A 72,089-nucleotide genomic window follows, 5' to 3' on the forward strand; every position below is an offset into this window, starting at 1 on the left:
ACGGTTCAGTGGCCATCACATAAAAGGATATGAATATTTAAGCTCTTTCTTCATTATATCTAATTTATGAAAAATGGCTATTGAGTACCTCAAATAAGAAGGAAACTGTATTCATTCTACATACAATGCTAATAGAGAAAATTATGTTTTCTTCAGGAATCTTGCAAATTTAGACATGTATTTATTGTTTGGTTAGTTTGTTTGAGATAGTATCTCACCATGCAGATCCAGCTGGCCTGGAACTTGCTATGTAGACCAGGCTGGCCTTGAACTCAGAGATCCCCCAGCCTCTACCTATGGAGTGCTGGCACTAAATTAAATGCATTTAACACCACACTAGCTTAGTCATATGCCTTAATCACTGTTCTATTGCTGCGAAGAGACACCATGACCAAGGCAACTCTTATGAAAGAAAGCATTTACTTGGGACTTGCTTCCAATTTCAGAGTTTAGTCCATTAACATCATGGCAGAGAGTATGTCAACATGCAGGCAGAAGTGCTGCCAAAGAAGTAGCTGAGAATGTTACATCCTGGCCCATAGGCAGAAAGAAAGGTACTGAGCTTGGTGTGGGCTTTTGAAATCAAAAAGTCTACCCCTAGTCACACACTTCCTCCAACAAAGCCATGTCTTTCAAAAATATATGATCCTATGAGGGTCATTCTTATTCAAACCACATCATGCATTTAATATTCACTAATTTAATAAAATCATATTGATTGCAAGACTATGCTGAGACTGTTCTAGACATTGAATGTATACATTGGAGCTACTGTCATAAGGCACAAAAGTTTAGGCCCTAGTAGATAATGTAATTAACAGGCCTGATGAATGTCTTGGGGGCAATAGAAAAATATTTCAGACCATGTTTGTTATTACAGGGGAAGATAGACTTGGAATCACCAATGTTTGTTAATCACTCCTCCCTCTCTTTTCTCTCTCCCTCCTTCTCTCCCTTCCTCCCTCCCTCCATTCCTTCCTCCATATGTGCATGTCATAGTGCATGTGTGGTGATCAGAAGACAAATTGCAGGAATTGGTTTTCTCCTTCCATCATGTGTGTCTTGGGAATCAAACACAGATCATTAGGCTTGGCAAGCAGCAAGTGCCTTTCCCCACTGAGCCGATGTCTTACACAAGCTAGACTAGTGACTGACTGTTGAATATCCAGCTTCCTAATTTTTAATGAAATGCTTAACCAAATAAAACATAGCTGTATACCTGATTTTATTCATTCATGGTCACCTGTTTCAAGTAGAACATTATTACCAAAGCAAAGAAAATGATTTCAAGTTGAGTGGATGTCACAAAGGAGACATGCACTGAAAAGTAGATGGCAAACTGAAACAGAGATTGTAGAAGTCCTGGCTTCTGAGCACATCAGACACAATGGCCTATTTTCTTAACTGACACCACTATGAGTCAACCACAACTTACAGCCTCAATGATACTTGTGTAGAAGCACAACACAAGACCTGGTAAAATCAGTGACCTCAGCCAGGGACACAGGCCAAAACTATCGAGTCAGATTGACCAGCAAAGGCTTCCAATAAAAAGAACATTTAAAAAACAAATGACACATCCCTAGATTCAGCCCTAGAGGAACAGAATTAAAAATCATAAAGGGTAGATATATAGAGACAGAATGAGCTTTTATAATATAAACCAATTCAAGTCACTGCCCCTTGCTTAAAATTCCTTCCAAGGGGCTCCAAAGATGTAGCTCAGTGGTAGGGCATGTACAAATCCCAGCACCGAATCCCTATTTGGTGATAGGGATTTATAGGGCAGACTACAGAATATTTATAGCAAAAGTCCACTTTCTTTTCATAATCTGACTTTAAAACTCTGGTGGCTGTCCACGCTCCAGGGCCACATCCCTCATCACTCACCATACTCTCTTCATTTTTTTATACTTGCCAAACATTTGTCTAGGATGCTTTACACCATGATTTGTTTGGTTGATCAATTGGTTACTAGATTTAATAATGAGGTCACCTTTCTGAGAGCTCTTACTTATTATATCTCAGATAACTTTCTCTCTAAATTCTCCGTCACGCTTTCTTCTTAGTGCCATGGTGGTTTAAGTATTATATGTTCCTCACTCATTGTCAAATTCCAGCATATAGTCCATTGTCAGCACAAAGGATGTGCTCAATAAACAACTATTTTGATTTTGTTGTTTTTCAAGACAGGGTTACTCTGTGTAACAGCTCTGGCTGCCCCAGAACTCACTTTGTGGACCAAACTGGCCTTGAACTCACAGAGATCTTCCTCCCGAGTGCTAGGATTAAAAACATGTGCGACCATACCTGGCTAATAAACAGTTATTGAATGAAGAAAGAACTATGGAAGTAGAGAGATGGCTCAGCAGTTAAAGCACTGGATGTCCCTTCAGAGGATATAGGATCAATTCCCAGCAACCACATGACAGGTCTGTAACTCTGGCCCCAGAGGATCTGATGCCCTCTTCTGCCTTTGTGGATACGGCATACATGAAGTGCACAGACATACTCACATGCAAAACACCCATACACATAAAATAATCTTTTTAAAAATGTGACATGAGCACCTCTTCACACATTTAGAGGCACATTAGGATGAAGATGGACCAACTCATGATGTATGACTCCCTACAGAGTGAGTGGTACTGTCCTAGGAAACAGTTTATATGAAGAGCAAGGACAAGCAATTAGTTGGTGCTACCAATATTTGCCAGACTCAGAATCATCCTGTTAATCCTATACTCATACAATACATCTTACTTATAAATGAAAATAGGTGTTTTCCAAATGCAAATAAAAAGAAATCTGATTATTTCTTTCAAGCCCTGTGTGAATAATTACTAATTAAACAGGTATAGTAGGCATATTTCCTAACAGCAGCATTTTACCAGTCTTAACAAAATTAGGTTCCATTGTGTGTGGCTACTACTCTATCAGACACTGTCCACAAGGAAATGCAATAATAACCTCCCTGCCCAACACATCTTGAACTCTCCTTCATGTAGAGGCCTATGAACTAGCCAGCTATAGGACAAACACTTGATTATTCCAGAGAATAAAGATAGTAGCTCAACCATTCAGTAAAAATGGCAAATAAAGAATGAATGCTTCAGAAGCTCTTATGGCAGGTTGCTGAAGACACTGAAAAATATTGGAAGGAAATGACGAGATAATGGCAGTATCAAGTGTAAGCAGACAATAGTTCCACAATGTCCTATAAAACCAATTGTCGACACTGAAGGTAAAAAGTGAAATGAAGCAGCAAGATTTCCAGAATGACTAACAATCTACAAGTGCACAAATAGATTAACTTACAGGATCACAGCTGCACAATGGTAAAGACTAGGAAGCCATGCTATATTGAGGAGGGGTTAAATAATTTATTATACACTAATTTTGTCTTCAATGTATTCTTATTTGAGGCACTTCCAGGAGCAGACTACTAGATCAATGACAAAATATTTTCAGTGTGAATCCAAGATGTTAGACCCTTCAATAAGCTTATTGTCATTTATTCATTTTATTAGAGCCATGGGCCTAATACATACAGCAAAGTCTTAATTAGCCTAATGAGGGGGGAAAAGCATAAATTAGAAAAATTCAATAGGCTCAAAGTAGATTTGAGCTTTGACCTTCAATTTTTCAAATGCTAAGCCTTCACAGAAAAGTGCTTGCTTAATGCCATATTTTCACCCTTGACTTTGAGATGGCTCTAAGGTATATATAAGAAGAAAAATGAGCAAAAGTGAGGATAATTAAGAGTAAGAAACTAAAAGAAGAACCAAGCCCTAAATCTACAAAGTCAATCAAAAAAATAACAGATAAAAAGTCACTTTGCATATACAAGGTCCCAAAAGAAGCCCAGGAGCATGTAGTTCCCAGAGCATGTAAAGGCGATCACACTGGGTCAATAATGAAGTGAAGCTGTGCTCAGCTCCAAGTTCCTCCTTATTATGTAAAACAATAATTTCATGTGACACCTGGCCCTGGGTGGCTCCATTTTACCAGCAGCTTTTGACTCCATTTGAAGGTTGGAGCATAATGTGCACCTGAGTGAGCACATGAACAGCACTATCATTCTAGAACTACCCATGCAACACAGATTGGAAAACAAGAAGAAAATGCGCCACTGTATAAATTTTTATCATGGTGAATTGAGACCATAGGAGCATATGGGCTTATTAAAACCAAACTGGGAAGTAGATGATTAAAAAAATTCAGGAAGCTGGGATTAAAGATGGTGACACACATCCTTAATCTCAGCACTCAGGAGATGTGATTTGAGGCTAGCCTGGTCTAAATAGAGAACAGAGAATTCCCCAGCCACCAGCTATGGTGACTCAGTGAAATCCTGTCCTTAAAAAAAATACCAGAAAAACTGGGTGCAAGAACTTATTGGGCATACCAAATGAAGTAAACAGAGTAACTCCCTCAGCTGGACCTCATAAAGAGGAAATCTAGCACTATAGTGGTGTCAACCCACAGACCTGGCTGGTGTTTGTGAAGAGATTCACAGGCAGAGATCTCTCCATGGCCGCAGGGACTACATCTTGGCTTGTTTCTGCCTACAAAGTACTGTCTGCCCACATACCTGCTCACCTGTCTGGTCCTGGAGCTGCTATCCATCCATCCAGCTATTCCTTCACTGGGACTCCATCCCTTCCTTTTGGTCTCTGTATCTGGACTTAACTCTATAGCTCTGCTCTCCAATCAGTGGTTCACAATGGCCTGATTTTACAACTTCATCTTCTTAATCTCATCAATAGAGACTCTTTACTACTCCTAAAACTTCTTGAAACTACAAACCTGCATATATAGATATATATACACTGTGTGACATGTGACCTGGCATTCATATTAGTAATTAAAAATGAAAAAAAAAAAAAAGAACTTGTGCTCTGTTTGGCCAGTGTTACCATTGGCTGCCACTGAAACCACCAAGTCTTGTGAATTCATTGCTATCAATGTAGAAAGACAAAGACTTAATATGTTGTCTCATGGTAGTTTATGCTGGTTCAGTAATAACCTAGCAGAGATTCACCACAGAATTGTGCTCAAAGGGCTTAGAATGCCAATTTGGTTCATCATTCACTGATACTATCCATTCATTCACACGCAAAGCTTTGACTTGCTACCTGACTATTGCAAAATAAATAAATGGGGCCTTCAATATAATGGTAGGACTTAAATTTCAGTTGAAGCTCTGACATATTCACTTTAATGAAGTCAAAATGAATTAGTTGTTTCTGGAGTCATTATGCTCAGATCCTGAGTCTGATCTATCTTAACAAGCCAGACTCAGACACACATCCTTGATAAGCCAATTAAAAGAACAAGTAATAATGAAAAGCAGGAAAAGTCATTTATTCAATGTGGTCACAATGGGAAAAACAAAGAGGTACAGCAAACGTCCCCAACCAACAAGTCCTCTTCAGGGTTCTTCATGATTAGGGTAAGGTTTAAACAGAAGGCCAGAGGTATGCATTAACAGTCTGGCCAGTCATGGTGTGACCCCTGACTACCTCTCTTGTCTCATCTCCAGGCTATCTTGCAATGTCTCAGGGAGACAAACTCCCTTCTGGCTACAACCAGGGGTTCAAAGATTCCTTCTCCCAGCATGAGCTTTCTGGAGATATTTGGGTTTCTGGGCACCCATTGTTTTACCTGTGTAACAAACAAAGAGAAGTGCCCAAGTGTGCCCCTAGAGTATTTCCATTCTCACCCATGGGTTTTTGGTGACATCAGATTAAGTCTTTGTTCTGAAGGGGATGGAGAAGCAGTGACATGTGTGTAAGGCCAAGGAAAAGAGCCAGCTACTAAGTGACACGCTTTTGAGCCTCTTAAGAGGGTGGTGACCACAGCTCTTCTGTTTGTCTCGCCAGGCTATTGTGAGATAATGAATGGGAAAAAAAAAAAAAAAGGTTTGTAAAGTGCAAATGCCACTCAAAAGGCACCAGCATACATCAAAGACCTGTCACAGCAGACAACTTTGGTCCATTTTCACAGGCTCTATCATATCCTGTCTTAGACAGGGTACATTTTAAAAGAGTTAGGATGAAAAGGTTAAGAAAAGAGCAAGACAGGTAAAGAGATTGTCACATATCTATGAAGTACATAAAATCTTTGTTATAGATGTTGGCAGCAGTACAAAGTCCAGAAAATTCTTTCCTCCTAGAAGCACCTTTCTGTCAGTATTTTTTATTTTTGTTTTTCTTTTATGAGACTGGGTCTCTCTCTGTAGCCCTGGCTGTCCTGGAATTTGCTATATAGTCTAGGCTGGCCTCAACTCCTGAGTGCTGCGACTAAATGTGTGTGCCACCACACCTGATTGCATACACATATGATAGAATTGTATTCAACCATAAAATGAAATCTTGTCACCATGTCCAGCTCCATCAGGCCTCATTAGCACAATTTATCACATACCTCTACTTCCGTGACTCAACCTCTCTTCCTCTGCTGAGTTTTTTTCTTTTTTTTTATCTTAGCCTTAAATGTATTTTAGTAATGCTCCATTACCTTCAGAAAAAAGACTAAATTTGACAATACCAAAAGGCAGTAGTTTGGCTCTATCTTCCAAATTTGTGCTAAATTCTGTGTCACTATAACTGAACTACTTTATAGTTTTCAAACACAGTTGTCTTTCTTTTCCCTAGCTGTTTCATGCTTGATTCTGCTTTCTACGTCCTTCACCTTTTATTGTAGTAGACCATGACAATTTTGTACTAGAGATAACCTTGGCTTGGTAGCCATGGCAACTTATTGAACACAACAATTCAGAGGTCTGTGGTAATGATCCTGTAGATATATCTCCTCCTTAGTAGAAGGAATTAGTGGGGTGAGGGGGAGAAATCACAGGACCCTCACTTGGGATTTCAGCCATTGTCTATTCCTGTCCTCCCCTAGCTGTAAGCAGATTTCATGATGCAGCTTATATGAGTTCATCACCTACAATGGGGTAGGTAGGACTTTGTGATTTTGCAGATGTTTTGAGATTACTCTCCTGTAAGTAACTCATTACACATGTTCTTTAGGCAATCCCAGTAATTCACTGGTTGCCCAAAGTGATTTTGGTGCAGTCATTACTTTGGTCTGTCATTGTTGCCCTACCTCAGTTTAATAAAATGTTTGTTTATGGCTATGCAGGAAAAGTTACCCCTCAAATCCAGTTCGTGTCTCACCTTCCAAATCACCTTCTGTGACACCAGATCCTCCAGCATTTAGAAACTAGGTCATGATCCCTGGACCCCCCATGCTATTTGTTACATAGTGTATGCCAAATTAAATCATATGGTATCTTCACCACCCCTTAAAAGGATACAAAAGTCAGATATTTTGCCTTCTTTGGAAGATGTCTCTGAAGACTTTCTTCTGTGCCGTCCTATCATCATGCCCATGACAGCTATCTCTCTTCCCTTTACTTTAAGCCACCAACCCAGACCTTTTTGGAGATAGGGTCTCACTATATAGCACTGGCTAGCCTGAAACAAGTTAAGTAGACGAGGATGTCCTTGAGCACTCAGAGATCTGGCTGCCTGTTTAATCTATCCCTTTTTAATGATGTTCCTCTCCAGATTTTAAGGGAAAAGCTCTCCTTCCCATTAAGGCCTGACTCATGTTGTAACACTCTTAAAAACTGTTTTAGAATACTTATTTATTTAATTTCATGAGTGCTTTTCCTGCATTAATATGTGTACCACATGTGTGCCTGGAGCCCATGGAGTTCAGAAAAGTTTAGGATAGTTATGAGCCACTATGTGGATGCTGGGAACTGAACACAGGTCCTCTGAAAGAGCAAGCAATGTACTTAACCACTAAGCCATCTCTCACCTTTCATGGTCCACTCCAACTGATCATGGTCTTAATGTCTTTTTTCCTCATGAAATTCATTCCTAAAGGGCAACTTAGTGACATTTCCTTTTAGAAAACAACCAGCCTTGTCTTTTTTTAACACCCAAGACTAAGTAAATTGTTGTCTTCTACAACACAGTGGATCTCTACAATTTCAGATACCACAGGCTGTTATATTAATCATTCTTCCAAGTTTCTTACCTTTAAGAGTATCGATTCCATGCCTTTAATCTAACTATCCAGGAAGCAGAGGCAGGTGCATTTCTGTGAGTTTGAGGCCAGCATAGTAGTTCTGGGACAGCCAGAACTATATAGAAAGCCTGGCTCAAAAAAAAGAAAGGAAGAAAAAAGACTATGGACAAATGGTAAGGAATGTAGTAAGCACTTTTACTGGATTGATGAAGTATCTAAATCAGTGAAGATTTAAACTTGTGTAGAGAATGAGAATCAGATTGTTCACTGTTATCATTACTGTATTCCTCCTTTTGGGGATGTTCACATCAATAGTGACATTTTCAAATACCTCAAATCACTGGTATCCAAGTAAATAAGTTCTAAAGTGTATGTTTTTTTCTTCATGTCCATATGAAATAAACTCAGCCAAAGAAATGGGGATTTTTGATGGGGATGGTGACTCATAATACAAGAGACATTAAATATTAGACATGTCTGTGTAATGATCAAATCTTATTATCTCCCCTACCTTGTAAAACATTTCTGCGATGTTTGCTTAGTGTTTACTCAAAGTCTTTGCTGTATTCTCAGAACTTGTTTAAATGGCAGACTACCTATCCTCAGTAAGCCAATTAAAAGATCCAAGTTAATAATGAAAAACAGAAAAAAGACAAAGAGATCCAGTGACTGCTCCAAGTCCACCTGCAGGGTCCTGACACGTAAGATATGCATAAGGAAACAGTCTGGGAGGGGCTGTCCCCTGTCTCAGATCCAAGTCTCTCTTGCAAGATCATGAGAGTCATACATTGTTCTCCAGAACACAATTCCTCTGGAAAGCCCTGGGCCCCAGCCATCTCCTGTCCCAGAAGGAGCTTCCTGGAAAAATACTAATTTCTTACTGTCCACTCTTATGTCACAGTAGGAAAAGCTCTTGGTCATGAAAATAAAATCTCTGTCCATACCAGTTAGGCTGGATCAGTCACTGAGTCCCTCAGAAAATGTATTCATCTTAAGCCTCATAAAGAGATAAACAGAATATATATATATATTTGGTTTTGTAAGACAGGATTTCTCTGTATAGCCCTGGGTGTCCTGGAACTCACTCTGTAGACCAGGCTGGCCTTGAACTCACAGAGATCCACCTGCCTCTGCCTCCAGAGTGCTGGGATTAAGGGAATGTACTACCATGCCCCTCCGCCAGAATGATTCTTTAATGAGATATTGTACTTTATCTTTCCAGAATTGCACCCCTTAGAGCTGAAAATTAGGAGCACCACAGCCGTGGAGGGTCTTAAGTCCGCTCAATTTTGTGAATAAATATAATTTTTCTTTTCTTCTCTCTTCTAAGCAGACTTTTCTTAACAATTTGATCCCTCCTCCCAAGATTTTGTTTTTTGTTTTTGACTCTTTCTCCTTCCACCAGGTGGCTGCTTATTCACCATGTGCCTGGCTTCCATTTCAGTTTAAAACACTTACACACATTATACAAACTGAGCAAATCATGTTTATGCATTCAGGAGTCTCTCGCGCACGTGCGCGTGCTTGCACGTGCGTGTGCGTGTGTGTGCGTGTGCGTGCGTGTGTGTGTGTGTGTGTGTGTGTGTGTGTGTGTGTGTGTAACAACAATTAATGAAAGAGGCCATGAATCTGAGTAAGAGGGTTTGGAAAAAGAACAGGGAAAGAGGAAATAATGTAATTAATTATAACTCCAAAAAGTAAAAGGAAATAATAAAAACGTATTCCATGGCCTTTTTTCCTACTATCTTACACTCATTAAAGAGACTAATAACCACAAATGGAACCCCAATTTTCCCTGTATCACTTTCAACAGTTTGATAGTCAAAAGGTAGTAAGTACGTGTGTCTCTTTAGGATATATTTGTTGCTGTCATACAGGTTGGCTACATTCCCCCACTGTTTTAACATGTCAGTTTGTAGTGAAGTATGTCTGTGTTTGCAACAAGTATCATGCACAAAATTGTAGCAGGAACCTTAACAGATCTTATTAATAAGAACAAACCTGAGGCCAGTTATTAAAGTAAATGCTGGAAGGTCAGAGAAGCAGAACAAGCCACAGCTACCTCACACCTCACCAGTTCCTCAACTGGTCTTGTTTCCTCAGACTGCAAGCTTCTGAGTCCTCATCCAGAATGAATCTCAGCTGAACTGTGCTGCTACAAAGCCTAAAAGCTTAACCAGCCAAATGCTTAACTAACTCTGGTGCCTGGTTTTCATACCTTACATATCTTTCTGTTCTCAGCCATCACTCCCTGGGATTAAAGGCTGGATTCCTGGGATTAAAGGCCTGTGTCACCACGCTTGGCTGTTTCTAATGTGGCCTTGAACTCAGAGATCCAGAGGTATTTCTGTCTCTGAAATGCTAGGATTAAAGGCGTGTGCTATCACTGCCTATTCTCATGTTTAATATTGTGGCCATCCTGATCTCTGACCCCAGATAAGTTTATTTCTGGGAACACACAATATTTCGGGGAACACAATACCACCACACAGAATGTAAGTAGAAACCAAGATGAGACCTCATTCATCTTAGATTCCCATGCATAAGAACCATTCTGTATAACCTCTTGGCTTTTAGTGACTTTTGGAAGGGCTAGCACAGGCAACCCCATTTCCCAGGTTTGAGATGGAGTCTGCTGTGAAGCCTAGAATGGCTTACACTATGACTTGCTTCAGGTTCCCAAATATTGGGCTTAAAAACAAGCACTATCATGTCTAATCATATCTAACATGGCCATATTTCACATCTATATCATATTCTGACAACATCCCTCCTTTGTTTTTGAACAATATTCTATAAACATTTCACTTAGTAGCCATTTAATGGCTCATTCTCTTCTGCCCTGATCACCAGGGATCAGATTTGTCCCAGTAGGCTCCATGTTGGGTGGATAAGTAGCAGAAGTCAAAGAGTTAGTCCAATAAACCATTTAGGTCCAATTTTAAGCAACTATATAAGGTATAGAAGGAATGACTAGCTTATAGGCCAGGTGTATCTCCAGTCCATTCTGTTTGCCCTGTGGGTAATGTCTTAGCATCTCAAAAATATTGTTCAGATTCTTTTGTCAGAAGCTGCAGGTCTATAGACTGTTAACAGACAGTAACAAGTTTACAAAAGCACAAATATCAAGTAACAGCTGTGAAAGTGTGGCTGTAAAGACTGAGGAGAACTACAATGACATAAAGAAGAGCCTACCTGCCTTATCCTGGGCTAGTTTAAGCTCCCTACATAGCCATTTCCTTGGCTGCCTGGGATTAACAGATAAGAATCTTTTAGAATATTTTAATTTGGGAAACCACTAGCTCCCACCAACCCAAAGTGAAGACCTTCATCGGCTAGCATCTGAGGCCTACGGGAGAGATTCCCCATCTTTCTGTAACTGCTTCTCCAATGTACCTAACAATGTGTTTCAATATGGCCTCAATTTATGACATGAAACTGTTTCTCTGTAGAAATATGGGACCAGGCTCTCTGTTTCCCAGGCCATGGGCACTCAAATTTAACTCTAGAATAAATTATCTCTTATTCCCTTCAAGGTGAGAGCTGAGGCTTTTGTGTGTATGTTGACAAAGATAATATTTAATTATATGGCTTTTCAAAAACATAACCAGGAAGAGTAACCTAATTTGAAAATTGTGTGTGGATTTACACAAACACCAAATACTTATCAATACTTCAGAGGCTTACAAGAGACATCTATGCATAGAAAGAAGCAAGTAATATCCACCCTCATTTCACAGAAGAACTGTTCAGAAGATATATGAATTCAGCTTCTATTTATAAAGGAAAATTAGAATCTGTGCCATAATAGAATAAGTTTAGTAAGATAAGTACTGATAATCAAAATTGTAAATCTCTTAGAAATTCAGGGAAAGTATTAGTTATTACAGATTATGTACAACTCAATAATAAAATACTTACTTTCTCAAAGCATACAGATATATACCAGGGTTTCAAATAGCAAGGTGGTCCAGATGGTAGATTTTTCTCAGATGTCTCTTTATGTCTGTAAGAAACCAAGAGGAGAGCATTATGCCACACATGAAATGTACTTTTTGATAAGGATCTCTCAAGGCTCACTATTATCCATTTTAAGCAGATGCCAACCTGGTTTCTGGAATCAGTAGCCAAGCAAATTAAAAAAAGAAAAAGAAAAAAGAAAAGGTTAGGGGGTTCAATACAGCATGGAAGGACTCCACCATTTTTGTTAGTTGTTCCGTTAACATAGTGGTTCTCAACCTTTCTTATGCAAAACGGTCTTAATAGAAAACTTGGAGCCAGATATTGGGGTGAGAGCCGAAAAGACTGGAGAAACAGAACAAGCCACAGCCAACCTCATCTCACCAGCTCCTCAGCCAATCCTGTTTCCACAAATACTCAGACTGAAAGCCTCTGAGTCCTCACCCCTGAGGGTCTCAGTTGAACTACTGCTTAGTTCCTGTCTCCTCACACCTTATATACCACTCCCCACCCAGCCATCACTTCCTGGGATTAAAGGCATGTGTTCTTCCCAAGCAAAGGCATGAGCTCTCAAGTGCTGGGATTAAAGGTGTGTGCCACCACTGCCTGACACTGTTCACAGTGTAGCCTTAAACCCACAGAGATCCAGACAGATCTCTGCCTCGCCATGAGGAAGGAGAGAGACAATATTTATGGGTTCCAAATATTCTAACAAATCATCACATAAACAGGTCACTGATTGATCAATCAGGGCTGCAGAACAAGGACTCAGGAGCCATGTTTCTCCTGACAGACCTAAGCAGGGGCAGAGTGGGGTTTGTAAGCACAAAAATCACAAACATTTGTTGCTAAGTTACAGTTACAGTTTTCACCAATCAGGAATTATAGCAGGAATCTTAACAGGTCTTATTAATAAAAACAAGCCTGAAGCCAGTTATTGTGGTGAATGCTGGAAGATCAGAGACACAGAACAAGCCACAGCTTTCTCACCTCGCCAGTTCCTCAGCTGGTCTTGTTTCCTCAGACTGCAATCTTGTGAATCCTCATCCAAATGAATCTCAGCTGAACTGTGCTGCTCCAAAGCCTAAAAGCTTAACCAACCAAATGCTAAACCAGCCAAATGCTTCTAGTTTCTGATCTTCACGCCTTATATATCTTTCTACTTTCTGCCATCACACCCTGGGATTAAAGGCGTGTGTCACCATGCCTGGCTGTTTCTAATGTGAACTCAGAGATCCAGAGGTATTTCTATCTCTGGAATGCTAGGATTAAAGGCGTGTGTTACCACTGCCTATCCTCGTGTTGAATATTGTGGCTGTCCTGTTCTCTGACTCCAGATAAGTTTATTAGCCTGCATAATATTTTTGGGAACACAATACCACAAGGAATAAAGATGAGGGACTTTCCTTGAGTGTTCTGTCATTGTCAACCATCAGGCAAGCCTTTCAGTCTAACCAATCAGATTCATTTGTTCCTTCTGTAGTTAGGAACAGCCACCAAGTTTCTAGAGAACTAAAGATGCATAATGACTATTGTTATGGAGGTTGGTCAGCCATTGTTAAGTTCTCAGCTCCCCTAGGGCTTGAAAACCTTAATCTTATTTCAACCTACAGGTAAAACAGAGTCTGAAGTCAAAATGGCAGTACTTAGTGTTGGTTAAGTAGAGGCGCTGCCAACGAAAGAGAGCACTGGATGTTGTAGTGGCAGAAGAATCACAGCCATGGTTACCTTTCTAGAGCTTTATTGGGAGCAGGAAGGAGGGAGGGAGGGAGGGGGGAGGGAGGGAGGGAGAGAAAGAGAGAGAGAGAGAGAGAGAGAGAGAGAGAGAGAGAGAGAGAGAGAAGGAGGGGAGAGAATATGGAAGGAGAGAGTACAGAAAGAGAGCACAGAGAGGGCACGCCCACTTTTTAGGCTGGTGATGTAATTAAGGACATAATCCTTACACTTAGGCCAAGGTGCTTTTACCTACTAGCTTCAAAGGTACACATAAAATTTAAAAAGTATGTATTTTTATTTTAAAGCCAGATGTGGTGGCACACACATTAAATCTCATCATTTGGAAGGCAGAGACAGATGAATCTCTATTCAAGGACATCCTAGCCTTTATAGTGGGTTCCAGGCCAGTCAGGGATACACAGTGAGACCCTGTCTCAAAGAAAATAATTGAAAGAACTAATGGCAGGTCCAGTCCCCTCCTCCCTTCACCCAGGCTGAGCAAAATGTCCCCACATAGGCCCCAGGCTCCAAACAGCCATCCATGCTGTTGACTGAATCTACCAGGCTGGGCTGATTCTCCAGGGGAGTCCTTGCCCTGGAGGAGATAGGAATAGGGGAGGTGGGTTAGGGGAGGGGGAGGAGGAGGGAGGACAGGGGAATCCGTAGCTGATATGTAAAATTAGATTAAATTATAAAATAAAAAAGGAACTAATGGATGAATAGGAAAGATCAGATTTTTCATATCATTTTTAAAGTTTTGAAATATGACACTGAGACAGGATACAAAGGCAGGGACATTAGGGGAGCAAGTGGGGGGAAGAACCTCTCATACCCAACTCTGATTAACACCTTTCACTTGCAAGAATTTTAGCACCATTAACAATTGTTGTAAATTCTAAATATTCCTTTTATGTATAAATATTTTATGGAAATAGCCATGACCCAGACTGACAACCTGGATAAATATTTATGGCCTCACTTTTTCCCCCTTGACATAACCTTAGGATTCAAACAAACTTCAGTTTATATTTTAAAAATTCTTTCTAGGCCTGGCAATGGTGGCACAGGCCTTTAATCTCAGCACTCCTTGGGAGGCAGAGGCAGGCAGATCTTCCATTTTAAAAGGCAAACCAATAAATTCAATTTAAACAGAAAGGATACAGTCTGGTCTACACAGTAAGTTTGGGGACAGTTAGTGTTAGTAGTTATGCGGCGCTAGGAACACGTCCGGAACACGTCCCGAACACGACAGAATCACGGGAGAGTTTTATTAAAGAGGATAGAGGTGACAGGCCTGTGTGAAACACACGTGGGGAGAGAGAGAGACAGAGAGAGACTGAGAGCCTCGCGCAAGATGGCGCCGGCTTTTTAAAGGTTGGGCCGCGCATGCGTACAGGGACTCCTGTGGGTACTCCACGCATGCGTGTAGATTACATGGCTGCGCGCGCGCTTTACGCAACCACGTAAGGCCACAGAGTCCTGGTCCCGCGAGATGTCTGACCCGGAGATGGCTATTCTACACCGGAAATAGTTAGGCGGTCCGCCGGGCAAGCCCAACCGTGTAATTGTCTATCAGTTAGGGCTACACAGAGAGTAGACATATAGCTTATCTCAAATAAAAAGATAAGCATATAGCTTATCTAACACCTGAGCAAGTGAGGACTCAACAGCAGCTTGAGACATACAAAAACAGGCCCAGATCAAAGACCAATTTTCCAGCAAACAAGTGTCCAGTTACTAAGGAAATACAATTATATCAACAAAGAATGAGGGTGGAGAAAGGGGAGTCAACTAACTCCTTGTACAACAGGGTAGGGCTCGGTTTTATCAAAATGAAGCTCTGAAATTCCATCATATCTTACTGGCAACTATAAATATAAACACCCATAACTCATGTATTTCATTAAGACATCTGAAAGATTTCTCTTAAAAAGTCAACAAAAATGTCTAATGGAATGTTAATCATGTTCATCTGCCAAAGTTACATAGCACATTGCATATCACCAGAACATTCTATCCATGAACATGAATATTGAGTTTAATAATTCAATGAACACAAGCTTTGCCCTTAATTCAATAGAGAATGCATTCATTATAATACAATTGTGAATTTCTGGGCTAATGAATTAGAAATAATAATAAAAGTAATAATAATAATAATAACAACAATAATAAATAGCTATCATTCATTGAATCACATGATATGCCAGAAACTTTAGATATATAATGTCAGCAATCTTCTAAAACAATTATGGTATATATGATTGCTAGCAGGATTGCACACAATTCTGGGAATCAAACAGATCAAGAGAATCCCAAATTGCTCAAAAGAACCCAAAAGCAAATAAGACGGGAAAGCTCCAGGTTCACTAATTGGGTACACTTACCAATGGTCAAGGTTATATAGTGATATTTTATTTGTATTGAAATGTGATTTTATTTGTATGTCAATAAAGTTGCCTTGAGGTCAGAGCAAGCCAGAGCAGAAGCTGAGCAGTAGTGGGGCACGCCTTTAATCCCAGCACTTGGGAGGCAGAGCTAGGCAGATCTCTGTGTGTTCAAGGACACAGCCAGCATGGCAGAAACACGCCTTTAATCTCAATACCAACCATAGAAGACCTGGAGGTCTGTACAAACAGGCAGTGACGAGGAGGTCATGTGGCTGGGTTTACAACCAATGAGAGAGGAGAACAGAAAGTTTTTAAATAGACAGGACACAGAGAAGTAGGTCTCTTGCGGAAAGGAAGAACCGCAGAAGCAGTGAAGGGTAATCTTTTCCGCTCTTGCTCTGACCTTGTGGTTTTTAACTCTGCAATCGGTTCTGTGTTTCTTATTTAACAAGCCGGATACATCTACAGGGTTACTCAAGAATTCAAATTAAAAATCCAAAGCCACTTCACCACAGTCAGATAAACATATCTATCAGCTAAAGTGACTTCAGTAGTTGTCAGGAACTTCCTTTTTTCTTATCTTTGTCTCCATCTAGAATTAACTTGAGATGAGCTGCTGACATTTCAAAGTGTGCCTTTTCTCCCTTCATGGTCTTCATGTTGTTACTAGAATTGGGGTCATAGTTTGTGCCCCAAAAAGCCATGTTCAGCTACCATCCTCAATAAGCCAATTAAAATAATTCCATTTAATATCAAAGAGCAACAACAAATTTGAGGTGTTAAGGTGATCTGAGGCCTAGGATTACCAGTGCTGATGTGAGCATCCTAAAGGGGAGAATGGAACAATGAGAATCACAATTTTTCTTCTGCTCCCAGAGAATTCTGAAACAAAGTGAGGAGTGGGTGAGGATGATTAAAGTATAGGATATATGTATTAAAAATGTTATAAACCATTATTATGCTTGCTTCTTCAGCATGCATGCTAAAATTTAAACCCAGTATTTGTACAATAAAATTTACACTAATAATGTAATTTTTTAAAAAAGAGGTAGTGGTATGTGGTTCATAATGAAAAGACCAAGCAGATGCCATAACAGGCTGCTGTCTTCACTCAGAAATCAGACCTTAATTTCCGTTTCCTGAGACTTGAGCAAGCAGTTTCTGGGAGGGCCGTGAACAAAAGGCAATTAATCACTGATGCCCCTGCCAGCAGGGACAAGGAGATGGGACACATCAATCCTGGGCCACTGAGCCAACCCCCACAGTCAGTATATGCTAGGCCAGCCAGTCTCCACAGCAGCTCAAGGACAAAGCCTGGGACTTGTCCAGGACTGCCCAAAAATGGATAACTGTATCCCCCAAGTAACTCTGGCCAATTAAAATTTACTAACATGATTTCACTCACAAGAACCAATCCTGAGTCTGTTCCTATGTAGTCTGTATACCCAAGACACCCCCCCCTTGCTGGCCCCCTATAAAAACCCTTCTCCATTGCTACTTGGGGTCTCTCCTGTTCTGCTGCTGCATCAGACGGGTGGAGGGGCCCGGGTTAACTCATAACAATAAAAAGACTCTTTGCTTTTGCATTGGATTGGGTCTCTTGATGGTCTTTGGGGGATTCTGGGTACAATGCATAACAACAGCTCATTAATACCATGGGGAAAGAACTTTCATGTCCTGAAAGAGAGTAAATGGCATCGTTTTCACATATTAAACATATTTCCTTCAATTTTAATAAGGCAAGAGGCAGGGAACAATGTGTGTTATCTGGCTATTAGTTAGTCAGATATTCAATTCCACTAGCTGTCACAAACAGCTGTTGTAGAAGCCCCAGGCCATGCCTCCCAAGTTGATTCACTGACTGTGTCATTCAGCACTGCCATTAACAAACGTAACACAATCACAGGATAAGCTGCAGCCACTTAATGAAAACATTTCTGGTAATTAGACTCCCCATTTGTTTATCTGAATCTCTTGCCTCTGCTCCAGATTGCTTATGATATTACATACCACAGGTTGAATGCTATTTGGAAATGGCCAGATCATATCAAATCAACTCACTAACCAGCTCATACTTTGGAGAGTGATTAGCAATAACAGGAATATTAAGTGGCCAATGACCCTTAATTCAATAGAGAATGCATTCGTTATAATACAATTGTGAATTTCTGGGCTAATGAATTAGAAATAATAATAAAAGTAATAACAATAATAACAATAAATAGCTACTATTCATTAAATTATATGATATGCCAGAAGCTTTAGATTTGTTGTGTCAGCAATCTCCTAACACAATTCTGGGAGATGTGATTGCTAGCTAGCAGGGTTGCACAGAATTCTGAGAATCAGACTGATCATGGGACTTGTCCTTGATCTAAGATAGCAAGCACATAGGAGATGAAGGATTTGATGTTAAGACAATAGAGTTCTAAAGCCTTTGTTTTGATGCACAACAGTGCTTGCCTCTACCTAGATTTTTCTACAGTTTACCAAAATGCTTGTAGGATTTGTGTATTATTTAGTGATACCATATAAGACATATGAAACACTTTGGATGTCAAATTAATTTAGTTCCCAAAAGTTGTGTTGCATCTTAAAACACACACACACACACACACACACTGAATTGTAAAATACTGAGAAAGTAAACTGGATGTTTTACCCCAAAGGCGTACAATTTATGCAGATACCCACAAGATGCACTGAAAGCAAAGTAGAATCATTTTACTGAGGAAAAATAGAAAGCCAGGAGTGAGTATTTCTAGGTAGATAAGGAACTAAGAGTATGCTGTTAAGAGAATATAAAATATAAATGGAATGCAAAAATACACTTAGGATTGGTTTTACCCTTCATTTTTAATTAATATTTACATTAAAAAGTCCCTTTGCACTAAGGACAGGTCCGGGTCCCTCTGTCTGGGTGCCTCCCAAACAGATCAAGCTACTCAGTTGTCTCACTTATCCAGAGGGCCTGATCCAGTTGGCTGTTTGGAACCTTGGGCTTACACAGGGACACTTTGCTCAGCCTGGAAGGAGGGGACTGGACCTGCCTGTACTGAATCCACCAGGTTGAATTGAATCCCCAGGGGTGTCTTGGCCCTGGAGGAGATGGGAATGGAGGGGAGGGGATGGGGGGAAGGTGGGGGTGGGTGCAGGAGGGGGGAAGGATAGGGCAACCCATGGCTGATGTGTAAAATTAAAACACAAATATAATAAATTAAAAAAGGAGAAAAAAAAGTCCCTTTGCTGAAAATGTAAAACTTAAAGAAATACAACAAAGATCTGTTGTTGGAGTATTTTGGAGTATTTCTTTAAAGAATATTCATTGTCAGCCATTTTCCTTTGGAAAGTAGAGTTTTTGTGTGAATATTGTGTCTTGCTTAATATCCTATCCACTATTTCCCTCATACTTTTGAAATTAACACACTGTTTATCACATCTTTGCTGTTGTCTGAATACCAAAGTCCAGAGAATTCTTGTAATATCAGAGTGCATTAAGAGAGGCCTTGTGAGAAGGAAAAGTTTTTTGTTTTTGGTTTTTTTTAAGTTTTTCAAGAAAGGGTATCTCTGTGTAGTCCTGGTTGTCCTGTAGACTTAGGCTGGTCTCAAACACAGAGATCCACCATAAAGGCTTGTGCCACTACTGCTTGGCTACATTAAAATAAAAAGTAGCTTATGCTTGTTTTTTTTTTTAATGTCACAATACAAATTGTGTATTGACTAGATTTCTGTTTTGTTGTTGTTTTTGTTTTTTGAGACTAGATCTCTCTATGTTCTCTGGCTGTGATGGAGCTCTATGTATAGATCATGATGGTGTCCAACTCACAGAGAGCTCCTACCTCAGTCTCCTAGGTGTTGGTATTAAAGGAGTACACCACAATGCCCAGCTATTGATTAGATTTCAAGTTCTGTATTTTAACTAACTTTTCTTTGAGATTTTAATTTAATTATAACATTTCTTCTTTTCCTTTTCTCCATCTAAACCCTCCCATATGCCCCTCCATTTTCCTTAAAATTGATGGCCTCTTTTTTTCACTAATTGTTATTGTATTCATATATGACATATTCCTAAATACTGTTAGGTCACAAACCTGGGACAAAGGGCTCACTGAGGTGCACATTTAACACATCAAATGGACCTGGATGCCAGATTCTCCCAGCATCCTTCAGTCTCTACCTGTTACTGGGCATACTCAGCCCCCTACCCTGAACTCTCCAGCCATTTTGGTTACCAAGTCCTTTTGTCTCCCCTTTACTCTTTTTGGCCTCTTGGCCCAGCCAGCCTCTCGGTTAGTGACTCCTCTCTTACTCTCCCTCCCTCTCCCTCCTCTCACGGTCCAGTTTCTTCTGCTTGCCATGTTTAGCCTAAACTCCTCCCTCTCTCTGCTTTCTCTCTTATATCTATAATAAAAATATCTCTGTACTTGAGGAGTAGTCATGTCCTCCTCCTTTTATTTCATTTTTCCATCCAAATACAACCTGTTCAATCCCTATAATATGACTTATGCAAGCAAAAAGAGCTAGAATAACCAAGGCCATTTCCCACAGAAATAGATAAAGGAGTCTAGAAATGAAGAAAGAGGTAGTAGAAAAAGTAACATGGAAAAACGAGAAAAGTAACTCGGAGAAAAGTTGGAAGCAAACATCAATTCCAACTATAGATACATAGTAGAGGAAGGAGAAGCCAATGTCTCTAACAGAAGGTGAGCCTGAGCACACAGGCAGCTCAGGTGATAACCACAGATCTGCAGTCTTTTCTTACATGCTTTCAGTCCAGTCCAGAGATTTGATCTGAAAGTGATATTACTCACCAACTCAAAATGCTACAACTAAGAGTCATTTTGAGAAGCAGCCTGTTTTTAGGCACTAAACTATTCTGAGGATCAAAGAACATAGAGTGACCATAATTCAAGGTCTCTGTGGATATTCTGCTAGGCAGTGACTGGGAGGGGGATAGACAAGTGAGAGTTGTAAGTGGGAGGGAATAAATTGTGTGTAAAACCCACTAAGAAGCTTAGGCAGGCAAGAGTGAGGCATGTAGAGGAGATAGATGGTAGTTGGTGGCCCTGGCCTATGTGGTAAAGAATAAACCCGGTAAACTATGGTTTACTTCTGACAGGGTTTGTATTAGTCAGGGCTCTCAAGAGTAACAGAACTTATAAAATATGTATGTATAGATATATATGGGATTTATGTATCACACACACATATGATATGCCCATATTGTGGGGACCCTCAAAAGACCACTGTGGAGACCAAATCCTGTATGTAAAAGCAAAGAGCCTTTATTATCTTCAAGCTCCAGGGCTTGGTCTCTCTGTCTCTTGGATGCAGTGGTAAGAGCAGAGAGCCCTAAGTTTAGGTGAGGTAAAGTTTTTATCATAGCAGAGGTTGGAGTGAGGGGATTTCCAGGGTTGGGGATCCTGATTGGCTGACATTTGTCTAGGCATATAGGGAATGTTTGGAATGTCAGGTCGTTCCACTTAGATGCAAGCCCTCTCTGGGTAGGGTCAGTTTATGGCTTTTCCTGGGTCCATGTGTTGCCTGCCAGAAGCAATGTCTGGGCCTCTAAGCCTATCATGGAAGCTGTGTGGTCAAGCTACTTTGGGGCCCCTCCAAAACACACACACACACACACACACACACACACACACACACACACACACACACACACACACACACACACACACACACACACACACACACACACACACATACACACACACACACACAGGATTTGGGGATTTCTTAGAATGACTTACAGACTGTGGTTCAGTTAGTCCAACAATGGCTTCCTATCTTCATAGAAGATCCAAAAATCCAGTAGTTGTTCAGTCCATGATGCTGGATATCTCAGCTGGTCTTCAGTGTATAGTGGAATTTTGAAGAAGTAGGCTTTAATGGTAATAAAGAAATGGACTTGCTAGCAGGCAAATAACAAAAACTTCTTTCTTCCATGTCCTTATATAGGCTTCCAGCAGAAGGTGTGACCCAGATTAGAGGTGGGTGTTCCCAGCTCAAAAGATCCAGATTAAAGGTGTGTCTTAGCCAGGTGGCGGCCGCAGAGCATGCCTTTAATCCCAGCACTCGGGAGTCAGAGGCAGGAGGATCTCTATGAGTTTGAGACCAGCCTGGTCTATAGAGTAAGTTCCAGGAAAGGTGCAAAGCTACACAGAGAAACCCTGTCTCAAAAAACTTAAAAAAAAAAAAAAGTGTTTCTTCCTACTTCAAAGATCTGGATTAGGAATAGATATATATCTTTCCACTTGAAATTAAGCAAATATCCCTCACAGGTGTACCCCTCCATTTTGGGGTTTTGGTTAATTCCACAAGTATTTGACAACCAATATGATCTGACAGCCATCATAGGATCTTGGACTACAACCCCAAACATTTGTTTATATATTGTATTTTTTTAACAGGACAATGACAGATTAATTGTAGCAGAGAGTAGATGGCTCTTAAAGATTAAAATATTTACTATCTGACCATTTTTATAGAAGATATTTGCAGACCCATGTTCCCCTAAATTCACATGTCAAATCTGAAACATCCATCTGGGTGGATTTAGATGATCACAATGTTGGAGTTCTCATGAATGGAATGAGTGACATATAGTAATGATGCAAGGCCTTTGCCTCTCCCCTGACACACAAAAGCAAGAGGATAAGGAGGGGATGAAGAGGAGGAGAAGAAAAAAAGGAGTGAGAGTAAGTGATGGGACCAGTTTTAATATTTGCTACTTCCTACACATAAAGTAAATAGCTAATATTATCACTACTATTTATATTTAATGTTTTATTATCATAGAATAATTATATACAATGTGTTTCATCATGACATTTTCATACATACACAATGTGTTTCAACCATATTGAGACACACAAACACAAAATATGAAATTCTCAAAGAATAAAGAGAAACCTAACACAACAGGAAAGCAGCAGGAGAAATAGCAAAAAGGACTTAGTGAGGCAAGAGTTGTGTTTATCTTTGATAGATTACTAAATTAGCTATGTGTTATAGTGTTATTTATTACTCATTTCAACTGATTTATTATTCCTTGACAAAACTGATGCAGTTACTATTTTCCTAATATAAAGATTAAAACACTGAGGCTTAGCTAAGTTATGGTGATTAATTTGCCAAAGGGTTTTATACTATGGGAATCAATACTCAAACCAATCTTCTTGATTTCAACAGCCTATACACTTAATTGCCATTCTGTTCCATAACCTTCTATTATATTCTAAAGCCTTACAAAACATTTTAAGTTAGTGATATGAATCCCAAATCATAAACATTATGAATTTTAAATAATAAAATTTGGAAGTAGTCATCCACAATGGTTTGTGCTTTACAGCATCTAATTTAAATTCAATTAGTTGAGTTTATTTCATAAATATGATTTATGCTACATCCTGAATGACTCAGAGATTTGTGCTAATAAATCTCAATACAAGGGAGGATGTTACACTAAACAATTGTAAATTCTGTGCAACTTTATACAGTCATAATTTAATTTTTTAAACAAAAGAAAAGCTATCGTTGAGATCTTGTCAAAGACAGTTGCTAAAAAATTGAAATATTTGTGCCTTTAATAATTTAGCACTATGTTTCCTATCAGATATATCATTGGTTTAAAAAAATTACATCCATGATTTAATATTTACAATAAATGCAAAAAATTTTCTATTAAAAAACATTAGGGGCTGGAGAGACAGCTCAAAGGTTTAGAGAATTTCTTCTTGCAGAAGACCCAGCTTTGATTTCCTAGCACCCATGTAGTGGCTCACAAGCATCTAAAACTCAGGTTCTCTCAATCTGATAACTTATTTGTTTGTTTAAAAAGTAATTCCAGCTGGGCAATGGTGGTGCATGCCTTCTGTGATTTCAAGGCCAGTCTGGTCTATAGAGCAGCGAGATCCAGGACAGGCACCAAAACTACACAGAGAAACCCTTTCTGGACAAAAAAAAAAGTAATTCCAGAGACTGGAGAGATAGCTTGGCAGTTAAGAGCACTGGCTGTTCTTCCAGAAGTTCTGAGTTCAATTCCCAGCAACCACATGGTGGCTCACAACCATCTGTAATGGGATTTGATGTCCTCTTCTGTCATGCAGGCATATATGCAAACAGAGCACTCATATGCATAAATAAATGTTTTAAAAAAGAAAACCCACTTAAAAAATTCTACTTCTGTGTATTAAAAAAGGCTGAGTATTATATTTTTTTGAAGTTAAATTTAGGAAAGTACTTTCCTACAATCTGCATAGCTTTGGGATTGACTCAGAATGAAAAAGCAATAGATATATGTAAAAAAAAAGCTGGGATCAGGAGGGATGTGAGCTCTGGTGGATATGAAATAGTAGCTGAGGTGGGTTGGCTAACCTTAGTAGGGGGATTGCTGTAGGGTAGCAGTCTCAGGCTGCAGTCATATGGGGATAGGAAGCTGTATACTTTCCACATACACAGTTGACATACTTTTCAACAATTTTCATAATCTTACCTTTTGCTTTATTGTGTGTAGTAGTTCATGCCTGAAATCCTAGCAGGGTGAGGCAGGAGGGTCTTAATTTTGAGGCCACTGGTGAGTTTGTGATAACTCTGAAGCACACTGTCTCAAAGGAAATAATAGGCACTCAGTTCAATATTTTATAATACTAAGTTTTCTTTAAATTCTCATGCTACTAATGTGAAGTTTGGTTATTCCTATGTTTTGTAACCATTCCCTACCAAATCAACCTCTGTCTAGGAGGGAAATTCCTTAAAAACACAGGATGTACTAAAAGGGTGTGAAACAATTCATCTGGCTCATCACACTCAGGAAAATAATGCAAACGCTTCAAGAGTTCCCAAAACTGACCAGATACAGTGGATTCCACCTTCCCAAACATAAGCAAGCAGTAAGAACTGCTGAGAGATACTCTCAGATTAGCAGAGCTGACTAGAAGATTCTCAAAAAAAAAAAAAAAAAGCAAGGACCAGATGCACTGTCTAGTGGATGGTCAGGCCAACTTGACTATCTGAAAAAGGCACTCTCCAACCTGCTGTGATCCCTGCTCCAGGATTCCAGCTGTACTGACTTAACCATCCATGTTGGAGTGGGCTTTTGGTGATGGAGCTGCCTTTGAGTGGTTTCTGCTTCTGTAAATAACCTCTCATCCTTTTCCCTGTAAGTAACCCAATAAAACACATTGGTTCACCAAGTTCGACCTTGGTGATAACCTTACTTTGATCTTCCCTAACTAGAGTAAGTAGATATCTGTTCACATCTCCCCAGGGATAGTGTTCTACAACACCTTGATATAAAAAGTAATTAGATGTTAACAACAGAAACATTTGAAATGAATCTGAAAGTTCAAAGATCAGTAAAACTAATCACATAGTTCAACTTTCCATCAACACAGGTGTTGTAGCAAGTGCCTTATTGTCCAGTGTCTTTACTATGTTAGACCTGCAAACCTGTGAGGCTCACTCTTACACATGATAGTGACCTACAGCCACACAAAGAAACAGCTGCAAACATGCTAATATTGCTCACCTGTCTGGACTCCTTACTCTAAGGCCCCTACTAACCTACTTGTCTCATGTTACTGATCATCCAACCAGATTATGTTATAATTTATTACCCCATATGTGACCTTCTGACCAGATGTTTCAATAAGCTTGGACAGCCATGTTTTAAACTCTCTTTGGGAGTAAATATTTTTTTAAATGTAGCCCAGCTTTTATAACATTGTATCTCCTATCAGACACATAAAAATGGTACACTGATTTGGAAAGTTTTATTGTTTTTTTCCATTTCTAACTAAACACTGTCATTTTACCCCATTTCTCTTTGCATTTCAACCACTTAAAACTTTTGTTTTAAACAATGAAATGTAACATTTCTTCCCAATAACTTCTTTACTCTGCTTTGGATCTAAAAGAAAAACATTAAAAATTAGATTGGAAGCTGGAAAGATGACCCAAAAGTTAAGAATACTGGTTGCTCTTCCAGAGGACCTGGGTTCAAGTTCTGGTTCGTTTTGGGTTTTTGTTTTTTGGAAAGAGGGTTTCTATATACAGCTCTAGCTGTCCCAGAACTCACTCATGTTGTAGACTGTGGAGGGGCCCCAAAACAGCTTGACTACACAGCTGCCACGACAGGCTTATAGGCCCAGACACAGCTTCTGTGACAGGCTCACTGGCAGGCAATACCCAGACCAGGAAAAGCCATAAGCTGACCCCACCCAGGGAGGGCCTACATCTAGGGGGAAGTATCTGACATCTCAAACATTCCAACCTTTAGATAAAGTGGCCTGATGTACCTGAATCTAGCATATACCTATTTTTGTTTCACAGATACCCCTAGACAAATGTCAGACAATCAGGGTCCTGAACCCTGGAAATACTGTCACCCCTATCTCTGCTATGATAAAAACCGTACCCAGCCTAGGCTCAGGGCTCTCTGCTCTCACCACTGCATCAGACAGACAGAGAGACCAAGCCCTGGAGCTTGAAGATAATAAAGGCTCTTTGCTTTTACTTATGGGATTCTGTCTCTCTCTTTTGGGGGTCCCTACTATCTGGGCATAACATAGACCAGACTGGCCTTGAACTCAGCTCCACCTGCCTCTGCATCCCAAGTGCAGGGATTAAAGGTATGCACCACCCCTGCCTAACTGAGGTTCATTTCTAAGCAACCACACAGCAGTTCATTATTGTCTCAAAACTCCAGTCCCAGGAGATCTGATACTCTCTTCTGACCTTTGCTAATACTACATGCACGTGCTACACAGACATACCACGTAGGCAAAATGCTCATACACACAAAATAGGGGTGTATGTGTGTGTGTGTGTGTGTGTGTGTGTGTGTTATTAAAGCGAAAGGCTGCATTAAAAGACTTGCCCTGGTTTTCTAGGACTCTCTTGGTTATAAACCTGGAATTACTCTCCTGAAAAAAACCACATTTGGGAAAACAGAGATGTTCATTCTATGATATGTGATAATACATTCCCAACTTCCCCATGAAATTTCAAAATCTCTATTTAATGAGCACAACTAGCTCTTAAGTGTGCACACACATACACCCACCCACCCCATCCCCACACACAATTCATCCAAGATAGAAAGATGGTTAAAGTCATGTGTTACTATGATTAAAACCATACAAAACTGTGTGCTAAACACTATATGCCCTATCCACCTCTCCTATATGCAAAGAACGTTGAAATAAATACCAGGAACACTTCAAGGAAAACTAGTTTATTATTGGTACCCAAGGAGGATATTAGAATTCCTAGCCACTCCCCCAGCTACATGACCATGCTTGTGCTGGCAAGATCCTTAGTCATCCCAGGGCCGTACATCCTATATAATCCATGCACTGCATGATCATATAATCTATGAACTGTGGCATAGCTACATAAGCCCCTATGTGTGGGGAACCTATAAACGTGGGTTCCACATATTCCTCCCCCTTCTTCTTGCACAGTCGTTCCATAGGCCCATGGACATCTTTCCTATTCCCTCTCCTTAATAAGTTCTTATAGTGTGTTTTGTTGTACCTTGTGGCTTTTCTCGAATGGTAAACATGGTGCTACTTAATAAATAACAGAGGATCCACTCTAGAGATTTAGGTTTGGGGTGATTGGATTTAAACCTATGACATTGATGAAATTCCTAGCACTTCTTAGCTTGGCTTGTTTGAAAGTTCTCACTGGGTAGCTCTAGCTGTCATGGAATTCACTATATAGAACAGGTTGGCTACAAATTCATAGAGAGCTTCCTGCCTCTGCCTCCCTAATGAATGGATTAAAGGTGTGCACCACCACACTGGGTTCATTCCTAGCTTCTGTAATTCCTGAAATTAGCGATAGATTTAGGCTGGAGCTCTTATGTCCAAAGCACAAATTCCAGTGGTCCTACTTTGCTTTTCATTGCTGTGATAAAACATCACAACCAAATGTAGTTCAGGGAGGAAAGGGTTCATTTCACCTTACAGTTTACAGTCTATCTGGAAGAAAAGTTAGGGCAGGAACTCAAGGTACGAACTTGGAGGCAAGAACTGAAGCAGAGACTATGGAGGAATACTGCTTACTGGCTTGCTCCACATGGCTTGCTCTGCTTTCTCATATTCCCAGGACCACCTGCCCTGGAGCAGCGCCCTCCACAGTGTGCTGAGCCTGCCTACAGTAACCACAATCAAGAAATGTCATACAGCTATGACCACAGGCCAATCTGATGGAGGCAATTCTTCAATTGAGGGTCCTTTCCCCCAGATAATGCTAGCCTGTATCAAGATTGCCAAAACTAACCAGCACACCAGTATCCCAAATTTTGTGGGTTATTTGGTTATTCAGAATATGGCAAGATAGGTGCAGTACAGCACTAAGGCATGGTGGATATCTCAAAACTGTTGAGATAAAGGAAATTGGATGAGCAGTCTGAGGACATGTTTTCTTTAGGCCAGAGAGTATATTTTACAACATTGTATTTGCCAGTTTTTGAAACACCAAAGATTTTTAGAACAATCTGAATGCACAAATGGCCCATACATATGCATATCACATAATGCAATGTTCCATGAATGTTTGTCCAACAAACTAAATTCTGGAGAATAATCACAAATGTCCTGAAGTTATGTAATCTCTCTGGGGTACAGAACAGGTGCAGTTACTTAAAAGTGAAGGGCATGCTGTTAGGAAGCTGCACTGGAAATCTTTGCCTGCCGCTCTGGAAATAAAGACACATCACCAATTAGTTTATATTACATTTAAGCCTTTGCCAAGTGGCAAAGGTCCATTATTGCCTTAGGCTTTGTCCACATGCTGCCAAGCATCTGGATAAATAGTGATAGGCACAGCTAATCATTTGGGTCATAATAAGCCCTTCCATTTTGATAGCTCTTCTAGGCTTTTAAAGCAATGCCACACATATAGTCTCATTTGAACAAAGCAATTGCATATCATATAAAGTAGTTTCATGCTTGAGACTCAGGCTAGAGTTAAACAGGTCTGAGCTGAAATACTCACTTCTACATCTGCTAGAACTGTAACCTTTGGCAAGCTATTTAACCTCTATGAGCATTAATATACTTGATATAGCCTGAAGATAATAATAACAGTACCTGTCTAATCACTGTTGTGATGAGCAACTAATTATGCAGGTCAAATACTGAGCACAAAGCCTGGGACACAGTAAATGCTCTGTCACTGTTAGATACCATTATACTAATTATAATTACCTTTCATACTATTCATATTTCACTTATTACGCATTTCACTTCCCTTCCATCTCATTTGCCTAAGCCACAGTAAGTTCAAGAAGCGAAAGGAAGAATGCATTACTGCTTCAATTAACCACAGATGGCTCATATTTCAGAAGGTTGAGAGCTAACCCCCCTCCCCATATGCCTAAAACTGACATATCTAGCCAGGGGCAAGAGATTGGTGTCAGTGGTAACATAGGAGAGGATTCTTGCAATCACAAAAGATAAAACCAAAGAAAATGTGTAGGCACCCACCGCTGCTTCCTGATACAATCTTAGTATCTTAGTAACAAAAAGCTTTGGCAGAATAAAGAAGATCCTTTCTGAATCCATACTCCAATAGGAAATTGAATTGCTCTTCTTATTTAAGTGTGAGGAAATGAGCCTCGCTTCATTTGGGTTACAATAGCTTTGCAAGATATTTAGAAATCATGTGACATGATGTGTCCAGTTTTGTTCTCCTTACTCAATATAATGTTAGCTATTTGAAGTTATTTGTAATTCCATACAGCTTTAATGATTTTTTTTTTCTATTTCTGTCGAAAAATGTCAGCGGAATTGTGTAGTTAGAGTTTTCCTGCCTGGCCCACAGTCAGGACAAATCTCTCTTACCCGCCAGTCCCACAGTTGCTCAAACCCAACCAAGAAAGCACACAGAAACTTACATTGTTTACAAACTGTATGGCTGTGGCAGGCTGCTTGTTATCTATCTTTTCTATCTTAAATTAACCCATTTCTGTTAGTCTATACTTTGCCACATGGCTTGTGGCTTACCAGTACCTTTACATGTTGCTTGTCATGGCGGTGGCTGGTGGTGTCTCTCTCCAGTCTTCTACTTCCCAGAATTCTCTTCTCTCTTGTCCCGCCTATACTTCCTGCCTAGCCACTGGCCAAACAGCATTTTATTTGTACAGAGCGATATCCACAGCAGAATTGTGATAAAGTTTACACTGAGTCTGTAGGTTTAAGTAGAAGTAACATTTTAAACAATAGTAATTCTTTCTCCATGTGAATAGGTCTTTTCACTTTTTTGGTTTGTTTTACTAATTAGAGTTTACAGTGTTAAGGACTTTGGGTTCAGCCAGTCTTGCTATGATAAATGGAGCTTTCTTCATTCTTTCAGAGTTTTTGTTCTTATTATTTAGAAATACAACTTGATTTTTATGTTGATTTTTTTTGAGACAGGGTCTCATCCTGTAGCAGGAATCTTAAAGAGTCTTATTAATAAAATCAAACCTGAGGCCAGTTATTGGGGTGAATGCTGGAAGATCAGAGAAGCAGAACAAGCCACAGCTATCTCACCTCACCAGTTCCTCAACTGATCCTGTTTCCTCAGGCTGGAAGCTTCTGAGTCCTCATCTAAATGGATCTCAGCTGAACTGTGCTGCTCAAAGCTTAGCCAGCCAAATGCTTCTAGTTTCTGGCCCTCAAGCCTTATATACCTTTCTGCTTTATACCATCACACCCTGGGATTAAAGGCTCACTTTCTCGGATTAAAGGCATGAATGACCATGCTTGGCTGTATCCTTGAACAGATGGATTTCTGCCTCTGGAATGCTAGGATTAAAGGCGTGTGCTACCACTGCCTATCCTCTATGTTTAATATTGTGGCTGTTCTGTCTCTGACCCCAGATAAGTTTATTAGAGTCACACAATATTTTGGGGAACACAATACCACCACATCATCCTATAGCCCTAGCTGTCCTTGAACTTACTATGTAGACGCAGGCTGGTTTCAAAATCATCTGCTTTACTCTGCCTCTGGGATTAAAGATGTATACCACCGCACCCAGCCTTATGTTGATTTTGTAACCTGTAACATTGTTTTTCAGTTTTAACAACATTTTTGATGGACTCTTTGAGGTTTCTTGTAGCCTGTTCTATAAGTAAACTGATATAAGCTTACTCCTTTAAAACATTTTTGGATGCATTTTGTTTTTTGCTGCCTTACCATTCTAGCTAGGACTTCCAGCCCAATACTAAGTAGTAGTAACAAGATTGGATCATGTTTTCTTCCTCATATTACATGGAAAAGCTTTCAGCCTTCTGCTACTGAGTATGATGAGAGCTCTGACTTTTACATATCCACATATGGCCTTTATTACATTCGAACAGGTGCTTTCTACACTTAGGTTGTTGAGATTATCATGAAAGACTTTTAAATGTTTTCAAACATTTGTCTATATTTAATGTCAGGAAGTTAATGTGGCCTTTTGAAATATTTTCTGTTGCTAATAACATAGTATCACTGAATTGGTAGAGAGTAAACAGGGTTAATCTGGCTCACAGATATGATCTCAGGTTGCAAGACTGCATTTGTTAATCTTTCAGGTAGAATCCTGAGGCAATGAAGAAATGTAGTTACTTCTTGCCTCCCTTCCTCTCTCTCTCACTCCCATTCTCCCTCTCTTTCTCACTCCCTCCCTCCCTCTCAAGACTCCTCTTTGAGACAGAGAGTCACTACACAGCTCTGGCTGGCTTGGAACTCACTAGGTAAAGCAGGCTGGCCTTGAATTCATAAAGGTCCACCGGCCTCTGCCCCTCAAATGCAGGGATTAAAGCATGCAACCGCCGTGCTGGGTTTCCATTTACATTCTATCTCAAGCTCATTTCCTTTCTTTTATTGCTTCCCTGATCCATTTGCTATTCAGGAATATGTTGTTTCCTGTCCACAAGCTTGTAAAATTTCAATTTTTCACTACCATTATCGCTTACTCCATATATGATGTTAATTTAGCCTTATTAAATGTGTGAATATTTCATCTGTCAAAAATATGACATATCATGATGAAGGTTCCATATATGATTAGAAATGCCTGCTCCACTACAGTTATATGGAATGTCATATATATATATATATATATATATATATATATATATATATATATATGTTCGGTACATTTGTACTATAATAGTGTTCAGCTCTATTCCTTCCTTTATGGTCTTTCCTCTTGATGATGCATCCATTGATGTAAAGTAGTACAGTCTTTGTAATGCTATTTCTTTATTCATTTCAATGAACGTATTTATATTCATATTTATATCTAGTTGCTGAAATGATTGATGCATATATATTTGAAGTGGTTATATCCTCTTGAAAATTTGTCCATTTTCTCATTATATGATGACACACTATCAGTGTCCGATTATATTTTGTAGGTTAAAGTATATTTTGTCAAGTAAAATGTAGTTGCTCTCTCTAATTGGTTTATGTTTACATAGGCTTTTTTCATACCATCATGATTTTAGTTTTATTTACATGGAATATGTTGTTCTATCTCTTTATCATCTATATGAGTCTCTTGTAGGTAGCATGTAATTGGATCTAGTTTTTGTTTGTTTGTTTGGGGTTGGGTTTACTTTGTTTTTTTGAGACAGGGTCTCTGTATATCTCTGGCTGGCCTGGAACAAGCCATGTAGACCAGGCTGGCCTCAAACTCAAAGACATCTGCCTGCATTTGTCTCATGACTGCAGGGATTAAAGGCAAGTGCCACCATGCCTGGCTGATCTTGTATTGCTTTTTCTCTTTTTAAAGACCTTTCCATGTCTTTTGGTTGAAGAATTTAGTCTATTAGTTGTTTGAATGAGAATGTCCCCCATAAGCTTGTATGTTTGAATGCTTGATCATCAGTTGGTATACTGTTTAGGAAGGATTAGGAGGTGTGGATTTGTTGGAGAAGGTATGTCACTGGGGAGGGCTTTGATACTTCAAAAACCCCTCTCAAGGCCCAGTCTCTCTCTTTCTTTGACTCTTTTTTGTTGTTGCTGGCTTTGTTTTTGTTTTTTGGTGTTTTTTGTTTGTTTTTTGTTTTTTGTTTGTTTGTTTTGCTTTTTCCAGACAGGGTTTCTCTGTGTAGTTTTAGTGCCTGTCCTGGATCTCGCTCTGTAGACCAGGCTGTCCTTGAACTCACAGAGATCCACCTGGTTCTGCCTCCCGAGTGCTGGGATTAAAGGCCACATCATGGTGATCATGAAATAACTCTTGGAAACTGTAAGCAAGTCTCCAATTAAATGCTTCCTTTATACATTGCCTTAGTCATGGTGTTTAATCACCGCAATAGAACTATAACTAAGTGCTTATTGTCAGAACTTATTAATGAAAATACGAAAAACTCACTATTGCAGTCTGTTGTTTTTTGGCTGTAGTTACTGTCTTATGCTGTTGTTTTGTTTGATGATCATTGTGGTACTACAGCTCTATAACCATTGAAAACTTCAATACACTGATAAGATAAATTGTGAGTGTGAGCTCCAAAATAATATTAGGATGTGGTTATTACTAAGGGAATAATCAATGTCCTGGAACTTTTTGTCCCATCCTTGACCCTTGAAAGCTACCATGAATGCTTCCAAAAGTAGTTTAAGAAAGCTTCCACATTGCTGAACACGTAGAGAAGGCAAGGAAGCTGTAAAACTCTTTTTATATACTTTACCCAAAGGGCCGTTTACATCTAGCTATTCATCTGTATACATTGTCATATTCTTTATGGTAAGTGTGGAAATGTAACTACATTTTCCTGAGTTCTACAAAGAATTCTTTTTTTCTAATCTTACTAGGGCATCAGGAGGATACTAGCCAGCTATGACCACAGCTCACAACCTGAGCATTTGATGGCATCTGGAATGTAAGACAGCCACTGTGAAACTGAGCCCTTAACATGAAGAGCTGTGCACACATTCTAATTGCTGTCATAATGGAGATACATTGCAGGACACTCAGCTGGTATCTGATGGAGAAAGTATTGCATGTTTTGGTGACCAGAAGCACTGTCAATTGTACTGAATTTGAGAATCAAAGAATTATATTATCATTTGTATTTCTTCTATACCATTTATTGATAAAGATTTCATAAAATCTCTTTTAGGACTCTTGTTTAAAACCCATCTGACTCAAATCTTTTTAAAGCTTCTATATTTTATATTTCTTTCTGTATGTTATCTTATTGATATCACAGTTCACTTATTTTTACATTATATTTGATTGACAAGTTATTGTAGTAATATTACCTTGAGTAAATGAATTTGAGCTCAGCTTTTACTCATCTAAGAAAGTTCTTTGGTTTTTTGTTTGTTGTTCTGCTTTTTGTTTGTTTTTTCAAGACAGGGTTTCTCTGTGACTATCTTGGAACTTCAGGCTGGCCTTGAACTTGAAAAGATCTAACTGCCTCTGACTCCTGAGTTCTGGAATCCTCCTGAATGCTGGGATTAGAGGTGTGTGTCACCAAGCCTTGCTGTTTGTTTGTTTGTTTGTTTGTTTGTTTGTTTGTTTTGAGGGGTTTCTCTGTTTAGTCCTGACCTTCCTGGAACTCACTCTCTTTCTGAAGGACAGCTTTCTTTTTTCTTTTGGTGATATATTTTTAGATTTATTTATTTTATGGGTATCAGTGTTTTTTCTGCACATATGCATGTGTATCATGTGCATGCCTGGTGCCTATGGTGGACAGAGCAAGCCAAAATGTCCCCTGGAACTGGAGCTACAGATCATTGTGAGCTTTAAGGAATTTAACCTGGGTCTTCTGGCAGAGGACATCTCTTTAGCCTCATTAAGTTTAGCTTTATAACATTAGGTGCTCTACTTGGTTGGCTTTTGTCCTTCATTCTTTTTGTACCTCTTACTTTCAGACTTTGGAGTGCTCTATCCCATTCTAGGCCTACAAGTATTCTGTTGAGAAATCCATAAGTTGTACTATGGAGAATTCTTTCTACTTGATGTTTTTCTTTTGCTGCTTTCTAAATTCTCTTTGGCATTGAGCTTTGAGAATTTGCATATAGTATATCTCCATTAAGATAATGTTGTAAGGCTGGGCTTGGTGGTGCACGCCTTTGATCCCAGCACTTGGGAGGCAGAGGTAGGTGGAGCTCAGAATTCAAGGCCAGCCTGGTCTACAGAGTGAGTTCCAGGACAGCTAGGACCGTTCCACAGAGAAACCCTGTCTCAAAACACCAAAAAAAAAAGGAGAGAAAAGATAATCCATTTTGTGCTTTATCACTCTGAACAGTCATATCTCTCGCCTAGTTAAGTTTTTGTTGTTGTTCCCTCTTTTCCTCCCTCCTTCCCTCCCTCCCTCCCTTCCTTCTTTCTTTCTATCTTTTCTTTCTTTCTAGTCTTTCTTTCTCTCTCTCTCTCTCTCTCTCTCTCTCTCTCTCTCTCTCTCTCTCTTTCTCTCTCTCTCTCTCCTTTTTCCTTTCTTTTGGTTTTTCAAGACAGGGTTTCCCTGTGTAGCTTTGCACCTTTCCTGGAACTCACTCTGTAGACCAGGTTGGCCTTGAACTCACAGAGATCTGCCTGCCTCTGCCTCCTGAGTGCTGGGATTAAAGGTGTGTTTATTATAATAGAGAGATGAAGAGAAAGATAGGAAAAAAGAGACAGAGTGAAAGAGAGGGGAGAAAGAGGGAGAGAGAAAACACCTTATGGGAGGAAAAGCAGGAGAGAGAGAGAGGAAGGGAGGAGTTTTTCCTTCAAATTAGGCTTTTATGTCAGGATGCAGGATGCTGCCAAGGGGTGGGATTTCAAGGGGTGGATCAGAATATTAACAATACTCCTCAGTCACATTCAGTAACTGTTGTTTGGGTGGGATCTGTTAGCATAGACCTATATTTGTTGGAGTAGGTCTATAGCCTAAGGATGATACTGACTGTTTTCTGAGGAGCTGGTGTATAGTGTGATGATCTCTCAAATGAGTATAGGCACAAGCTCTGGAAGGCATGGTTCTCCCTGGAGTGTGCTGTGATCAATTCCAAGAATGCCTTCATGGGACACTGTAACAAGATCTACAAAGTATGACCTAATGTTACAAAGTATGACCTAATGTTAGTATCTATTTGGGTGAACCTAGAACCTTGCTACAGAGGGATAAGACTGAAATCCAGGCTTATGTGTCTGACTTAATACTTTGCAAAGACTGCAACTTAGGTGTCTCAGTTTCCTTTCTATTGCTGTGATAAAACACTGACCAAGACTAATTTGCTTACATGCCCCAATTATGGTCCATCATTGACCGGAGTCAAGACAGGAAGTCAAGAAAGAGCAGGGGCAGCAGTCATAGAGGAATTCTGTTTACTGGCTTGCTTCCCATGCTTTCCTCAGCCTGCTTTCTTATACAACCAAGAAAGTGTTCCACAGACATGGCCACAGAGGATTTTTGTGGAAGCAATCCTCAACTGAAGTTCTCTCTTCCCATGTGTACCTAGTGTATGTCAAGTTGACAAAAACAAACCAGTACACATGGATATAGGCCTAGTACTTTGGTTTTTTAGTTGCCAGCCTGTGGCCTATGATCATTGTTCTAATTTACTGTGGTAAGCCTGAATCCTCATATTATAGAAAGCAGCCTATCATGGCAGCTATGTAGAAGTCTGAATTGATGGTACTAGGGTGCAGCAGGGAAGGGACTGGGCAGTAATGTTGCATGCTTAATCTGTGCTTCTATGCAGAAATTGTGTCCCTATCCTGTGTACCCATTAGGTTTAGTGGTTGAGTGACAAGACTCATAAAACTCTCCTTACCTTCTTCAACACATCTTTTCTTACTTCTCTTTTCATCCCAAGTGCATTTTCTCACAGGGATTCCCTAACTTTTGGCTAGGCCAAAACACTCAATTCTTATATGTATGTTAAACTGATATATCTGTGAATGCTAGAAACGTGTTTTCCACCATCTTCCTTATGTTTGTTTTATCTGAAGGCAATTTTAATTTTATGTGATCCCAGGATGTGTTCATAGAGATTTGCCAAACTTAATACGACGCTCAGTTTTTATTTGCCTATGTTTGCCTGAGGATGAATCTATAATGTGCAGAACATACAGTCCTGTAATGTCTGTATATGTTTATCTTACCTTGTTTCTCATCCTGAAATATTCCCCAGAGCTCCCTGCTATAAGAATCAGTCAAAGTAACTTCTCCAGAGGTCCATCTCTGCTAGTTTTCTCCATTTTTCTTTGTACCTGCAACTAAAATACAACCTCCCTGTTCAAAATGTGTTCTAGGTTCAGTCATATGCTCAAGAAATTTATTCTTTTTAATATTTTAAATGTCACCCATACTTGATTCATTTGGAACACTCAACCAGCTTTCATTTGCTAATTGACTTTATTTTCCAACCCTTTAGCTTCTTTTTGCTTTCATTTTCAAACTTAATGAGATAAATAACAAATTTAGTAGGCCATTTCAAATGATTTATTCATAAGGATTTAAAATCTGAGAAAACTCTTTTATACAATGTATCCAAAAAGTTAAAATTTCTACCTGTACCAAAATAAACATAGAAATAAATAAAAAACTGCTTTTTGAATGCAGGTATAGCTATTTTTAGAAATATATGGGAACCTATTTTAAAACATAATGTTTTAGTGTCCATATATAAAGACAAGATTCAGAATAGCCAAAATGTATGTTAAATTTGAACTGAAATATATATATATATGATTTTATCTCTTTCATCCCTTCCTACAATAGGTATTAGCATTAGCATTAGTATTATTCACTAGCATTGCCTGTTAATTTTATCACCAATAATTATCCAATTGGAAATTTTTCTTTAATCTTCACTGATGCCCAGTCCAAGATATCTCCTATTTCAATTGCTAGAAGACCTTTGTAACTGACTTTTTGTCTTGCTTCTTGACTACTGTGGTAGGCTATTTAATATCCTCTTCCCTTTCTGTGCATATAAACACCCATCCCTCAGCCCCTCCACACATAAGACACCTATATCCAGTTCTCAAAAGCATGTACGTATGTCTACTACTACACTTTTCTACTTTGCAAATAATTTTGTAGAAGGGATAAAAGTAAGGATCTTGAGAGGAGGGTATTAGTTTTGGCCTATCCAGTATGTTCCAAAGAAATCTGAGAGTCCTCATTAGAAGAAAAATGGAGGATGTTATGGTTGTTGCTGAGATTAGAGAGGTGAGAGGATGCTACGCTGCTAGACTGCTGACTCTGAAAATGGGGTAAGAAACCATCAATCAAGGGATGGAAATGTTGTCTAGAAACAGAAAATATAAATAAATGGATTATCTACTTGATTTTATCCAAGTAAACCTGATTTTTGAATTCCTGATTTCTAGAACTGTAAGTTAATGAATTTGCAATGTATGCCATCAAATTATATTTGAAATTTAATATAGAATAGGAAAATAATATAAGCATCTGCTTATAGACTATAAAGTATAGACTTTACATAAAATATTATTTTATAAATTTGAAGTTCTCCTGGCACTTTGGAAAGAGTCAAAAGTACTTACCTGCTAGGAGCATGTGCTATGGACTGATTGGTATTCTCAAAATCAATATACTCACTTCCAAATCCCTAGTGACTGAGAATGTGACCTTATTTGGAGATAGGGCCTTTGTAGAAATAATCAAGCAAGGTAATTAGGATGGTCTCTGGTGCAATATGATTGATGTCCTCATTTTAAAAAAGGAGAGAGAAACATGGATAACACATGTATAATGAGAAAACAGTGAGAAGAGCCATAGAGTAATGATGACTGCCTACAAGCCAAGGAGAGAGGCTCTGAGAAGATCATTTTCACAATCTGTACTGGTTAGTTAACTGGCAACCTGACATGACTAAAGTCATCTGGAAAGAGTAACCTCAACTGAGAAAATGCTTCTATCAGATTGGCCTATAGGTAAATTTTTGGAGCATTTTTTTGATTAATGATGGATGTGGGAGGGCTCAGCTACGCAGAGCAGGCACCTAGAGTGGTGTAAGAAAATAGACTGAGCAAGCCATGCAGAGCAAGTCAGAAAGCATCATGCCTCCACAGTCCCTGCTTCAGTTCCTGCCTCCATGTTCCTTCCTTGAGTTCCTGCCCTGCCCTACTTTGGTCATCCATCCTGTTCAGAACATGTAAACCAAATAAACCTATCGATCATAGTGTTTATCACAACAATAGAAGGAAAACTAGGACACAGCCTAGGAAGGAACCAATTGTGCTAACATCTTGATTCGGAATCACAAGACAATGCATTTCTACTGCTTATATCTTCAAATTCATGGTACAATGTGACCCTAGAAAAATAATGTACCTGGCAACATTTTACCTCTTTTGGTTTTTCCTTCTGCATTCCAGCTACATGAGTCTTTTTCTTATTTATTTATTGATTTATTTATTCATTGAGAGAGAATCTCACTTTGTAGCCCTAGCTGTCCTGAAACTTACTATGTAGACCAAGCTAGCTTCAAACTCACAAAGATCATCTTGCCTCTGCTCCCAAGTGCTGGGATTAAGGGTGTGTGCCACTATGCACATCTTGAGTTTCTTCTTTCTAAGCACTTGAGCATTCTTCATGGGGCATCTGTCCCCTTACCTCTTAGGAAAACACTAACTCTTGCTTCAAGTCTCAATTTAAGTATTACTTGCCTAGAGATATTTTATAGTTACCAATCTAAAGGTGCTACTGTCTCCATTAATTCATTCATCATATTATGAAATTCCTGAATTTTCTCATATAAACACATTTTTATTACAAGTATATTTTGAAGATTATTTTATCAATGGCTCTCAGTGACCATATCTATAATGTTAACTATGGCATATACTATATCTAGCATACTGTTTAGCATTGGATAGATAGTATTTATTAACTGAATGGACAAATAAATTCCTGCTCTGCATGATCTCTCATGAAATCTGCTTTAAACTCTTTTTTTTTTGTTTCTGCCTCATAATCTATTAGCAGCTACCTGTGATGGCTGATCTTTGTTGTCAACTTGATTACATTTGGAATTAACTAAAAAAACAGTAACTGGCCTGATAGAATGATGGAATAGCCTCTTGGACACACAATTACCATGTTAATTAGGTAGGAGTAGCCTGGAGAGCTAGGGCAGGGTTCTCCAGAAGGTGCTTTGAATAAGCATCCAATATATGATATATGGTTTCTTCCATAGCTAGAATTCATGGATTCTAGGATACACAGTGTACAAAAAAATGCTTTCACTCACTGTCTCCCCTAGTGATCCACCAGGGAAAATTATTTTTTTGTTATTTTTGTTTGTTTTGTTTTTCGAGACAGGGTTTCTCTGTAGCTTTGTGCCTTTTTCCTGGAACTCACTTGGTAGCCCAGGCCGGCCTCAAACTCACAGAGATCTGCCTGGCTCTGCCTCCCCAGTGCTGGGATTAAAGGTGTGTGCCACCACCGCCCGGCTGGGAAATTTTTGTTTCCTCTTACTGTGACATGTGTTATGTTGGCCTAGAACTTTTAGTTAGGGATGAGGGAGCACTTTTGCCTGGAGATACATGAAGCATTCCATTGAACTAGAAGCTTAGATCTCCCCCGGTCACTTTGGACTTCTGATGCCCTTAAGCCAACACACTGAGAAAGGAATAACAGTGTTACCAGGATGATTCATCAAGATTACCATGGGGAGGTAAGGAAGATTACGTCTGAAGTGCTGGAGATTGTTTAGGGTGTCTCTTAATGCCATCATGTCCTGTGGTTAAAATCAATGGCAAGCTACAAAGCCTAATCCAGGCAGGATCATAAAGGGCACAGATCCTTCAGAAATGAAGGTATGGGTCATTCTTCTGGGAAAACTTGCAGAGGTTCTTGCTGGGGGTTGAAGAAATACAGAATGGGTAGTAGAAGACCATAGCTATAAAATATCAGCTAAAGCCATGTGACCAGTTGTAGAAACAAGGATTATAGTTGACAGGAGTATTTGTCATATTTTGTTTAGAATGTGATATATGCTGGGTGCTGGTGGCGGACACTGGTGGCAGCTAACGCCTTTAATCTCAGCACTCAGGAGTCAAAGCCAGGCAGATCTCTGTGATTTCAAGGCCGGCCTGGTCTACAGAGCAAGATTCAGGACAGGCACCAAAACTACACAGAGAAACCCTGTCTAGAAAAACAAAACAAAAACAAACAAACATAGAAACATAGAATGGGATATATATATATCAGATATTTATGTTTTCATTCCTTGTAGAAGGAATCTTAAAAGGTCTTATTAATAAAAATAAACCCAAGGCCAGTTATTGGGGTGAATGCTGGAAGATCAGAGAAGCAGAACAAGCCACAGCTATCTCACCATGCTAGTTCCTCAGGTGATCCTGTTTCCTCAGGCTGGAAGCTTCTGAGTCCTCCTCCACATGAATCTCAGCTGAACTGTGTTGCTCCAAAGCCTGAATGCTTAACCAACCAAATGCTTAACTAACTACATGCTTTTTTCCTCTAGTTCCTGGTCCTCACGCCTTATAAACCTTTCTCTTCCTGCCCCCACTCCCTGGGATTAAAGGTTGGGTTTCTGAGATTAAAAGTGTGGGTCACCATGTTTAGCTGTTTCTAAAGTGGCCTTGAACTCAGAGATCCGGCTAGCTCTGCCTCCCAAGTGCTGGGATTAAAGGTGTGTACCACCACCGCCCAACTTCTGTTTTGGCTTACTCTTCCCATTTTCTAGCCACCATTTTTGGCTTTGTTCTAGTGGCTGTCTGTTCTCTGACCCCAGATATGTTTATTTCAGGGAACACACAATATTTCAAGGAACACAATACCCACCACAGTTGATTATCCCCATAATAGTGATGCCACTATTAAATCAGTGGGCACATTTTGCTTTGTGGGTTGGTATTGTATTTTGTGGGATTTACAGCTATGTAAGGCTGTTGATGTCTTTTCCTTCCCAGCAGGCTCTATAGCACCACTGAACATGACAAAATCGAGCTAGCAAGTTCCAGTTTGAGCTATAGCTCACAACTGAAGCATGTGGTATCTTCAGCAGTAGGATCTCATCAGCTAGTTCAATATTTCAGGGAACACAATACCCACCACATTTCCCCCGGTTTTGTCTAAAATTTAAAAAAGCTTATAACTAATACAAGAAAAATCATATCCAATAAGTATATACAATATACACAGTCAAGATTACATTAACAATGTCTAGTCCATTAACATTTGACAGATTCAGGTGGAAAAACTCCATTATATATATATATATATATATATATATATATATATATATATATATATATATATATATATATATATAAAATAGTCCTTCACGTTCCTGCTTTGCAGAGGAAACTGCCAGACATGCTAAAGGACACTGAGAAAAGTGACCAAGAGACTCTAGCCCTGTGGGCTGAAGACAAATGCCCCAACTTTACAAAGGAACATTAGGTGATAGTCCAGGCTACCAGCTGTCTCTGTCTACCCTGCAAGACTCCCAAAAGTTGCTTGCATCCTTCTCCTGGTTCTCAGATAATATTATATCCTTCTGAGGTCTTTGATGTAGTTGAAGGCTAGGTAGTTATAATTTCCTCAGTTATGATAAAAGATAAGTTAGATATAAAACCTTAGACTCACAAATATAAGATAGATAGGATATCTTCTTTAATATTGCAACTGTAATTCTTGCTTAATAATTGTTTTGTTATATGTAGTTGTACTATGCAAAAGTTAAAACCTTCCTTAAAAAAAAAAAAAAAAGAAAAGGGGAAGTGCTGTGGATATCACTCTGTGTAAATAAAGTTCTGATTGGCCAGTGGCCAGGCAGGAAGTATAGGCGGGACAAGAGAGAAGAGGATTCTAGGAAGTAGAAGGCTGGAGAGGGACACCGCCAGCCGCTGCCATGCAAAGCAACATGTAAAGACACTGGTAAGCCACAAGCCATGTGGCAAAGTATAGACTAACAGAAATGGGTTAATTTAAGATAGAAGAAGTAGATAACAAGAAGCCTGCCACGGCCATACAGTTTCTAAACAATGTAAGTTTTTGTGTGCTTTCTTGGTTGGGTCTGAGTGACTGTGGGACTGGCGGGTAAGAGAGATTTGTCCTGACTGGGCCAGGCAGGAAAACTCTAACTACAATTCCTCTTTGTCTTTTTCACATAATGTTACACCAGTTAAGATAATATTTGTGGTTATCATATTTAAATTTGAAATACTAAAAGAATTTTCTAAAATATATATAGTACATTCGTGGTTGTACATGGGATAGCTATTATATTATGTTAGGTGTAATTATGACTTCATTATTGTTTCCATTTGGAAATTAAGCATGACATAAGGAGATATAATTGTGTTTCACATTAACAAGGGGTATAGTTTTGATGGCTAATCTTTGTAGTCATCTTGACTCTGTCTGGAATTAACTAAAACCTAAAGAGCTGGATGGATGCACCTGTGGGGAGTTTTTCTTAGATGGATCCTCTTTTCCAGTTTTACAAGACAGGGTTTCTTTGTGTAGTCCTGACTGTCCTGGAACTACTGTCCTGTAGATCTGGCTGGCCTCAAGCCCAGAGATCCACTTGCCTCTGCCTCCCAAGTGCTGGGATTAAAGGCATGTGCCAACACAGCCTGCTCTTTCAATTATTTGAGGCCAAAAGTCGCACCCTAAATCTGGGCCACACATTCTGGTGGTTCACATAAAAGGACATGGAAGAAGGAAGCTTTTACTTTCCCCTTGCTTGCCCTTCCTCTCACTGGCAAATTCATCTATCCTGTTCCTGAGGCATTCCTTGCTGATATTAGAACCTATTTCTACAGGATTCTAACATAGACTGAAAATGGGCAGCTCTCTAGGACCTCCCTGGGACTCCAGCACCAGATTGGAACTCCTGAGATAACCAGTCTCATGAATGCAACAACTACTGGATCCTTTGCTTTCTGTCAGGAGATAGTCATTGTTGGACTGCTCTGACCACAGCCTACATGTAACTGTAAGCCACTTTCAGAAATCCTCCTTCAATATGTGTGTGTGGTGGTGGTGGTCGGGGAGCGGGGGGGGGGGGGGGGGGTGTTCACTATATACACTGTATATCAGTTCAATTCCTTTAGACAACGCTGATCAAGCATTACCTAATAGGCTATTCTTCATTGTTTTGGAGAAAAGGTTTCAGAGACAAAGTTGCACTGCTGCCAACCCTTACCTTGTGTAATGAGGAACCGGAATCCCAGCTTACAGGGATTCACATTGATAGCCTCTCAGATCCAGTCTTTCCTGAAACCTAGGAACACATTTTTCATATAACAAACCTTGGGTGATATCATGTCTGATATGGACAAGCAAGGAAAATACAGCATGAAAGACATGGGGCTCTTTAGTATTTCTCCATTAGAAAAGAAAGGAAATTCAAATTCAATGATTAATGCTTAGGAACATGGAGTTTTCTCAAAGTTTGAGGATTCCATGGGCCTACTATTTTCTTCCTCAAGAAATATAACCAGCAATACTGCTATTTGTTCTGACTACCATTTCCTCATGTTTGTGCAGAACATATAGTTCAACTGAAAGTTGTAAAATCAGGCATATACATAATCAAAGGTATACACACATACACACACACACACACACACACACACACAATGTGATTCTTTGGTTTATAATACTGGCTTTTCTTTATTTGTGGCTATTAATATTATCAGTTTCATGAACTAAAATTTTAAGTTGGTAAGAATCTTGCTTCACTGTGAGAGAGCAAGTAACCCCAGCATCACTTTCCAAGGACGCCTTTGTCAAATTGCTCTTATGTGACAGCTTATGAGTCACAATGTTTGTTCTATAAATTCATTATAGATTCTCATATCATGCTCCATCATCACTGCAGCTTGGCATCTTTTCAAAGTTTCTCAATAGCACTAACAATTTGTTATTTTTCTTTTCTGGCTGCTTTAATAGCCTACCCTTTAGAATGTTGTTTTGCATTATAGAAAATTTGAACATATCCCCAATTAAAGTTGTCTACTACAACATTAATTCTGAACTAGCTATCATGACTCAGAATGCCAGTTGAATCAGAAAAAAATACCAGAGTTTGAAGGATCTACATTTAGCTGTTTGAAAAGTTGGATGGTGTCAACTCATTGCCATTGATCCAAGTATTTTCATGGTTGAATTGCTAGTTCCAGTCATCGTTCCAATCAAGCCATCTGGTGTTTTTGGCCATTCACAAGACCAAATCAAATCAACTACTCAATTACTCAGGAATCGACCCAGAAAGTGGTCAATATAATCAATCCTATCAAAGCAGCCTCAATCCTGTAGAGGAAAACTGTGAAAACACAGCACTTTAAGGGAATTCAGATTGCTTTACTTCTCCTTTGAGAGAGCACAGAACTCTATTTTACTGCTCCCATGATAAAGGCATTTTTAATAAGTTTTATCAGTCCAGCACTTTATGCTAACTAGGTTGTGGGTTTTCATGTATTAAAGTTTACAAAACACCTATGCAAATGATAAGCTAGCTTTTAAACACACATACATATATAAACACACATACCCTTGGATAGCTAGAAAATTCCATGTACTTTTCCCCTTTTTAAAAAAAAATTTAAGTATTTTTAGTTTTATTTTTTAGACAGTCAGGGTCTCACCAGGTAGCCCTAGTTGAAACAGAACTCCCTATGTAGACCAGGCTGGCCTGGAACTCACAGAATTTTACCTTCCTCTATTTTAAACAGCTGGGATTAAAAAAATTCAGCACCATGCCCAGCCCACAAACATTTCTTTATATGACTGGAACTTTTTGGATTTGTTTTGAATTATCTTTATGTATGTCTATGGGTCTCTGTGAGTGAATGGCCCATGTGTGAATGTCAGTATGTTGCAGAGGCCAGAGGAGGGCATCAGATCAGTTGTGAGCCACCACACATGCTACTGAAACTGAAAGAGCTGAGCCATGACTTCAGTTTAAGACCAGAACCTTAAAAATTAAATATGTGAAAATAAAATTAGACAATAGGAATAACAATGAATTACACAAAACAATTATGTATTTGCATATATGTATAATTCATGTCATTTTGTATTAATTATACATTTATATAATTTATGTATAAATTACATAAAACAATAAATTACATAAAATCAGTGAGTAAATTATTGACTATACAATTAAAATGATAAAAAACATGTTAATCATTTGAAATGAACTATTTAGGCTTATGTATATTGATAGTATCAAAAATTGAAGAACTTTTGAAAAAACTGTGTCTGAAGGAAGGCTCAAATAAAATTGTTAAATGTTACTTGAAACATTCCTTTAAAAACTAAATTGAACTACTTTTTAATATAGAACTAGAGTTCTTCCTAACACTTGTCAGAACTTAATTTTAGTAAATATCATTTGCAGCATTTGTAAATGAAAGGAGGTTACAATCATGATATTTCTAGACTATGATTTTATATATTAGAATCTATAGTCTTAATTTTATTATTTATTATGTTGGGCTAGCTTTATCAGTTCCTTATAAATCTTAAATAATCTATTTTGTATCTTGAAATTGGGTCATTTCAGGCAGGAAATTTACACTAAATTCAAGTTCCTGGATATATAAATAGAGTTGTCAAAATATTCTCATCAGCTGTGTAAATTTTTGCTCAGAGCAAAAACTACAGATTGGAAAACACAAATATCCTATAAGCTATCAGTGAGCCTACACATAAGAATAAAAATTCATATTAAATAGAAATTATGTCTATGGTATCACATGTACATGAATGCATGCATACAAAATTATACAGTAATGACATTTTCTTTGGAAATAGGTTTGTTTTTTTTTAAGAGAAAGGCTCCATGGCAGCAATTCTTTCCTCCTGATTAAAAAACAGGAGGCATTGCACTCTTGAATTCAGTTCAAGAAACAAATTTCAGTTCACCAAATGCTACTGTAGCAACAGAATGAAGCTATGTGCCATCATTTAGTAATGAAACCCAGGCTTGATGGTGGCAGGGACATCTCAACATCCTCATCCATCAGAAAGGATTGATATGCCAAACTAAAATTAGAAATTAGGAAGTGCACTGTTTGGATTCTTTATTAGAAGGGTTGTTTCTACGGAAAAAAAAAAAAAAAAAAAAACTTGGAAGAGAACTCAACCGGGCAACGAGCAAGGAAGATTTTGAATGGATGAGTTTGCACAGAGTGAGAGTGCTTCAAATTCTTCATAGTCACCCACATATAAGGCAGGAAAGCACTGAACCGCATTTATTTGTAGTGATAGCCATGAATGTGTACACCTTTCAGCAAGGCCACAGTAATCTGCCCCAGACACTGACTGAGGACCAAGAGATCAAACATAAGCCTATGAGGGGCCTATGAGGGGCAGTATCATTTAAACCACAGCAGTATCATAATTGAATGGTTCTGCACAGCAAAGGAAACACCATACTGAAGAGAGAGTCTGAAGAAAGGTAGACAATGTTTGCCAGCAAAATGTATGCATTATAAAATGTATATATTATATATACATTAAATACAAAAAAACAAATAATTAGGTCAATGAATAGACATTTGAATGGCACAGTAATTTTCAAGTGAAGAAATGAAAATAGTCAATAAATAGATGAAAAAATATTCAACTTCTTTAGGAACCAGGGAAAAGCAAATAAAAATACACTGAGATTCCATCCTAGCCTACTTAGTATGGCTCCCATCATTACAATTATATATGTATATAATAATATATGTACATATATGCACCTAGCATAGCCTCATCTGATTTTGTAGAGCAAATACTACTAGATTTATTTTTGTTATTTTCAGTTTATTTATTTACTTTATTTTATATCTATGAGTATTTTATCTGCATGTATTTATGTACTTATGTATATTTTATTTTATTTTTTTGGAGCTGAGGATCGAACCCAGGGCAAGCGCTCTACCATTGAGCTAAATCTCCAACCACATAACTGCATGTATTTATGTATTTCTGTGAACCACATGCATGCAATGCCTAATGTATCTAGAAGATATCAGATCCTCTGGAATTGGAGTTCAAACAGTTATGAACTGCCCTGTGGGTGCCCAGAAACATGCCTGGGTCCTCTGCACGAACAAGTGCTCTTAACTGCTGAGTCATTTCTCCAGCCCCCATCACTAAATTTGAAATCACAGATTAGCTTCAACACAGTAATAGTGTAGACACAATCTTAGTTTCAGCATCTATAAAACCAGCCAAATTAGAGTGAGATTACTGTAAGGTAATGAAGCAATACATAAATGAAAACATGAAGTCAGAGCTAATTCTGCCTCTGGATACTCAATGCTGAATGGCTACACTATATTTCGTTGAGCTAAATCTGAAATCTAAAACATATATAACCAAACAGATCAAGCTGAATGGGATGGATAGTGGATGTTTAATAATTTAACACTAAGTTCTTCTACTGCTACTAATAAACAAGTTAGGTGTGAATAATTGGGGTCACAGGTGGGCTTCTGTTTCTGATGAAAAGTGACTCAGTTTTGGCAAAGGCCTGATGGTAGTCATTCAAATCTTACACCCACTCCCCAGGGCTAGAATTTAAGAGATTTTTATAAGAGCTAGGCAAAGAAGCGGGAAAACAGATGCCTTCAAAAACTATAGCTCTCTATTTTTCACCCTTAACTCAAGGACCTATTCTTTGGTCTAACTTTGAGTTCTATCTTCCTTGTAGCTCTTTTAGCACTTGAGGAATAAACAGAATGAGCAGAGGGAGGCAATATGCCAGACTTCATTCTCTAAGATAAAGTGCCAAAAGGCACATCCAGAAAAAAGGAGAGTGAAACCCCACCCCCCCCCCCCATCTCAAGTCAGTTTCTGGCATGGCTTTAGTCCAAGCAATGCTACACAGACTTCAGCATCACAACATTCACCCTGGGAAACCTAGTATTGCTCATCCACAAGCAGTCTCCCTAGCATTGTACCAAGTGCCAGCATTGTACCAAGTGTACAAATAGTGTATTTAAGGAGGGGCAAATATTTATGTTGCATAGGCAATTTAGAGGATTCCCATAGCAACCCAGCTGGAGTTGAAAAATAATTAAACATTAGTCTAGGTTTATGGGAGGCCCAGACTGGAACATATACATGTTTTTCTCTCAGGTTGAAACCCAGATTATTTTTTATTCTCTAAGATTGTTTTCTATTTGTTCAGTATTTCACAAGTTAGTAATTCTTTTAAATGTCTTATGATTTTTATTGCTATTATTATTGTGTTGTATATGTGAGCATGTATATATGTGCATGCATGTGTGAATACCCTTACCCATGCATTCCTATGAGCAGGCCTGAGGTCAACATTGTGTGTCCTTATCTATCATTCTTCACATTCATTCATTCACTCATTCATTTGTTCATTTTGTCCGTTTTTGAGATAGGGTATTTCTATGTAGCCATGACTTTCCTACAACTCACTTATGTAAACCTGTCTGGTCTTGAACTCACAGAGATATTCTTGCCTCTGCCTCCCAAGTCCTGGTATTAAAGGTGTGCACCACCTCACCTGGCCTTCCACCTTAATTTATTGTTACAGGGTCCCTCACTGGACCTGAACCTCTGTTTCATGTCCACCAACAGGCCAAACCCCACTGCTGAGGTTACAGACATGTATCATGTTACTCAACTTCTTTGTGGGTTCTAGGGATCCAAACTCTGGTCCTCTGTACTTGTGTAGCAGACACTTTGCCCCATTAAAATTTTTATTTAAAAATGTATATTTTTAATGATAAAAATACAAGGAACATGAGTGCCAATAGCTACATCTTATCAAGCAAGGAGGGATCTTTGGAAAGTACAGTAACCTGCTATAGAAGTGGCAGTTGGGTCATTTTTCAAGTGGCATGAAGTTAGTGTGGGATGAAAATTGGTTCATCTTTATAGACATGCTAATCTAAATCCAAGCTCTTCATGTAATCATCAAAAACTAAATAATCTGATGAATGAATCAGATTTCTGCAACCCACAAGAAATAAGATCTTTACCTAATACCTCCCATCTATAACCTGAAGAGCTTGGATTTAGATTGTCATGTCTAGGTGATTCCTTGTACTTATTAAAAATGACTATAAAGTAGCCTGAGACATTGTCAGGAAGTATAGATGATAGCTCCATATGCTTTATGGAATCTGAGGGGATTTCAGTAAGACAAGATGTGGAGAAAGGCAACAGCGATATGATGATCATGATTTTGTATAAATGCCAGTTACAGTGTATACTTAAGTGTTAGCACCATCAAAATATTGAAAAGGTGCCAGGCACGGTAGCACATGCCTTTAATCCAAGCACTAAGGAAGCAGAGGCAGGTGGATCTCTGTGATTTTGTGGCCGGCCTAGTCTACAGAGCAAGGACAATCAGGTTGGTTTTACAGAGAGATCCTGTCTTGAAAAAAATAATTTAAGGTAAAATCAGAATAAATACTTATAGAATAAGGATATAAAAATATTTGGGGGCCTGAGAGACAACTCAGCTAAAGAGCACACATAAGGAAGCTCACAACTGCATATAACTTCAGTTCCAGGATTCTGATGCCTTAAATTTTATTCTCTGGGAAATTTTCTAGTACCATTAACTAAAGTCCTTATTTTAGATCTAAAACATGAATGTCCTACAAAACTGCATCTCTACTCCTTCTTATACAAAAGTTCTTATTTTATTGTTATTTACATTAGTGAGAACTGATGTAACATACAAGCAAATTAATTCCTTTGTTTTTTACCTCCTAGTTGAACAAAATTACATAATGTAGCCTTTTTGTTAGAAAAGAATGACTTTGCACATTTTAATAAGAATGACATAAAGCCCTGTCTTAAATAAGATGATCAGGATAATAATGAAATCATCTTTGGAGGAAATTTAATAAGCATATTTTATTTAAATAAATCTTCCAGGAGGAGATGGAGAATTCATAGCTTTTACTCAGAGGATGGCTGTTTAAACAGTTATTTGTGCAGTTATGTGTCAAATTTATGTGTGCAGTTTACCAACAAGATCCCTTTATTGGAAACACCAGTATTTCCACATCACAGTCCCCAAAAGGACATGGAAGTCTCAAAATTTGGCCTCTTCTTCAGCTGGCTTCTCTTAGTTTCACCCAGTATTTATTAATGACTCATTTCATATAATCCTTTATCTCTATCTTAAAACATTTTCTTTAGAACATCTATTTATCCCTCACTCAGGAATCTGTTTTGGTGTCATGGAAGGCTTTTTTAAATCTCTTTTCACTCTTTTTCAACCTTACTCAAATAATTCCACAATGTGTTCTCTGTTTCCTTTCTACAGTAAGATAATAACAGCCAGGCGGTGGTGGCACATGTCTTTAATCCCAACACTCAGGAGGCAGAGTCAGGCTGATCTCTGTGAGTTCAAGGCCAGCCTGGGCTACCAAGTGAGTTCCAGGAAAGGTGCAAAGCTACACAGAGAAACCCTGTCACAAAAAACGGGAAAAAAAAGATAATAACTGTATCCATTCTGACTTTTTTGCTATTTAGTTTTATTTTTATCATACTGGTTCTCTCTATTATGTATCCATGGCTGCTCTAGAACTCTCCATGTAGAGCAGGCTGGCCTGGAATTCACAGAGATTCACTTGCCTCCTGTCTCCTGAGTGCTGGGATTAGAGACATAAGCCCCAAGCCCTACTTGAATATTTTTGAGCTACCTTCCACAGGGATGGTCTTTAAAAGAGATTATTCATTTTATAGACTAACTTCTCCCACTTACATTAGTTGTAAGGTATTTGCATGTATGTCTGTGTACCATGTTAGTGCCTGGTACACATTGTAGTTGGAGAGCTTCTCTCCAGGTGCCACCAAGCCCTGTTAGTCCAACAACCCACTTGTAAAATAAACACACAGACATTTATATTATTTAAACTGCTTGGCCATTAGCTCAGGCCTACCATTGTCTCGCTCTTACTCTTACATTTAGCCCATTTCTATTAATCTATACTTTGCCATGTGGCTCGTGGCTTACCAGTACCTTGTCTCTTTCTTGTCATGGCAGTGACTGGCAGTATCTCTCCACCCAGCCTTCCACTTCCCACAATTCTCCTCCTCCTTGTCCTACCTACCCTATCCTTCCTGCCTGGCTACTGGCCAATCAGCACTTTATTTATTTTAACCAATCAGATCAACACATTTGACATACAGAACATCCCACAGCAACACATGGAGGCCAAAAGAGGGTATTGGATCCCCTGAAAATGGAGTTACAGATGATGGTGAGCTCCCATGTCTGTGCTGGGAATCAAACTTGGATGTAGTTGAAGTTTTCTCCAGTCCTGCCCAGCCCCATGGACCCTTCAACTGCTTATAAAATAATCACTCAGAAGCTTATATTAATTGTAACTGCATGGCCATGGCTCAAGCCTTTTGCTAGCTAGCTCTTATATCTTAAATTAGCCCATAACTATTAATCTATGTATTGCTATATGTTCCGTGGCTTTACCTGCATCCCATTACATGCTGCTCCTTGGGCAGCTCTGGCATCTCTCTCTGCCTTCTTCTCTCTTTGAATTTCCCACCTGCCTCTCAGCTGTCTTGCCATAGGCCAAATGGCTTTATTTATCAACCAATCAGAGCAACACATATTCACAGCATACAGAAAGACATTCCCCCATCACTTGGGTCTTCTGGAAGAGCAGCTGGTTCTCATGACCACTGAACTACCTCTCTAGCCCCCATATTTAGATTCTTTATCAGAAGTTCAGATGACTTCTCTGCAAAGTATATCTAATTTTCAGTAAGAATTTCATAAACTCTAGGTAAAATGGAGATTTTTCACAAATGTATCTCACAGAATCCATCCATAATGACTGCCTCTGCTCCTTGCTCCTGAATGCTGGGATTAATGGTGTGTAGCCTTATACTGCACCTTTATTTCTGTCACAGTCTGCCATTTTTCCTTTATACTGATGTTTCCAATAAGGGCATCAAACCCATTTTCCTAGTAGAACTTTCCTTGTATCTTTACCTCTTCTGGTTTTTCAAACACATATAAACTAAAAACTCAGTTCTCAAGAAAGATCTTTGGACTGGGCCATGGCTAGACAGTAAGTGAGCTGCTTTTCTACCCACCAGAACACCAGGTTAACCAGACAGCTACCTTGCCTAAAGCTGTGAGCTGCCATGAGAAGAGTAAAAGCAGGAATTTCTAGATCTTGCCTGTTGTAGTTAATGTTTCAATAAAAATAGAGCACAGATACCTCTCTGACATTCTCATTTCAATTCCTTTGGGTATATACCCAGAACAGAGACTGCTAGATCATGCAGTGGTCCTTTAACTATTTTAAAGAATGTATAGATGACTATGTATATGTGTCTGGGGGCAGGGTATGTGCCCTCGGAGACTTGAAGTGTCTGAACCATCCAGTATGGGTGTTGGAAACCAAACTCAGTATCTCTGCTAGATACAGTACATGCTTTTTCCTGCTGACCCATCTCTCTTGCATCTTTGATCAATTTTTGGAGGAACTTCCATAGTGATTTCCATAGTGCTTATATCAGCTGACACTCCTGTACAAGAATGTCTTTTTCTGTTATTTCATAGTAGCCATTGTGACAGAAGTGAGTGATATTTCCTTAAGTTCTTATTTGTGTTTCCCTGATAATAAATGATGTGGAGTATCTGTACATAAACTTGTTTGCCACTTTAATGTCTAGAAATATGTGTATGTGCATGCATATGCAAATATATGTAGAGAGAGTAGGTATTTTTGTACATTTTTTGGTATTGAGATGTATGAGTTATTTATACATTTGGTATATAAACCACTTAAAAGATACATATTCTATAAATATTTTTCATGCAATCTATAGGCTGTCCTTTTTTAAATTGTGTCTTTAGGTAGAAGCCTTTTTGTCTAATGTTCTCTCACTTATTTTTCTTCACTTTGGTTGCTGATGCCTTGAGATCATAGCCAAAACTCATTGCCAAAAGCAATTCCAAGGAGATTTCCCCCTATGCTGTCTTACAAGAACATTTACAGACTGGGGTCTTACCTTTAGGCTCTTAACCTATGTTGAGTTTTTCTGTGTGATGTAAAGTATAGTTCAATTCTTTCACATGCAGATATCCTGTTTTTGCAATATCATTTATTGAAGATACTATCAGATCCCAGTGTGATTTCTTAATAATTGTGTCAAAGGTGTTGATCAGATACGCTTGTCTTTATATCTGGGCTCTTATTTTTCTTCTATTTATCTACATGTCTGTTTTATAATAGTACTAGACTGCTTTGATTACTACAGCTACATAATACATTTTAAAGTAAGGATATATGGTGCCTATGCTTCATTCTTTTTGACTGGGGCTAGACAGATGGCTCAGCAGTTAAGAATACCGGTTGCTCTTCCAGAGGACCCAAGTTTCATTCTCAGTACACACAGGATGGCTCAAAATATTCTGTAATTCTGGTTCCAGGAGATCTAAAACTCTGTTCTGGCCTCTGAGGGAAGTGCATGGATGTGGTGCACAGAAAACACCTGTACACATAAAATAAAATTTAATAAAAATGTTTTTATTGCATTGACTAACCTGGGTCTTCTGTGATTATGTTTTAATTTCAGAATTAATTTTTCTACTTCTATGCAAAAAGATGTTGCAATTTTTATAGAGATCACATTCACCCCACATATAGCCTTGAATATTATGGACTTTTCAACATCCAGGTCTGTGATCACACATTCCCTTTCTACTTATTTATTTGCCTTCTATTTTATAGTTTTCATAGTACATATACCCCCCTTCATTGGTTAAATTGATTCCTAAGTATTTTATTTTTTTGATTAGCTTTCCTAGTTTCAGTCAACAGAAATTCACCTAAGAAAATGAGAGAGAAATAATTTTGACACACACTTAAAAAGATCAGCAAATCGCTCTGGCACAGGTAACACATAGTAATCTTAGATGTAGGACTTAGGCTTCATTTATAGCTAGGCCTCATTTATAGCTATTATAATAAGAATAATGAAAATTATTAACTTGAATACACATAGAACAGTACAAGGTCAATGTACCAAACTTGGAAAAGTCTGGTATCTTTGGCAAATCAGATATGGGACTTAGGGGATTGCATAATAACTCAGTAAGCAGAATCACTAGTAATTATAATTGGTTCCTTCCAATTTCTTTTCCTTGGAAAGAAAACATAAATCTTCTTGACTGATGGAAAATCCATGACTTTTCTAATCATACTTTGGAGGATCTGAAAGGAGAATTCCTACAGTACTCTGGAATTGGGCTGACCCCAGAATTGACTGCAATTCAGCCCTAAGGAATTACTTTAGATGCTAAATGAAGACTTTTCTAGTCCAAAGAGCAAATGAGGTTGGAAAATGTTTCACTAATGTTAGTATGACATCTAGTATGTGTTTGTACATACTTATAAGAGCTTTATATACACAAATTCATTTAATCTTAATGAGAAAACACTGTTAGTATTACTACCCCCTATTTTGAAAGCACTGAGAGATCTTGTAGCTTGGTAAAGGTTTCAGGATTGGTAAACAATTTTGCTACATGGGTATCTGGCTCCTGAGTTTATGCTTCTAACTAGTATTATGTTATCTATGTATTAAACCAAGCAATTAGCTGAATAATTTAAAAAGAATCTGATAAACTATTTCATGATAATCTACTTTGAAATATCACTTCAAGAATTCACCTCTCCTCATGGTATTTACAAAGGAAAATTATAAAAAATGAACATAAATAATAAAATAAAGCTAATAATGAAACATTAGATACACTACCATATATTGAAGCAAATATGAAAAAGAAAGTATAAGCACCCTGTTTCTTATTTGTAGCATTTCTAGGATTGGGCTGATATCCTTCTTATTTAAATCTTCATTCACCTCTTTTTAAGGCTCAAATCTTTAAACACATTAATCTTTTCATATATCCTACCTTGCTGGCTCAGTATTTTGATGTTCTTGCTTAAAGTCTACCAAGGCTCTTCATTATATATTTGAATGCACATTTCAAAGACTGGTTGATTGTAGCATGAAACTTAAAAGTTCTTATTAATAAAACTCAAACCTGAGGCCAGTTATTGGGGTGAATGCTGGAAGATCAGAGAAGCAGAACAAGCCACGGCTATCTCACCTTGCTAGTTCCTCAGGTGATCCTGTTTCCTCAGGCTGGAAGCTTCTGAGTCCTCCTCCACATGAATCTCAGCTGAACTGTGTTGCTCCAAAGCCTGAATGCTTAACCAACCAAATGCTTAACTAACTACATGCTTTTTTCCTCTAGTTCCTGGTCCTCACGCCTTATAAACCTTTCTCTTCCTGCCCCCACTCCCTGGGATTAAAGGTTGGGTTTCTGAGATTAAAGGTGTAGGTCACCATGTTTAGCTGTTTCTAAAGTGGCCTTGAACTCAGAGATCCGGCTAGCTCTGCTTCCCAAGTGCTGGGATTAAAGGTGTGTACCACCACCGCCCAACTTCTGTTTTGGCTTACTCTTCCCATTTTCTAGCCACCATTTTTGGCTTTGTTCTAGTGGCTGTCTGTTCTCTGACCCCAGATATGTTTATTTCAGGGAACACACAATATTTCAGGGAACACAATACCCACCACAGTTGATTATCCCCATAATAGTGATGCCACTATTAAATCAGTGGGCACATTTTGCTTTGTGGGTTGGTATTGTATTTTGTGGGATTTACAGCTATGTAAGGCTGTTGATGTCTTTTCCTTCCCAGCAGGCTCTATAGCACCACTGAACATGACAAAATCGAGCTAGCAAGTTCCAGTTTGAGCTATAGCTCACAACTGAAGCATGTGGTATCTTCAGCAGTAGGATCTCATCAGCTAGTTCTGATCGACAAACAATAGGGGTGGTGGGTTATTTTTCTGTTGCTGTGATAAAACACCATGTTCGAGGCAACTTATAAAAGAAAAAAGTTTATTTGGACTTATAGTTCTGGGGGAAATAAGAGTTCATCATGGCAGGAAGGAGAGAGGTGACATCTTTTGCCACAATCTTGAAGTGAACTGTCCTGGTTAGTTTTCTGTTAACTTGACACAAGCTATAGCAATTCAGGAATAGGAAACTTCAATAGAGAAAATGCTCCTATCATATTGGCCTTGTAGGCAAATCTGTGAGGCATTTTCTTGATCAGTATTGATGCAGGAGGGTTCCTTTTACTGTGGGTGATGCCACCAGTGGGTAGTTGGTTGCAACTTGTGTAGTAAAACAGACTGAGTAGGTCATCAGCAAGCAAGCCAGTAAGCAAAGTTCTTCTCATAATAGATTATAATTTATAAGCCAAATAAACTCTTTCCTCTTCACATTAATTTTGTTCATGGTGTTTATCACAGCAATATAAGCCTAACTAGGACACATAGAGAACTGGAAGTATGGCAAAATAGAAAACCCTTTAAGCCTATTCCAAGTGATTTCCCCTAAACATCCCTAAGTAGTGTCATCAGTTGAGTACCAATTATTCAAATACCCAAGCCAATGGCAGATATTTTTCATTCAAACCACTACAGATAGCAAGAGCCTGTACTGTTTGGAGACAACTCTGGATTCTCCCTGACTAGTAACTCATAAGGAAGGATGTCATGTCTGGCACTTATATTTTTGTTTCATAACTCCTGGCTTTTAGAAGCAGCATTACTTGGCCAAGTAAGCTAGTCGTTTAACTCTTGCTTTTAACTTATTTTGACTTACAGAACAATAGGTTTTCATATGACTACTTCATATACCCTTTGTTCTCACTAACTCTCTTCTAGGTCCCTCATGTCCACTTTTCCCCATTCACCATTCCCTGCTTAGATTGAATCCCCCCCCCTCTGCTTTCACTACTTTTAAAATAAGCATCCAGGTAATGCGGATGAAGGCATCCTTGGATCACATTTTCAGAAGTGATGTCCTAGAGGGAGTTAATTAACCTTCATGAGACTAGAACTTTAGTGGCCATCAATTTAGGGAGAAAAATACTGCATCCACTCTGATAACCCTAAATATTTTTGTAGACGCTTTTATTCCTTTAGTGCTGGTTTAATTTTGTTCATCATACAAGACACCCAGATTATTTTACTGTGAATTTTGTCTGTCTCTAAACTTTAAATATCATCATAACACCTCCCTTGTTAAATGCCACAAAGATGTCTTTTCTTGGGATATAAGGTTTAATGAAGGATAAAATATCACTTTATAAATACATGGTGTTCCTAAGCTTATTAGATGAAATTTGAGTATAGGTAGATCTAGTAGATATTTTCTAATGTAAAACACAGGCAAAGTACCATTGTCACTCTCTTGCTTTAATGCTGCATCTACAGAAAGAGTATTACAACAGAATTATGGTGTGACTGAGGCAATGCTGTATGTTGATAAAACTGTACTTAGCGAATTTTTAGAATAAGGAGTGTCTCCTAACTTAATCAGCCTGAGCATTTGCCATTTTCAACACTTTGTTTCTTGACTGATTGCCCATTCTGCCTCTTCCTTGGTTGTTACGGGGCCATTTAACAGAGGAAAATAGCATTAGCCTGCAAAACAAATTACTTCTTGAAAAGGTCAAAGTAACAGGATTTTTGTTCTATTTCAAAAGAAGAGATATAAATTCTAAACTGTGTAGCCCTCAATCCTACCTCACAATGCAAACGTGGCTTTTGTAATGCTAGACTTTGGTGCTCATCAAAACCCATTAAAACACATCAGACTGTACTTATTCTGTCAAATCCTTTTCGGTGTATAAATTACTCTCCCGGGCTTTCAGAGGTGCAGTAATTCCCCAAGGCTTCTCTGAGGTGAGTAAGTGCATCACAGCAGTCATTTACTAATTGACCTTGTAGCCTAAATGCTTAATGCACTTTGCAACAGAGGAGCTAGCCTGCTATTCATCCACTGCTCCAGGCATTCAAAATGGAGTCCATTATGGCAACAGTATCCATTGCAGGTCTCAGGCCTACAATATTCTATTATATTTTAAATATTCCAATTATCACAATGAAACCATTTTAGGGATAAGATTCACATCTAGTTCTTAGTGCATGCTCTCACCACCATTAGTATGAAAGAACATTTCTAATAGTGAAACAATAACAAATTGAATTTTCTCAACTGCTAATATTTCATCCTAGTAGAATAGCCCATGGGAATAAATTTTCAGAATAGTTTAACCATTCAAATAACTTGGAATTACAGAGCAAGCTAGAGACCGGACACACTGGAAATCTGCTACAGAGTAGAGCCTTCCTAGTGCGATACAAGCAGAGTAAAGTAAATTTGTTATGGACACCACCATTGGAAGCAAGAACAGGAACTCTGGTGAGTGTTCCTTAGGCCTTTACATAAAAACACTGCACTTGTAACTGGATAACAGCATATGTATTGGGTAAGTTATTTCTACTGAGAATTTGTAAAATACCCATTTTAAACACAAGCTGAAAGCTCAGTGAGCTATTTACTCTTAATCTAACTTAATTCCCATGTCTTAAAATGTCGGCCTATTTTTTCCCAACCACATGTTGTCTCAGCTCCTTTTTAGAATCTCTGGTTTCCTTAGCTACTATTTCAAGGACATGTATTCATTTTTCATTTATTTTTCTACACCTTCACATGGTTTCTGAAAGAAGTTCAAGCAGGACAGGTATTATTATTACTCATGTCAAATATTTTTCAGCTGCCTTCTTCAGAAAGGATCTGAAGAGACTAGAGAAATGGCTCAGCAGTTAAGAGTACTGGTTGCTCTTGCAAAGGACCCAGGTTCAGTTCCCTGCACCCACATGATGGTTCACAAGCATCCGTAAGTGAAGTTCCATGGGATCCAATGCCTCCTTCTGCTGTCTCTGGTACCATCCACACATACGTGAAGGCAAAACACTGATACACATAAACTGTATATAAATAGTATCTAAGAAAGAACCAGAGGGCTGTTTTCCTCTCTCTTACCTTTTATTTATTTGTCAGGCAGCTATGGCCAGTGTTTAAAGAGTTAAACAAGCCTTTTCTCCTTCCACTTTTGTCATGCCATTCTCCAGCCTACTTGGGGTTTCAAACTTAGTCAGTTCTGTTTCGTTTGGACATAATGTATCTCTTCAAAAGTATCATCTGCACAGAACCTCTAACCATGCACCTAACATCCCTAAAGGAAGACTCCAGTCTATCATTTTCATATGCCCTTGTGTTTTATTCTTTGTGGACAGGCCCTCTCTAACACTAAGTTTGTCTTTGTGTGTATTTCTTCTATAGCTGAAGCTGCTCACACAAAATAAACTGGTAAGTGTAAAATGAAATGCATTGCAATCAATCATAAAGATGATCAAATATACCGTATCAGCCACAGCATGGTTGAACTGTTTGCATCTGTTAAACGTGGTATTAATGTTAAGAGGGTTCAGGAGATTACTAACAGCATCCATTTGCATGTTATTTTGCAAATCATAAGCCACTCCACAGGCTGGGTCTGCATTTTAGCCATGAAGGATTAAAGCTTAAAGATGTAAATTGTTTTGGCAAATATCACAACACTAATAAATGTCAGAATAGGCATTTCTACCTGGCATTTGGTAATCTGTGAATACACAGATTAGATCAGAGACTAAAGTCCATAAGAACACTGTAACTCAGGGCCAAGCACAGTGTCATTGCAAATGTTCAATAAATATTAACTGTGTATGTCTGAGCTCATTTTGAGGATACTTAGCATAATAAAAATAAAAAAGGAGTCCATGAAGCCATAATTTCCTATTAGCAGGTTCAAATACTGTTTATTGAATAAAGTTGCCTTGTTATAGAGAACATAACTGATCAGTTCCAAGGTCATATGGCTTGTGTGGAGCTGGGGCACAGGGAAGGCCAAATCTATGTGCTTATTTAGCACTCTGTCCAGCAGAAGTGACCCAAATTGGATGAACATTAACTGATTAAATGATATGCTTTTTGTTTGGTTGGGGTTTTTGGGGGGGAGGGGGAGACAGGGTTTCTTTGTGTAGCCCTGGCTGTCCTGGGACTAGCTCTGTAGACCAGGCTGACCTCAAACTCATAGAGATCCATCTGCCTCTGCCTCCTGAGTGCTGAGATTAAAGTCTTACACCACCACTGACTGGCTGATAATTGCTTTTTTAAAGTATGAGATTAAATATACATACAAACAGAGCTTGGGTGGCACCATAGAGGCATAAACTCTTTAATAACCCAAGTCATAGACAAGATATAGAAACTGACACTCAGAAAGACTCTCCCATCAAAGATTATATATCTAATACACACACACACACACACACACACACACACACACACACACACACATATATATATATATATATATCCTATGCATAAACTCTCAGTGTTGAGAATAACATGTGACCATTAATGAAATAAAATAAAATACTTAATACTCATATCACCCCTATTTAAAATATTTTATTTTATTTTATATGTGTGGGTGTTTATTTTACCACCATGTATGTCTGTGCACCACTCATGTGCCTGTTGCCTGTGGAGGCCGGGAAAGGATGTTTGATCTCCTGGAACTAGAGTTACAGACTGTTGTGAGCTGTCATGTAGGTGAAGGGAATCAAACATCTAGAAGATCAGCCAGCGCTCTTAACCACTGAGCCTTTTATCCAGCTCCCACTCCTCTTATTTTATTGAAAAGTGATTCAAACCACACAGCTGCTATACCACAGTGAAAGCTAAGCCTGTAGCCATTCATTAGCATACACACACACACACACACACACACACACACACACACTCACACATGTTTCTGCCTCGTAGAATCCCTTTGTTGCTAATGGAAGACTCTGCTTTTCCTCTTTTATTTGTGTGTGTGTGGGGGTGTCTTTTGGAGATCCTTACAAAGGAAAAGGGAAGCAGGAAAGGAAGAAAGGAAGATGTGGCAATAGAAGTAATGTCTAGAGTGACACAATCTCTGGAATAGGGTCATCATGAGGAATGTGGGATACCACAACAGGCTGGGAAATGCAAGTCACAGATTTTCCCCTTCACACTCCAAAAGGGACCTAAGTAGCATTGTCACCATCTGGACTTTATCCAACTCAGACATCTGTCACTTTTGTCATGTTCAGAACTGGAAGGAAAGGTATCTACATCGTTTTAACCTACTACATACATAGTAATTTGTTACAGCAGCAATGGGAAACTAAAACAGCACTGTTTGTTATTCTGTTTGTACTTTGATTTCATTGCACCAGGGCCTGATTTCTTCAAGTGAGTTTAGTCCTCGAAATTAAATATAAGGACATAGCATTCAGATATTTTTGCAATGAAAAAAATCATTTTATTTATTAATGTTCTCCATAATATTTCAGTCAAACCATAATTAAAGAAATAACATATTCATTTGATGTGTAAGAAAAACACAGTCCAAGAATGTAATTATTGTTCTTCCCTGCTGCATTCAAAGGCTCTGGGCATGAATTTGTTAAATCTGAAGCAGTAACTCTTGCTTGTGAGGACTCCCATCTTAATCACAGGAGAAGAAGTTAAAATCCACCATGAAGTGTGGCAATGCCTTTATATAAAGCATAGAGGATATTAGATGAGGACTAGCCTCAGGCACATTGCCTTGACTTTTCTTTGGAATAACCAATCAGTTCCCACTAGAAACTGCCTCCTAGTAGTCCTACCTTATTTACCAACCCTAATCATCAACTGGCCCCTAGTTTATGGATTTACAAAACATGAAATATCCCAACGCAACTTGTATTGACTATATCTTATAGATACCCGTAGCCAACTGAAACAGTTCATTCCCTTCATATATTGATTCATCATATTTATCCTTTTCAACCTTGTTTATATGTCAGCCTAATTGTTCCCAGGTTCAATTCTCTGTTAAGCTAGAGCTTCTATGTATCCCTAGATTGGACTATCAGGAATAATTTACTTGCTTATTTATTGGTACGCGTTATTCATGCACAGCGATAGGTTTCATTAAGAACTAAAGGCTAGATATGGTGGCTAGCATCTGTAATCCCAACTCTGAGGAGGCTGAGGCAGGATTGGTGCAAGTTTAAAGTCAGCCTGGGATATTACTGAGTTTAAAATCAGACTTTGGTGTTCTATAGGCTTTTTGTATCTTCATAGGCATTTCCTTCTTTAAGTTGGGAAAGTTTTCTTCTATGATCTTGTTGAATATATTTTCTCTGCCTTTGAGTTGGTATTCTTCTCCTTCCTCTATACCTATTATTCTTATGTTTGGTCTTTTCATGGTGTCCCAGAGTTCTTAGACATTTTGTATTATGACTTTTGTGGCTTTGGTATTTTCTTTGACTGACAAATCCATTTCCTCTATTGTATCCTATACACCAGAGATCCTCTCTTCCATCTCTTGTATTCTTTTGGTTATGTTTGCATCTGTATTTCCTGTTCATTTACTCAGATTTTTTATTTCCAGCATTCCCTCTGTTTGTGTCTTCTTCATTGTTTCTATTTCCCTTTTCAGGTCTTGAACTGCTTTCCTCACCTGTTTAATGGCCTTTTCCTGGTTTTCTTTAAGGGATTTATTGTTTTCTTCCATTTTTTTATTTGTCTTTTCCTCTATTTCTTCCAATTTCTTGTTTGTCTTTTTCTCAATTTCTTTATTGATTTCTTCCACTTTTTTGTTTATCTTTTCCTCAATTTCATTTTTTCTTGAAAGTCCTCTAGCATATTCATGATGCTATTCTTAAGGTCGTTTTCTTCTGCTTCTTCTGACTGGTGATGTTCAGGTCTTGCTATTGGAGGAGGGCTAGATTCTGGTGATGCTGTATTGCTCTTAATGTTGCTGTATGTACTTCTATCTTGATGTCTGCCCATCTCTTCCTCTAATGGGTATAAGAGGTGCCTGTGTCTGAGTGAGTTGCTATTGTTCCACTCTTTGTTTGTTGTGCCTGTGTCTCAGGGGCCCCTTCTGGGTCTAATCTTAGCTCTAGGTCTAATTGGAGCAGGCAGATTCTGTGTCTCAGGGAGCTGCTCTTGGCTCAACCCAAGCTATTTGATTCTGTGAGTCCCAGATGCTTTCTTGGTCTTCTCAGGATTCCTGGTCCAGTCAGAGCTGACTGATTCTGTGTTTTTTAGGAAGCCTCTTTTGGTCCAATGAGAGGTGGGAGATTCTACTTCTCAGAAAGCCACTCTTGGTTTAATGAGGGCTGGCAGATTCCCTGTCTGTTGAGGTTACTCTTGGTCCAATGACAGCCCTTTGTCCAATGAGAGCTCTCTCTAGGCCTGAATAGAGCTGGAGGTTGGTTTCCAAGCCTCATGAAGCGGCTGGGGTCTCTGGTGGATGGGAATGGGGGCAGGGCATGTAGACTGCAGGGTCTGCTGCTGAGGGGTCTTGATAAATGGGGAGCCTTCCCTCCGGAGCCCTGCCTGCTGGCCGGCAACTGGGGCCGAGTTGGGCGGCTGTTCCTGGGGAATGGCTGGGACGATATTGCAATTCTTAACACCTATGCACCAAACAAAAGGGAACCCAAATTCATAAAAGAAACACTATCCTAACATAAATCACATATTGACCCTTACACACTGATAGTGCAAGAGTTCAATACACCACTCTCGAAAACAGATAGGTCATCCAGAAAAAAATAAATAATAAACAGGAGAAATGATGGAGCTAACTCACATTATAAACCTAATGGAACAAAGATATTTACAGAAAATTTCACCTAAACCCAGCACCTTCTTTCTCAGCGCCTCATGCACATTTCTCCAAAATTGACCACAGTCTAGGGCACAAAGCAAGTCTCAGCAAGTACAAGGCAATTGAATTAACCCCCTGAATCCTATCTGAGCACCACAGATTAAAGCTTGATATCAATAACAGAAACAACAGAACGCCTACAAACACTTGGAAACTGAACAACTCACTATTGAAGGAAAATGGATCAAGGTAGAAATTTAATAAGAAATAAAAGACATTCTAGAATTCAAGGAAAATGAATACACAGCATATCCAAACTTGGGGGACACAGTGAAAGCAGTGCTATGAAGAAAGTTCACAGCAATAAGTGCTTACATAAAAAATTGGAGTGCTCTCACACTAGCAACTTAACAGCACACCTGAAAGCTCTAGAACAAAAAGAAGTAAGCTCACTCAAGAGGAGTAGAAGGCAAGAAATAAAATGAGGCCTGAAATCAATAAAATAAAAACAAAGAACAAAGTATCAAGATAACAAAAAGTTGGTTCTTTGCAAAAACCAATAAAATAAACACACCCTTAAGCAAACTAGCCTAAAAATGGAGAGCGAATGCCCAAATTAACAAAATCAGAAATGAACAGAGGACACAACAATGGACACCAAGGAAATCTAGAGAATCATAAGGACATACTTTAAAAATCTGTACTCCACCAAACTTGGAAATCCAAGAACACATTAAAACAATCATCCACCATGATCAAGTAGGTTTCATCCCAGAGATCATAGATGGTTCAACTTATGAAAATAAGTAAATGTAATCTATTAACTATATCAATATTTGAAAGAAAAAAATGACATGATCATCTTGTTACATGCAGAAAAAGCTTTTGGCAGAATCTAACGCCTCTTCATGATAAAAGTCCTAGAAAGATCAGGGATACAAGGGATATACCTAAAATTGATAAAGGCAGTTTATTGCAAGCCTATAGACAACATCAACTTAGAGAGAAAACTCAAAGCAATTCCACTACAATCAGGAAAAAGACAAGGATATCAGCTCTCCACATATATATAATATATATAGTACTTGAAGTCTTAGCTAGAATAATGAGATCAAGGGGATGCAGATTGGAAAGTAAGAATTCAAAGTATCTTTATTTTCAAATTATATAATAGAATACATAAGTGAACCTAAAATTTCCACTTGGAAAGTCTTACAGCTGATAAACACTTTCAGGAAGTAGCTGGATAAAAAATTAACTCACAAAAATCAATAGCCCTCCTATGTACAAATGATAAACAGACTGAGAAATAAATCATGGAAACAACAATTTTATAATACCTTCAAATTACATGAAATATCTTGGGGTAACTCTAATCAAGCAAGTGAAGGACTTGTATGACAAAAGTTTTAAGACACTGAAGAGAGAAATTGAAGAAGATATCAGAAGATAGAAAGCTCTCCCATGCTCATGGATAGGTAGGATTAAAAATGGACATCTTATCAGAAGCAATCTAAAGATTCAGTGCAATCCCCATTAAAATTCCAATACAGTTCTTCACAGATCTTGAGGGGACAATTTGCAGCTTCATATGGAAACACAAAAACCCAAGATGGCTAAAACAATCCTGAATAATAAAAGAACTGCTGGAGGTGTCACTATGCCCTACTGTCCTAGTTAAGGTTTCGGTTGCTGTTGCAAAAACAAATGCAGTTCATCATTAAAGGAAATTAGGACTGGAAGGAGTGGGCAGGAGCTGACACATACATCGAAGTGTATTGATTACTGGTTTGCCCATCATGGCTTGTTGAGCATGCTTTCTTATAGAACCCAGGACTGTCAGCTCAGGGAAAGTACCACCCATAATGGACTGGGCCTCCCTATCAATTACTCATTAAGAAAATGCCATTCAGCCAAATCTTATCGAGACATTTTCTCAATCAAGTTTCCTTCCTTTCAAATGAATTGACAAAACAAGCTAGCACAATTTACCCTTTGTCAACTTGACACACATACCACTGTTAAGCCCTAACCTTTCTTTCCTTGTTCATCCCATGATCACACATGAATATCAAGATTAAAATATAAACATCCCAAAATTTAAAATTTGGCAATCTTTAAAAATTGAAACACTTAAAAATTCCAGCTAACTAAAGTATTCAATCCCTTTTAAAATCCAAAGGGTTTACAAAATTCTAAAATCTCTTTAAAAATTCAAACTCTCTTGACTGTGGGCTCTTGTAAATATCAAAATTAAATTAAATTAGATACTTACTTTAAGAGGGAAGAACCATGGCATAGTCACAATCCCCCAAAAAGAGCAAAACCAAACTCCATCAGTGTAAATTATTTACTATCCAATATCAGGGATTCACTCATGATTTTCTGAGCTCCTCTGTGGGTCTTAGATCAGTTGTTTGGTTCTGCCCTCTGCAGAACACACTGCTTATCTTCTAATCTCACACAGCCAGCTCCACTCCACCACTACTACTGTCCTTGGTGGTCATCCATGACACTGGCATCTCCAAAATGCTGGGCTCTTTTATTGCTAATGGGCTGCACTACCACCAATAGCCTCTTATAAGTTCTCTTCATGGTGCCAAGCCTCAATTTTTCCTCATGACCCCTTTAACCTTGGGCCTTCAAATGCTACTGAGGCTGCACCTTCCCTAGTAGCCTCTCCTGGCCTCTCACATTGCAAAGCCTCAGCAGACATCCATCACCCCTCATGCCTTCAAAACCAATACCATCTAGGTGACTCTTACGTTACCAAGTTCAGGTGTCAGCACAACCTTGGCTACCTCTGGAACACAGAAGATTTTTGCCTCTATGATGCTGGTCTTTTCTAATTTCTCACCACTAATTTCTCATGTCCAGCTAACTAGCATCAATTGTCCTAGAACAGCAAAGGTTTCACTTCAGTGGTATTGATCTCTTATTAATAATGACTAACTCTTCAGCCCAGCCTTATCAGAACCACAGAATCTAAATTGAAAATAGTAAATATGCAACAGCCCCAATAGTCTTAACTAACTCTCAAACTTCCCATTGGAACTTTAAAAGCCAGCCCTCCATCATCTACATGTCTATCAACATTCTTTTCTTCCAAGCTCCCACAGGATAGCTTACCAATCTTTAAACACTCAATGACTTTTCTAGATCATAGTTCCAAAGTCCTTCCACAATCCTCCCAAAATAAACAGTCTGCCATGTTATGGCAATACCTCACTATCCTTATACCATTTGTGGTTTCTATTGCTTTTATCAAACACCATGACCAAGTTGCAGAGGAAAAGGTTTATCTGGCTTACACTTCTATGTCACAGTCCAGTATTGAATGACCTTAGGGCAGGAAATCAAACAGGGCAGGAACCAGGAGGTAAGAGCTGATGCAGAGGCCATGTAGGGATACTGATTACTGGCTTGTTATTCATGGCTTGCTTATAAAACCTAGGAGCACCAGCCCAGAGATGGAACCACACAAAATGAGCTCCAATAAACCACCTATTGAGAAAAAGCTCTACAGCAGAAACTTAAAGAAGCATTTTCTCAGTTGACATTCCCTCCTTTCAGATGATTCCAGCTTGTGTCAAGTTAACATAAAAATAGCCAGCACACTGAGTTCAAAATGTAACAGAACTGCAGTTACAAAAGCAGCTTAGTACTGACATAAAAACAGACACATTGATCAATGGAATTGAATTAAGGATCCAAACATAAATACAAACATCTATTGACATCTGATTTTTACAAAGAAACCAGAAATACACATTGAAAAAAGACAGCTTCTTCAACAAATGGTTCATGTCCAACTTGATGGCTACAAGTAGAAGAATGCAAATAGATCCACACTTACTACCCTGCACAAAACTCAACTCTAAATGGATCAAAGACATTGATCAACATAAAACCAGGTACACTGAACCTGATAGAAAAGAAAGTAGGGAATATCCTCAAACACATTGGCACATGAGAATTGCTGAACACAACTTCGTTAGCACAGGCACTAAGATCAACAATTAATAAATGGAATCTCAAGAAACTGAATATCTTCTGTAAGGCAAAGGTCACCATCATTTAGACAAAATGTTAAGCTACAGAATGGTAAAAGATTTTTACCAACTACACAAAAGAATCATGGGCTAATATCTAAAATATATAAAGAGCAACATTTAGCTATAGAGAAAATAAATAATTTAATTTAAGTGGAGTATGGATATAACCAGAGAATTCTCAAATGGGGAATCTCAAATGGCTGAGAAACACTTAAAGAAATGTTCAACATCCTTAGTCATCAGGCAAACACAAATCCAAACTACTTTGAGATTTCATCTTACACCTATCAGAGTGGCTAAGATTAATAAAACAAATGACAGTCATGCTGATAAGTATGTAGAGTAAGGGAAACATTCATCCATTGCTAGTGGGAGTACAAACTTGTACAGCCACTATGGAAATCAGTTTGGTAGTCCCTCAGAAAGCTGGGAATTGATCTACCTTAATAACACTCTTGGGCATACACCCAAAAGATACATCATCCTACCACCAAGACACTGTTCAACCATATTCTGCATACACTATTTATTTTAAAGTGTGCTGCATTTTTCCTACTGCTTTTGTTAACAATTCGATGGTGTGTTTGATTAAATAAAATTAACCTACAAGCAGGAAGCTGAGTCAGCAAGTAACTGACAGGAAGTGGTATGGAGGAAGCACGTGTAGCAAAGGGTTTTTAAGGGTTGGGGATTTAGCTCAGTGGTAGAGTGCTTGCCTAGCAAGTGCAAGGCCCTGGGTTCAATCCTCAGCTTAAAAAAAGAAAGAAAGAAAAAGAAAAAAGCAAAGGGTTTTTAAGTGGGGACTGAGAGAAGATGCCAGCAAAGAGAGGATTAGCTACTTTAAAACTAAAACTAAAATACTAGAATAGGGCAAAATAAACAGAAAAAGAGTGAAAAAAAGCCACAAGAAGTAGATACAGATCAGAGACCCACTTGTTCAAACACCCAGTAATCCCATAAAAACACTAAGAAGGAACCTATAATATATATATATATATATGACCTGTAACAAGAATAACATCCCCACGCGCATACACTGAAATAAAATAAAATTAAATTAAATTAAATTAAATTAAATTAAATTAAATTAAAAAAACAGGAAAAGCTCTGACATGACATGAGACAAGGAACCTCCAAAGATGCTATTGAGTTCTTTTCTTGTTGGCCATCTACTGCTGGGCAGGCAGCTTTCCCTTAAGAGTAGTTTGTTTCCCCAGCAAGACTCCTTTGGAGAAGACTAAATATTCATTGGCAAGTGATTATCAATTGAAGATAAGTTCTGGGTTAAAGATGAGGGCACATGTCTTCTCTGTTGAACTCTAGGACCCCATCTGATACCCTTGGGCAATATGGCATAAGGCAAAAATTATAGACTTTGGATCAGACCTTGGTTCCTATCTCAGACTTTCCACTTTCTATATGGGTGAAAATGGACAAGTTACTTAAACTCTATGAACCTGTTTCTATAGCTATAAAAGAAGTTAATGCAAATTTCTTTGTCAGGTTGTAGTGAAAGGTAGAGACAATAATCTGAAACTCAGCACTAAAACCATCTATTAAATGCCTGGCACATAAAAGACATTTAGTAAATGGAATTATTAATGAAAAATCGTTCTACTGAAGTGCCACCATTAAAAATTCACTCCCATGGGTTAATGAGCTACTCACTTAAACAGTCATTTCCAGCCAAAGTTGTAAAATACATAATTTGCCTTATCTATATTTAGACCCCACCATTTATACCCTTCTGTCCTTAAATTGGTATTTGGTTAGAAAGAGATATCAGACAATGCTTGGGAAAATGAGAACAAAGAAATTTTCTATCATTTTCGTTTTGTTTTATTTTGTTTTCCCATACAGGGTTTCTCTGTGTAGTCCTGGCTGTCCTGAACTCACGCTGTAGACCAGACTGGCCTCAAACTCAGATATCCACCTGCCTCTGTCTGCTGAGTGTTGGGATTAAAGACATGCATCACCACCACCCAGAAAAAGGTTCCCATCTTTTAGTCTGGATGTGTGACTTCAGCAGATGGGTGATATTTTTCCAGAAAATAGAGCTGGATCTGGCAATATAAATTTTCTTGGTGTTATGATAGAGTTAATGCATAAATCATTTCAGCAGCACTCTTCAAATCTGACTTAAAAATGTGTGTGGCTGGGCAGTGGTGGCACACGCCTTTAATCCCAGCACTTGGGAAGGCAGAGGCAGGTGGATCTCTGTGAGTTCGAGGGCAGCCTGGACCACAAAAAAAAAAAAAAAAAAAAAAAAAAAAAAAAAACTGGGAAAAATGTGTGTGTGTCTTCCTTGTGACTCCATGTATCTCTGATTCCCTTAACCATTTATAGCTTTCTCAGACATTACTACACAAAAGTGAGGAATGACTTGTTAAGAAAATTTGCATATGGAATAGCAGCAGCCACAAATTTGAAGAGTGCTTTGTGGGAAAAGAATATTAAATGGCAAAATAGGGTCACACATAACCTCTGCAGTGTTTCGTTGCTTGTTTTTTTTTTTATATATTTGTGTTTTAATTTTACACATCAGACATGGGTTCCCCTGTCCTCCCCACTCCCACACCCACCCCCACCTTCCCCTATCCCTCCCCTCCATTCCTGTCTCCTCCAGGGCCAAGACTCCCCTGGGGATTCATTTAAATTGGTGGATTAAGTACAGGCAGGAACAGTCCCCTCCTTCCAGGCTGAGCAAAGTGTCCCTGTGTAAGCCCAAGGTTCCAAACAGCCAGCTCATGCACTAAGGACAGGTCTAGGTCCCACTGCCTGGATGCCTCCCAAACAGTTCAAGCTATTCAATTGGCTCACTTATCCAGAGGGCCTGATCCAGCTGGGGCATCCACAGCCTTTGGTTCATAATTCATGTGCTTCCATTCGTTTGGCTATTTGTCCCTGTGCTTATTCCTATCTTGGTCTCAACAATTCACACTCTTACAGTGCCTCCTCTTTCTTGACAATTGGACACCTGGAGCTCCACCTGGGGCCTGGCTGAGGATCTCTGCATCCACTTCCATCAGTTATTGGATGAGAGTTCCAGCATGACTGTTAGGGTGTTTGGCCATCTGATCACCAGACTAAGTCAGATCAGGCTTTCTCTCGACCATTGCCAGCAGTCTACAGAGGATGTATCATTGTGGATTTCTGGGGACCTCTCTAGTACTCTGCCTATTCCTGTTCTCATGCAAAGGACACAGTCAACAAGAGAAAGCGACAGCCTACAGAATGGGAAAAGGTCTTCACCAACCCCACATCTGACAGAGGGCTGATATCCAGAATATATAAAGAACACAAGAAATTAAACATCAAAATGCCCAACAGTCCAATTAAGAAATGGGC

This window comes from Onychomys torridus, chromosome X (genome assembly GCF_903995425.1).
Source record: "Onychomys torridus chromosome X, mOncTor1.1, whole genome shotgun sequence".
NCBI classification, from domain to species: Eukaryota; Metazoa; Chordata; class Mammalia; order Rodentia; family Cricetidae; genus Onychomys; species Onychomys torridus.